This window comes from Salmo salar, chromosome 19, assembly GCF_965601325.2.
Source record: "Salmo salar chromosome 19, fSalSal1, whole genome shotgun sequence".
Taxonomy (NCBI): Eukaryota; Metazoa; Chordata; class Actinopteri; order Salmoniformes; family Salmonidae; genus Salmo; species Salmo salar.
This window is the reverse complement of record NC_138309.1, coordinates 11,298,549-11,369,881: the sequence shown is the minus strand read 5'-3', so window position 1 is coordinate 11,369,881 and position 71,333 is coordinate 11,298,549. Positions and strand designations below refer to the sequence as shown.

The following is a 71,333-nucleotide window of genomic DNA, read 5'->3' as shown; positions in this document are numbered from 1 at the left end:
TACAGTGTAGAGAGAGTGAGGTAGGCTACAGTGTAGAGAGAGTGAGGTAGGCTACAGTGTAGAGAGAGTGAGGTAGGCTACAGTGTAGAGAGAGTGAGGTAGGCTACAGTGTAGCGAGAGTGAGGTAGGCTACAGTGTAGCGAGGGAGTGAGGTAGGCTACAGTGTAGCGAGGGAGTGAGGTAGGCTACAGTGTAGCGAGGGAGTGAGGTAGGCTACAGTGTAGCGAGGGAGTGAGGTAGGCTACAGTGTAGCGAGAGAGTGAGGTAGGCTACAGTGTAGCGAGAGAGTGAGGTAGGCTACAGTGTAGCGAGAGAGTGAGGTAGGCTACAGTGTAGCGAGAGAGTGAGGTAGGCTACAGTGTAGCGAGAGAGTGAGGTAGGCTACAGTGTAGCGAGAGAGTGAGGTAGGCTACAGTGTAGCGAGAGAGTGAGAAAGAGGTAGGCTTCAGAGTAGAGAGAGAGAGAGAAAGAGGTAGGCTTCAGAGTAGAGAGAGAGAGAAAGAGGTAGGCTTCAGAGTAGAGAGAGAGAGAGAAAGAGGTAGGCTTCAGAGTAGAGAGAAAGAGGTAGGCTACAGAGTAGAGAGAGAGTGAGAGGTAGGCTACAGAGTAGAGAGAGAGTGAGAGGTAGGCTACAGAGTAGAGAGAGAGAGAGAGGTAGGCTACAGAGTAGAGAGAGAGTGAGGTAGGCTACAGAGTAGAGAGAGAGTGAGAGGTAGGCTACAGAGTAGAGAGAGAGTGAGAGGTAGGCTACAGAGTAGAGAGAGAGTGAGAGGTAGACTACAGAGTAGAGAGAGAGGTAGACTACAGAGTAGAGAGAGAGAAAGAGGTAGGCTACAGAGTAGAGAGGGAGTGAGAGGTAGGCTACAGAGTAGAGAGAGAGAGAGAGGTAGGCTACAGAGTAGAGAGAGAGTGAGAGGTAGGCTACAGAGTAGAGAGAGAGTGAGAGGTAGGCTACAGAGTAGAGAGAGAGTGAGAGGTAGGCTACAGAGTAGAGAGAGAGTGAGAGGTAGGCTACAGAGTAGAGAGAGAGAAAGAGGTAGGCTACAGAGTAGAGAGAGAGAGAGAAATGTAGGTTGCAGTTACTGTCACAGATACAGACAGCACTGTTATGGTATTAAACAGAGTAGAGAGAGGACACAGATACAGATGTACAGTACCAGTCAAAAGTTTGGACACACCTACTCATTCAAAGGTTTTTCTTTATTTTTTACTATTTTCTACATTGTAGAATAATAGTGAAGACATCAACACTATGAAATAACACATATGGAATCATGTAGTAACCAAAAAAGTGTTGAACAAATCAAAATATATTTTATATTTGAGATTCTTCAAAGTAGCCACACATTGCCATGATGACAGCTTTGCACACTCTTGGCATTCTTTCAACCAACTTCACCTGGAATGCTTTTCCAACAGTCTTGAAGGAGTTCCCACATATGCTGAGCACTTGTTGGCTGCTATTCCTTCACTCTGCAGTTCAACTCATTCCAAACCATCTCAATTGGGTTGAGGTCGGGTGATTGTGGAGGCCAGGTCATCTGATGCAGCACTTCATCACTCTCTTTATTGGTGAAATAGCCCTTACACAGCCTGGAGGTGTGTTGGGTCATTGTCGTCTTGAAAAACAAATGATAGTCCCACTAAGCGCAAAACAGATGGGATGGCATATCACTGCAGAATGCTCTAATGAACATATCCTCTACCTGCAGCAGAGGTAACTCTGGGTCTTCCTTTCCTGTGGAGGTCCTCATGAGAGCCAGTTTCATCATAGCGCTTGATGGTTTTTCGACTGCACTTGAAGAAACTTTAAAAGTTCTTGACATTTTTAGCATTTACTGACCTTCATGTCTTAAAGTAATGATGAACTGTCGTTTCTCTTTGCTTATTTGAGCTGTTCTTGCCATACTTGGTCTTTTACCAAACAGGGCTATCTTCTGTATACCACCCCTACCTTGTCACAACACTGATTGGCTGAAATGATTGGCTGAAATGCATTAAGAAGGAAATAAATTCCACAAGTTAACTTTTAACAAGGCACAACTGTTAATTGAAATGCATTCCAGGTGACTACCTCATGAAGCTGGTTGAGAGAATGCCAAGAGTGTGCAAAGCTGTCATCAAGGCAAAGGGTGGCTACTTTGAAGAATCTCAAATATAAAATATATTTTGATTTGTTCAACACTTTTTTGGTTACTACATGATTCCATATGTGTTATTTCATAGTTTTGATGTCTTCACTATTATTCTACAATGTAGAAAATAGTACAAATAAAGAAAAACCCTTGAATGAGTAGGTGTGTCCAAACTTTTGACTGGTACTGTATATCAGTCCCTCTGTTCTCTTCCTCTCTCAGCCCCCCTGGTCTGTGCCCTGTAGAGCACCCCCTAGCTGGCCAGAGGAGGGAGTGGTGGAGTTCAGGAGCTATGAGACAGAGCTTAACCCATCACCCGCTGAACTGTCTTTCTGCACCCGGACCAGAGAGAAGGTTTGTGTGTGGGCCTTGATTCTCTGTGTGTGTTTGTGTGTACTTTGCTGTAGGTGTGTGAATGTGTACATGTATATACTACTAGGTTTATGTTACTCTACAGGTTGGTGTGGTGAGCAGATCAGGAGCAGAGCTGGACGCCATAACCAGTTCTCTGTTCCGATTGGTGGAGGGCCGAAGGGGCGTGTTGATGATTGACGGGGTGGACATCTCTAGTGTGGGTCTCCACGACCTTCGCAGCCGGTTGGCGGTCATAACTCGGGTTCCAACCCTGTTCTCCTGTTCACTGCGCTCCAACCTGGACCCCTGGGGTTGCCATGGGGATGCCCAGGTGTGGCAGGCACTGGAGAGGTGCCACCTGAAGGAAAGGGTCAGCTTGCTGCCAGGACAGCTCCTCTACCCACTACACTATGGAGGGGCCGGGCTCAGGTGGGTATCAGACAGCTGTATACGGTACAGGTGTGAGAGAGAGAGGTACAGGTGTGTGAGAGAGAGAGGTACAGGTGTGTGAGAGAGAGAGAGGTACAGGTGTGTGAGAGAGAGAGAGGTACAGGTGTGTGAGAGAGAGAGAGGTACAGGTGTGTGAGAGAGAGAGAGGTACAGGTGTGTGAGAGAGAGAGAGGTAAAGGTGTGTGAGAGAGAGAGAGGTACAGGTGTGTGAGAGAGAGAGAGGTACAGGTGTGTGAGAGAGAGAGAGGTACAGGTGTGTGTGAGAGAGAGACAGGTACAGGTGTGTGTGAGAGAGAGACAGGTGCAGGTGTGTGAGAGAGAGACAGGTGCAGGTGTGTGAGAGAGAGACAGGTGCAGGTGTGTGAGAGACAGGTGCAGGTGTGTGAGAGACAGGTACAGGTGTGTGTGTGAGAGAGAGAGACAGGTACAGGTGTGTGTGTGAGAGAGAGAGACAGGTACAGGTGTGTGAGAGAGAGAGAGACAGGTACAGGTGTGAGAGAGAGAGAGAGAGAGAGAGAGACAGGTACAGGTGTGTGAGAGAGAGAGACAGGTACAGGTGTGTGTGAGAGAGAGAGACAGGCACAGGTGTGTGTGAGAGAGAGAGACGGGCACAGGTGTGTGTGAGAGAGAGAGACGGGTACAGGTGTGTGAGAGAGAGACGGGTACAGGTGTGTGAGAGAGAGACGGGTACAGGTGTGTGTGTGAGAGAGAGACGGGTACAGGTGTGTGTGTGAGAGAGAGACGGGTACAGGTGTGTGTGTGAGAGAGAGACGGGTACAGGTGTGTGTGTGAGAGAGAGACGGGTACAGGTGTGTGTGTGAGAGAGAGACGGGTACAGGTGTGTGTGTGAGAGAGAGACGGGTACAGGTGTGTGTGTGAGAGAGAGAGACGGGTACAGGTGTGTGTGTGAGAGAGAGACGGGTACAGTGTGTGTGTGTGAGAGAGAGAGACGGGTACAGGTGTGTGTGAGAGAGACAGGTACAGGTGTGTGAGAGAGAGACTGGTACAGGTGTGAGAGAGAGAGACGGGTACAGGTGTGTGAGAGAGAGACGGGTACAGGTGTGTGAGAGAGAGACGGGTACAGGTGTGTGAGAGAGAGACGGGTACAGGTGTGTGAGAGAGAGACGGGTACAGGTGTGTGAGAGAGACGGGTACAGGTGTGTGAGAGAGACGGGTACAGATGTGTGAGAGAGACGGGTACAGGTGTGTGAGAGAGAGACAGGTGTGCATGTGAAAGGTATGTGGCAGATTGACAAGTGTGTAGACTAAAATCAGAGGAGGCTGGTGGGATGAGTTATAGGAGGACAGGCTCATTGTAGTGGCTGGAATAGAATCAAACATGTGGTTTTCATATGTTTGATAAGTTCCATTTATTCCATTCCAGCCATTACAATGTACCTGTCATCCTATAGCTCCTCCCATCAGCCTCCTCTGACTAAAATCAACCTCAACGTAAACCTCAGTCTGCAACTCTCTCTCCCTCTCCAGCTCCAGTGAGAAGAGGCTGCTGTGTGTGTGTCGTGCCCTGTTGAAGGGCTGTGTTGTCCTGGTAGTGGAGGACCCTGTTCCCCCTGTAGACGTCCACACTGAGAGGCTGCTCCAGAGCATCATACACACACACTTCTCCCACTGCACCAGGCTGTATCTAACACAGAACCCTGGGAACCTCACGCACGCTGACAGGTGAGGGTTACTGAGATCTATGTGTTCTTCTGTGGGATTTGTGTTCTGTCATTTTATCTTATAAGAGATTAATATTGCTCACTTTTTTCCATATGCTTGACCAGTTGTATCTCTCTTTCCCCCTCCTTCTCTCCCTGCCTCTCCAGGGTGTTGGTGTTAGATGGGGGACGTGTAGCTGAGTTTGACTGCGCCTCTGCTCTCCTCCAGAGGGGGGCACTGTTCTCCCAGCTGCTCTCTGAGACACATCGACACACAGAAGAAGAGTGAAGAGTGAGGGTGGAAATTGGTGTTAGGAACAGAACTAGGATCATTTTACCCATGATCATAATGATGCTGGACTAGCTGTTTGAGTTTGTGCAGTTGTTTGAAGCATGGGGTTTCAACACCAGAGTAATAACACCAGAGTTGTGGGTTTCAACACCAGAGTAATAACACCAGAGTTGTGGGTTTCAACACCAGAGTAATAACACCAGAGTTGTGGGTTTCAACACCAGAGTAATAACACCAGAGTTGTGGGTTTCAACACCAGAGTAATAACACCAGAGTTGTGGGTTTCAACACCAGAGTAATAACACCAGAGTTGTGGGTTTCAACACCAGAGTAATAACACCAGAGTTGTGGTCACTTTGGATAAAAGCATCTGCTAAATGACCATATTATTATATTACCATGTGTTAAGTGCCTCTCGTAAGAGGATCCTAAAGGGCTATACATTGTGATGAGGTTACTTACCTCATCCTCTACCAGCAGCGTCCATCTTGGCTCAATGGGGCTATCTGGTTGCCGTGACTGTGATGCTTTTGCAATATGGTCAATGTGAAACTGAGTTATAGAGGAACCGCATGGACTGTGGCCAGGGCTTTAAGTGTACTCAGACTATGTGGTGATACAGGATCAATACTTAAAGTACAACAAATACAGCACAGTAAGCACAGCAGGCAATACATACAGCAAGTTTATCTCAATGACTGACTCTGTCTCTCTCCCAACCCCCTTCTCTTAATTTATTTCTCTCTCTCTCTCTCTCTCTCTCCCCCCCCCAACCCCCTTCTCTTAATTTATTTCTCTCTCTCTCTCTCTCTCTCTCCCAACCCCCTTCTCTTAATTTATTTCTCTCTCTCTCTCTCTCCCAACCCCCTTCTCTTAATTTATTTCTCTCTCTCTCCCAACCCCCTTCTCTTAATTTGTTTATCTCTCTCTCTCTCTCTCTCTCTCTCTCTCTCTCTGTGTGTGTGTCTCTCTCCCAACTGCCCTTCTCTTAATTTGTTTGATCTCTCTCGCTCTCGGTTAGGCATAAATCTGTTCTGATTGAAGAGGGCTTTTATTGACCAGGATTATCCATCCAGCTCTGTATCTACTGTTACGGGTACATTCAGGCTTGGCCAGTACTGTTTGTACAAAATCTGTACAATGTATACAACATGTATTGTGTCCTTTTGAACTCATTCTGATGATGCATGATCAATTGTAACTGATCATCACAATATGTTGGATACAGTGTGTGTGTGTGTGTGTGTGTTTCTAATGAACATCAAATGTTTAAGGTCCTATTTTCTTGATTCTACCCTGAGCTTTAAAATGCAGTGATTACTCATATCTATAATTACCAGAACCGTGTGTGTGTGTGTGTGTGTGTGTGTGTGTGTGTGTGTGTGTGTGTGTGTGTGTGTGTGTACTCTTGTTGAAGCACAGGACTGATAAGTTTAATTGGCAGGCTAATCACTTTAACAAAGTACGACTAATAACAGACTAGGGGTAACCCACACACACTCTTCAGTGTGTGCGTGTGTGTCGTGTCTCATCATCGAAAATGCACAATTAAACACTGACGTCAATGAATCACATAAAGCCTTTTATTGAGTGATCTCGTCACAAAACAAGTTATGGGTGAAAAAGGTTTCTTTAAGTTTCTACAAGGCTCTTAATAAACTCTGTTCTCATCTCTGGCTGTGGGTAGACAGGCTAGCAGGACAGTGACTGCATCACAACGCTGGGTACAAAACACGCAACTTAACAACACATTCACACACAGGCTCCAAAACGTACCATACCATCACCAGAACCTAGTCTCATATATGTACCACTGATCTACTGTATGTGGTTCTAGAAACTCTAGAACCTAATGTATGTACCACACTCCATCCAACACATACACACTGAAATATACACAAATCCCTTATTCAAACCTTGTTCAATGGTTGAGCGTGCTACACGTGTAGTTACCTTTGAAAGAAAACACATGTAGTACGCTCATATAGTCCATCATATAAAAGCAATAACATAGGACATCTGAGGATAAGTTGAGATGTATGGCATGTATCAATATTAGCCAGGTGGATAATCTCTCACATTAGACAATGCTTATACGGAATATAAAATATAACATTGTAGACCATGTAACATGCACAAAACTGCACTTACAGTATTCATATCAGGCGGTGATAAATATTGGATAAATACTGACTGTTTCATCCATGAGATATTTACTGGCATTATGCATTCAATTAGATTGGATCGTGGAAAGCACCTTCTGTAGTGTTCACTAGCTTTGGTCCTCATCTTGGTAGCGACCTCTCCCAAAACATAGCGTGTAGTTTTGGATAACAACAAGAATAAGAAATAGCGTTATACCTTCACAAAAGAAAGTCATGGTCAACGTTGATAATGTCCCTCTGCATGACAACAGACACAGATAATCAGTTCAGTATGTCAGTATGTTTTCAAGTTCCTCTTTCTATAATAACTAGGTAATCATTTTTTGTTCAGGACATTTAGGAAAGTCATTTAGCTGACTGATCTGTCTGAGACATAGATCCCCGGTGAGGGAACAGAGAGTTAAGCTAGTAGTAAACCCTGAACAACGGGAAGCAGATCAAACAACACACTTCAATTTCCATTTTAAAGTCCTATTTCCCTCTTTTCCCCCTCTCCCTCCTCTCCCCCCTCTCCCTCCTCTCCTACCCCTCGCTGTGTGCTGCTGTTCAGGAGTAAATCTGTGTGATGTGTTAAGTGGCTCTGACCCTATTCCTGGTCACAGGGGATGGTTCAATTCCTTGTTTTATCAGGGTCCCCCTCGCACCACCCTTAATTACTGATAGTTAATTACTTCCTCTGTTTGGAACCGATTAGTGTAACGCACACACACACATTAGTGTACACACACGGTAGCATGCTCACACTCACACATGCGTACAGACACCGGGATTCCAGCAAAATGTTCCTGGCTATTAGCAGCAAGGGGAAAAGGCAACACGATAGGTCTACCTTGATATCAGAGAGGTACGAGGATTGCCAAATTATCCATTAAGTCGTTTCATTTTTGTTTGCTGGAACACATTAACAGGAGGACAGGAGGGGTGGAGGGGAGGAGAGGAAATAAGGAAAAACTAAACAGAGCGGTGGAGACGAACAAATTGAACAAAGGAAATGCAGAAGAGGAGAGCAGGTCATTGGTTGAGGTGGATAGTTAGATGTATTTGGAACAAGGATAGTATCAGGGAAAGAGAGCTATCATTCAGTTAGTTCTGCCTAATCTGTTTATCTTGTTTGTGATGTAACCTGCCATTCATACTTCCATGCTGTCTGTCTTGGGTGTCTTGGAGATCCAGAGCGTTGATTGGTGGTTAACACTGGTTTTGGTCCGTGGTTTGCTTTATGAAATAAAAACATTGAAAACAGAATGAACAATAGTAGAACAAAACTAAATTAGAATAGTAGAACCACAGATGAATCGTAAAACAAAACTGTGTGTGCGTGTACATGTGTGGTTGCATGCGTGTGTGTGTGTTAAACACGACAGCTGTTGCTCACACAAACCCTTCTGTGCCAGCCATACCCAGCGATAAAACTCTGGATCCTTGCCTACTTATATCTCCTCATAGTGCCAGCCATATCCAGCGATAAAACTCTGGATCCTTGCCTACTTATATCTCCTCATAGTGCCAGCCATATCCAGCGATAAAACTCTGGATCCTTGCCTACTTATATCTCCTCATAGTGCCAGCCATACCCAGCGATAAAACTCTGGATCCTTGCCTACTTATATCTCCTCATAGTGCCAGCCATATCCAGCGATAAAACTCTGGATCCTTGCCTACTTATATCTCCTCATAGTGCCAGCCATACCCAGTGATAAAACTCTGGATCCTTGCCTACTTATATCTCCTCATAGTGCCAGCCATACCCAGTGATAAAACTCTGGATCCTTGCCTACTCGTAACTCCTCATAACTCATATTTCCTCAGATCACGTTTGTCCTGTTGTAAGTTCAAGTGTGTCGCCTGTTGTAAAGGAGAGACCTCGCACGCGCTAGGGTCATGGCTAGAAGGGCCATGACCCTAGCGTCAAATCAGATTAACATCAGATTTGACTTTCGTAGCAGGTTAGAAACATCCACCGATAGATCCACTATAATTGAGAATTTCAATAAGCATTTCTCCACCTGGCTACCCCTACCCCGGTCAACTGCCCGGCACCCTCCACAGCAACCCGCCAAAGCCCCCACCATTTCTCCTTCACCCAAATCCGGATAGCTGATGTTCTGAAAGAGCTGCAAAATCTGGACCCATACGAATCAGCCGGGCTAGACAATCTGGACCCTGTCTTTCTAAAATGATCTGCCGAAATTGTTGCAACCCCTATTACTAGCCTGTTCAACCTCTCTTTTCGTATCGTCTGAGATTCCCAAAGATTGGAAAGCTGCCGCGGTCATCCCCCTCTTCAAAGGGGGTGACACTCTAGACCCAAACTGCTACAGACCTAAATCTATCCTACCCTGTCTTTCTAAGGTCTTCGAAAGCCAAGTTAACAAACAGATCACCGACCATTTCGATTTTCCCACCGTACCTTCTCCGCTATGCAATCTGGTTTCAGAGCTGGTCATGGGTGCACCTCAGCCACGCTCAAGGTCCTAAACGACATCATAACCGCTATCGATAAGAGACATTACTGTGCAGCCGTATTCATCGACCTGGCCAAGGCTTTCGACTCTGTCAATCACCATATTCTTATTGGCAGACTCAACAGCCTTGGTTTCTCAAATGATTGCCTCGCCTGGTTTACCAACTACTTCTCTGATAGAGTTCAGTGTGTCAAATCGGAGGGCCTGTTGTCCGGACCTCTGGCAGTCTCTATGGGGGTGCCACAGTGTTCAATTCTCGGGCCGACTCTCTTCTCTGTATACATCAATGATGTTGCTCTTGCTGCTGGTGATTCACTGATCCACCTCTACGCAGACGACACCATTCTGTATACTTCTGGCCCCTCTTTGGACTCTGTGTTAACTAACCTCCAGACGAGCTTCAATGCCATACAACTCTCCTTCTGTGGCCTCCAACTGCTCTTAAACGCAAGTAAAACTAAATGCATGCTATTCAATCGATCACTGCCCGCACCTGCTCGCCCATCCAGCATCACTACTCTGGATGGCTCTGACTTAGAATACGTGGCCAACTACAAATACCTGGGTGTCTGGTTAGACTGTAAACTCTCCTTCCAGACTCACATTAAGCATCTCCAATCCAAAATTAAATCTAGAATCGGCTTCCTATATCGCAACAAAGCATCCTTCACTCATGCTGCCAAACATACCCTCGTAAAACTGACCATCCTACCGATCCTCGACTTCGGTGATGTCATCTATAAAATAGCCTCAAACACTCTACTCAACAAACTGGATGCAGTCTATCACAGTGCCATCCGTTTTGTCACCAAAGCCCCATACACTACCCACCATTGCGAGCTGTACGCTCTCGTTGGTTGGCCTTCGCTTCATACTCGTCGCCAAACCCACCCACAGGTTATCTACAAGTCTCTGCTAGGTAAAGCCCCGCCTTATCTCAGCTCACTGGTCACAATAGCAGCACCCACTCGTAGAAGGCGCTCCAGCAGGTAAATCTCACTGGTCACCCCCAAAGCCAATTCCTCCTTTGGTCATCTTTCCTTCCATTTCTCTGCTGCCAATGACTGGAACGAACTGCAGAAATCTCTGAAGCTGGAGACTCATATCTCCCTCACTAGTTTTAAGCACCAGCTGTCAGAGCAGCTCACAGATCACTGCACCTGTACATTGCACATCTGTAAACAGCACATCTATCTACCTACCTCATCCCCATACTGTATTTATTTATTTATCTTGCTCCTTTGCACCCCAGTATCTCTACTTGCACATTCATCTTCTGCACATCTACCATTCCAGTGTTTAGTTGCTATATTGTAATTACTTCGCCACCATGGCCTATTTATTGCCTTAACTTACCTCATTTGCACTCACTGTATATAGACTTTTTGTTTTCTTTTGTTCTACTGTATTATTGACTGTATGTTTTGTTTATTCCATGTGTAACTCTCTGTTGTTGTATGTGTCCAATTGCTACGCTTTATCTTGGCCAGGTCGCAGTTGCAAATGAGAACTTGTTCTCTACTTGCCTACCTGGTTAAATAAAGGTGAAATGAAAAAATTAAATTTACGAAGCACGTTAGAATAATTAACGAAGCAGGTTATAATAATTAACATAGCAGGTTAGGGTAATTAATGTAGCAGGTTAGGAGAATTAACGTAGCAGGTTAGGAGAATTAGGTTAAATGCAAAACATTTCAACTTTTGACGTTCATTTGACAAAAGCTTGAACCCTTCTAGCAGCGTTAGGGCTTTGGGTGCGTTTCAGGAAGAATTTTACTCCGGCAGGCGGGAGTCAGAGGCGTGATTAACTGGTCTCTGTCTGTAGATTCCCTCTCAGTTCCCCAGCTATCGGAAATATGTTAAAAACCAGTGGTGGAAAAAGTACCCAATTGTCATACTTGAGTAAAAGTAAAGATACCTTAAAAGAAAATGACTCAAGTAAAAGTAAAAGTCACCCAGTAAAATACTACTTGAGTAAAATTCTAAAAGTATTTGGTTTAAATATACTTAAGTATTGTGGTGACCCTCCCACTCTGTCTGCCGTATTCTCTCTCTTTGTTCTTGTTTTCTTATTAGGATGCCGGTGGGCGGAGTTGGAAGGGTCGTCAGCTAAATGGGAAGCACCTGGGCCCGGCTGTGTCCCAGGATAAATAGACCTCTTCCACAGTCATTGGAGAGACTCTCTCCATGCAGACACCTGGTTGTTTTTGGTTGTGCTAGTTGTGGCTTTTTGATTGTTTGCTTTGGCACCCTTCAACACTCTGCATTATTACATTCAGGTATGCGAAACACTCACTTACACTACTGATTACCACACACCATTCTTAATGACTTAGTTTACTTTATTTAATAAATATATATTTTGATACTCCTTGTCTCCACGTTGTCTCCCTTTTGTTGCGAACTCTGAGCCGGTTCGTAACAGTATCAAATGTAAATGTAATTGCTAAAATATACTTAAGTATCAAAAGTAAAAGTATAAATCAATTCAAATTCCTTATATTTGTCACGACTTCCGCCGAAGTCGGCTCCTCTCCTTGTTCGGGCGGCATTCGGCGGTCGACGTCACCGGCTTTCTAGCCATCGCCGCTCCATTTTTCATTTATCCATTTGTATTGTCTTGTTTTACACACCTGATTTACATTTCCCAATCACACTGCATGTATTAGTCCTCTGTTCCCCTTCATGTCTTTGTGTGATATTGTTTGTGTGTTACGTGTTTTGTAACGCGCCAGGCTGGCGTTCGTTATTTCCGTGTTATTTTCATGAAGCTTGTTTGAATTGTTATACATTGATGTTTTGTGACTGTTTTTGCGCGCTTTACACTTTGCCTTGTTGGCTGGAGGCTTTTGACGCAGCTGCGTCCGTCTGTAATCTTTCTCCTGCCGAAATAAAGTGTGTGCCTGTTCACAATTCTCTGCTCTCCTGCACCTGACTTCACGACAAGTACGCACACGCCTGACAATATTAAGCAAACCAGACAGCACAATTTTCTTGTTTTAATTTACGGATAGCCAGAGGCACACTCCAACACTCAGACATTAATTTACAAATGAAGAATTGTGTTTAATGAGTCCGCAAGATCAGTGGCAGTAGGGATGACCAAGGATGTTCTCTTGATAAGTGTGTGAATTAGACAATTGTCCTGTCCTTCTAAGCATTCAAAATGTAACAAGTACTTTTGGGTGTAAAAAAAAAATGGAACATTTGGATGTAGTGAAGTAAAAATAAATATAAATAGTAAAGTACAGATACGCCAGAAAATGACTGAACTCACTCAGACGGACAGTGATACTAAACTGGATAAATAAATAAAAAACACAGTTGCTGCCCAATCAAGGCAAAGGAGAGCTGGGAGTGTCTATATAGGAGATATAAAGTGACAGTAGCGGGGTAGGGAGGTTGGTTGGCATTATACAATGTGCTGGAGTTGCACTTTGGTTATTGTAGAAACGCCATCGACGGGCCCAGCTATCGACCCAGAAATCATAGACTTTGTTACACACACACACACACACACACACACACACACACACACACACACACACACACACACACACACACACACACACACACACAATCACAATAATAATTAATGACAGAGGGCTGAGCCAGTGGCCAGGGCTGTTATGCTAAATGACTCTTTGCTAACAAGACGTCCTTGTGTTATGCCAGTGATTATGACTGAGTAAGCACTGTTCTTACCAAACAATTACAGCCCAGACCCATCCATCACTTCACAGGGACGGAGGGACTGGACCCATCCATTAGTGGATGAACAGGGGGGGGTATGGTTCAGAGATTGAGCTGTTTCTCTGATTAATTTTGAGTATGCCAATTCAAGGAATTAAAAAAAAGAGAGTTGATGGGAGTGTAAGTGTGATTGAAAATTACAGAAAGAGGAGTATATAAGAGAATATTATACGATTGGTTTGTAGATTGGTTATTATTGGGCGGCAGCGTAGCCTAGTGCTTAGAGCGTTGGACTAATAACCGAAAGGTTGCAAGATCGAATCCCCGAGCTGACAAGGTACAAATCTGTTGTTCTGCCCCTGAACCAGGCAGTTAACCCACTGTTCCTTGGCCATCATTGAAAATAAGAATTTGTTCTTAACTGACTTGCCTAGTTAAATAAAGGTAAAATTTATATTTTAGTGAAGCTGTTATCAGTAAGGCAGTACTGGGGTCTCCGGGGACTTAGTCTGTTCAGTTGTGTTGTACCATAGGGAGTTGTAGTTTTTGTTGTTGCAGTGTCATGTCTCACCTCTTACTAAACATCTGGAAACAGCAAGTCCCAGAAGCCACCAGGATGAGCAGCAGCAGAGGGATGGTGGGGATGATTACATAAACCAGCAGCATACCTGCAGAAGGAGGATAGAGCAGAGATGGAGCTCCAGGGAGGCTATTTCAGTAATTACACTCTATTTAAACACTGTCTTACATTCCATATCATCGCTACACCACATGTTTCACTTTCTGGTGTCCTGCCATACCATCTAATTGTCTCACCTCCCTGTCTCACCTCCACCTGTCTCACCTCCACCTCTCACCTGAGGTTCCAGCTATGATTACGTGTGGGGCGTCGTCCTCACTTGGCCCGGATTGTTTGACCTCATCTGCCTGCACCACCGCCACATCTGGGACAGACAGACAAAGATACTAAATCAAAAAGGGATATACTAACTGATACCCTCATGCAGTCAACCATGCTGACCTCCAGGAGTGGGGCTGCTGTGGCCGGGCTATGCCCCAGGGTGTGCCTCCTCACCTGGGTCACGAGCTCCAGGCCTGTCCCCCTGCTCCTTCCCCAGACGGCTCTCTGGATCAACATCAGAATCAGAAAAAACTTGATTAAACAAAACTGATATGCATTTCTGTTAGTGTAGTTTTACCAGGCTAAAACACAATTGGATATCACGAAATTAGGAGAAAAAGGGGGGTAAAAAAAAGATATAATAAAAAATATATATAACAACCTTTTAAAAGGGAAACGTATAGAACACTCCACAAAACACACAGAACTCATCTTATCTGCCGTGACATTTGCGTACCTGTGTGATGCTGCGTACCTGGTTCGTACTTGCAGATGAAGTTGTGCTTCATGTTGCACCTGTCGTCGTTCCACTGGTACATGTAGGCCCCGCCCAGCCCGTGGAGCGCTGTAGGCTGGTGGTACATCACAACACACGCCTCCCCTCCGCACGACGGCTCGTCAAAATACCAGTTCCTAACGCACACAATCACACACAATAATACACATATTCAAATTAAAACACAGACATACACAAAAGCCTCACCAAAGTAACAGTTGCTGTGTGAAACATACACACCTGAATTGGGACACACTCCCGTCGGTCCAGAGGTAGAGGTCAGAACAGGAGGCGAAGCCGCCGTTTTCCTGTGTGTGTTCTCCTTCTGTCCTCATCAGCCCGATCCAGAAATCACCATCTGCTATTCCTCCATTACCGGTACCTGCTCCTACCCCCGTTTCTGTCCCTGCTCCTGTTGAGGAGGTCCGAAGCTCCTGTAGGGAATAATATATATATATTGTAAGTATATTATAAGTAAATAAGAAATATATTAACATGTTCATGATAGGAGCACTTTGAGGAGGTGTTTTTGGTGTTGTTGTTTGTACTGTCACACACACACGCGCGCAAACACACACACACTGACCTGTAGTAGGTGTTCTATGTGTCTCTGCTCCGCAGCGCTCTCTACGCTCAGCAACGATCCTCCGTCCATCTCACACGCCTGTCTGGCCTCGCTGAATGCAATCCGGCTGGTCATTTCCCGGAAGTAGGCGATCTTATAGCATGGATGCTCCTCCCCTCCCTGACACACCGTCTGACCTGGAGGCAAATGAGATCGTCAATCTATTGATTGCATGTAGGGCTCGCACAATTACCTTCTGACCATGTAACCGAAGGTTATGGATGAAGATCGGAACGCCCCCCCCCCTCCCTGCATCAGCAGCACACATAGAAATAGAATGAATAGAAGGGTCTTGGAACCTCTGGCTAATTGACAGGTAAAATCATGGATACACTCGAAATTGCTGCCTGATATTGTGATGCAAAAATGTTCATGGGAATGTTATAGGGCTGTGGTGGTCATGAAATTTTGTCAGCCGGTGATTGCCGGTCTCAAGGTAATTGACATAAACACATTTAGCATCTCCTTGCTTCCATGCATACAGTAGCCTACAAGTCACTGATGCAGACCTTTGGTACATCTACATTTTTTTTAAAGTATAATAAATCCATTTAAAATAGCCTACACCCTCACAATAAATCCATTATTTATTTTAGACAAGTCTAAAGAAATATGACATGAAGAAAATGTAGTCTATTTCAGATTAACAGAATAGCCTACTCTGAGTTGTCCTTATGTTAGGCCCTGGTCTGGCTATGCCATATGGCTGTGGGCTACACTAGTTTATTTAGTAAACAAGATTTGCTTAGAATTCCGTGGAATTAATTTATATTAGTTTAGAGTATGAAGGATACAATAGCTGAATAATATAGAACGGATATTTTCTCCAAACGATTTGAGGGAGTGCACACATGCGGCTATTCTTTGTGGAGCGGTTAACAAAGAAACGGGTCCTCCTATCTGCTTAATTTACATTTACGTTGGGTTATAGGTTTAGAATTGTAATACAATGTAAGGCTGCATGATGTGACTCTAATGATGATTTGAAAAAAGTTGCATGAAAGGTATGAGCTTTGCTTTGTTTTTTGTGCAGCCTGTACACACTTCATCAGCCTCTCATTCACATTTTGACAAACACTTGATAATGCCTCAAATTTCCCTGCAGCATCCCCTTTGCGTGGCCGTAATGCCCCCTAAAAAAATCCATGCCTTTTGCGGCCAGTGGCCGTTGTGCCCTTGGGCTGAATATATTAATTATAATTCCCTTCTCACGGCTGCATGCTCCGAAGCACCTCTCACTCACATGGCTCTCTGAGATATCGCAATTATTATTAGCCAATGCCCGTCACATGATCGGGTCCTTCTCACAGGCTACAAGTGAAGACAGACACATTGGGGACGCATCTGCGTGCGCCCTTGGTCAATTCCGAGTCGCATATTGAAGATATTGGAAGAACTGTCCACATTTCCTTTGTCAGCCAACAAGATGAGTAGCCCTAATGGACAGCAAAAGCACTAGCCTATTGTCACGCTCGTCGTACAAACTGGAAGCATACTCGGACCAACGTGCAGCGTGATCTGGGTTCCACATATTGTATTGATAAGTGGACCGCACAAAACAATAAAGAATAAACGATACGTGAAGCTACTGCAGTGCTCACAGGCACTTACACATAAACAAGATCCCACAACCACAGGTGGGAAAAATAACTACTTAAATATGATCCCCAATAAGAGACAACGATTACCAGCTGCCTCTAATTGGGAATTATACAAAACACGAACATAGAAAAAGAAACTAAAACACAACATAGACATAGATATACTAGATCACCCCCTAGTCACGCCCTGACCTACCACACCATAGAGAAACAATGGCTCTCTATGGTCAGGGCGTGACACCTATGTCAATCTACTATCCACCGTAGTACAAAAGTTGGCCTATTCTATTCTGTGCGAGAAATAAATATTCCAAACATAGTCTGGGACAGTTGTGGGATGCGATAGATCCCAAATGAATACAACCACTAGCATAAAAAAAAAAACATTTTAAAAGCAACGAGACTGATGCAACGGATCAGAACGTTTACCTTAAAATGTTCATAAACTATTAGGCTATTTATTCACATTATAAGTGCAGCAATGCGCATACGGCAGTAGGCTATAAACTCAAATGTTCCAAAATGCAAACAATTAGCGGGAAAACACAAATCTCAAAAGTGACCGCAAATGCGATTACGCATGTAAGGCTTTTTATTATAAAGGTGTATTTTTATGGTGAAAATAATCTTCCCCAAACTTGAAACTTAGGCTCTAAACCCCTTGTAAAGTGGATAAATGTGCTTAAATTTAAGAAGTTGTTTGGCCACTTCAGTTGTGATACAAACCTTATCAAAACATATAGGCCTATGTGCTGAGGTGTGCGACTATGATTGGAAAAAGTCGGGGTGGAAAAAAAGTGATGCGCTGTTTCTTGCCTTACTGCACACAAGCTGGGCATCATTCACAAGTGATAGGCTAATATTGTCACCCATCAGACTATTCTTGATTTAATCTTGTCTTTACATATACTAAGTAATATATGTGTGAAATTAGTTTTGATTTAGAATGGACCATTATCATGCACCTGTATCGAAATGGGCAGCGGGAAAAAAAATACATGTTATCTAGGCATTTAAATATCGAATGGAGGAAGCTTTTTCCGTGGTTTATTTTCATTTCAGCCAGGTATATGTAAGAGTGATTAGAAGGACAATAGAGTGCTGAGTACCAGGCAGTAAGCAAGCATCAGAGCTTGGAGAAGCCAAATTACCGTGACTAAACGGTCACATGGAATTTGACTGCTGTCATGACTCGTGCCCGCCGGTGTGGTGGTAATGCTGTCACCGCAACAGCCCTAAAATGTTTATTCAGATGATGTTAACTTATGTGGCACATGCCATGGAATGTATTTTTTGTAATGTTAGTTGAGTTGAATCAACAAATCACAGCACATATTGATGGGTACACTTCCTGCTTTTCTTCCTGCTTTTACTTACTACTCTGCTCAACGCAATGGCCACCAGTCCACTCACTATGCTATCGCTGACTCGAATGGGGACGCCCATTCTATTCATTCTATTTCTATGGCAGCACATGCAGTCAGGAGCGGAGGAGAGCAGAAAATGTGCATCCTCAAAAAATATGTTTATTCAAATTATTATTATTATTATTGGCTGGCCAATTACCGTCATACAAAATTTCATGACCGTCACAGCCCTAATTGTAAGTAGACAATTTACATAAGGATGGATTAATTAATCAATGGACAATTATGTCAAATCTATCTGTGTCAGTTGTATGCAATTGGAGCCAATTTAGGCATCTACTGTATGCCGGTAATCTGTCGTGGCCAGACTACGTAACATATATGGCAGTAATTTACGTGAGATTTTCAGTTCTTGTTTTCCGAGATCAGTATGCCAGTAATAGAGCCAATGCCATCAAGTAATGGTTCCACCACCGTTTCAAAATCAAGTTACTTCCTTGTTCTCTACTGATTCCTGTGGCTGTGTTTGTCTTTTCCTCCCTCCATCTATCTGACAAACCATCCATCATCTAATCAGTGATCAGTAAATCCACCAGACTACTGTATCTACACCCAATCAGCCCTCCGCCGGTCACTACATCCATCAACCAGTCCACAAATTAACCAACCCACCTGTCAATCAACCAGTCCACAAATCAACCAACCCACCTGTCAATCAACCAGTCCACAAATCAACCAACCCACCTGTCAATCAACCACCTCACCAAACAACTTTTTTATCAATCTATCAATCAGTTCATATTAGTGAATTTCATACATTAGGACAACTACTCTCTGTTGATCTTAAGAAGTGGTTTGAAGGTCTTAAGTGAATGCAAACATCTCCATTGAACTTATCAGTTGTACACAATCCCTCGACCCCCTCCCACACACACACCCTTAACGACTCTTGGCTTCCCGCCAAAAGGATGTGGTCATCGCATTCGCATCCTCTCAGTCCCTTAGAATTTACCGTCAAACTTTCCTAGTGTGGTCAACATCCTCTGTCAATCAGGAAGTGACTCTAGCTAACTGACTGTAGTAACAGGGCTGCTGATCACACTGTAGGCTGGAGGCCCACTTCTAAAACAGCCTTGTTACCGCTCACAAACAGACTTTTACTGGATGTGTTCACACACTGACATGGCATTTACAGTAAGCAGCAGTCATGCTGTACTGTACTTATACACAAACACAGAGGAGACACACCCACAAACACAGAGTAGACATGTGTACTTTCACAAGTATGCACGCACACAGGTACACACATACACACAAATATAATCACACACATGCAGAACACAATATCCAGCATTATAAAGCTGTACTCTATGATGGCAGTTAAGTGGGTGAAAAGTGGCGGATCTGGCCCAGATTCTGGACTGACTCATAACAACCAGAGAGGTCAGCCTCACAGTGTGTGTGTGTGTGCGCGTGTGTGTGTGTGTGTGTGTGTGTGTGTGTGTGTGTGTGTGTGTGTGTGTGTGTGTGTGTGTGTGTGTGTGTGTGTGTGTGTGTGTGTGTGTGTGTATGTGTGTGTGTGTGTGTGTGTGTGTGTGTGTGTGTGTGTGTGTGTGTGTGTGGAGCGTGTATGCATGCATGCGTGCATCAGTGAATAATACCAGTGATTAATACACAGGCAGTTAAAGAGGCCTAATAATAACATTAGCAGTGTGGCCAGGAGGTACTTTAAGTGATTGGCTGCCTGGTCTAGATCAGATCTGCACTATCATCACTTTGGAACCCAGTAATGGTACCGGGGTGCACAGACGACCAACAGACTCAGCATTTTCACCTCCTTTCTCTCTTTCTTCCTCTCTTCGTTCATTCCCTCCATCCTGCCTCATCTTCCTGTTCTGATACCTCAAAATTCTTCTTCTCAACCCAAAGCGTCATCATTTTCCTTTCTCCCTTTCTTATTTCCTTTCTTTTTTCCTCTCTCGCTCTCTCTCCTTTATTAATTTGTTCCCTCTATCCGGCCTCCTCTGCTCTGATTCCTCAGATCCACATTTTCATCAGTTCTTCCCTTTCTTTTCCTCTAACAGCCTCTTCCTTCACCCCCTCCTTCACCTCTTCTTTCACCTCCTCCTTCACCTCTTCCTTCACCTCCTCCTTCACCTCCTCCATCACCTCTTTCATCACCTCCTCCTTCACCTCCTCCTTCACCTCCTTCACTTCTTCCTTCACCTCCTTCTTCACCTCTTCCTTCACCCGTCTTCACCTCTTCCTTCACCCCTTCCATCACCTCCTCCATCACCTCCTCCATCACCTCTTCCATCACCTCCTCCTTCACCTCCTCCTTCACCTCCTCCTTCACCTCTTCCTTCACCTCCTCCTTCCCCTCCTCCTTCACCTCTTCCTTCACCCGTCTTCACCTCTTCCTTCACCTCTTCCTTCACCCATCTTCACCTCTTCCTTCACCCATTTTCACCTCTTCCTTCACCCATTTTCACCTCTTCCTTCACCTCTTCCTTCACCCGTTTTCACCTCTTCCTTCACCCGCCTTCACCTCTTTCTTCACCCGCCTTCACCTCTTCCTTCACCCATCTTCACCTCTTCCTTCACCTGCTTTCACCTCTTCCTCTGTTTCTCTCCTTCATCCCTCTTCCTCATCCCCCTTTTCATCCTCTGCACTTTCCCTATCTTGGAACATCAACCCCTCTCTCTCACTAATTCTCCCTCTGTCACTTTGTCTTCTCCCTCTGTGCCATTTGCAGTTTATTTAGACTAAATCACATAGTAGGGACATTTTAGGTTAAAGAGGGGCATATCTCACCACTAATGAAATAAAAGTTGTCCACTCTCCCCTCACTCACTCTCTCCATCTGTCATCTGTCTGACTATAAGACTCTCTCTCTCTCTCTCTTCGCTCTCTCTCTACAGTATGTAACAAATTTGAAAGCAAACATGTTAATTCAGCTGCCTGCCCTATGACACCGACAGCCCTGACACATGTAGAATAGCATTCTGATGTAAATCATAGATATTCCTACATTTAGTCACAGAGGGAAGGAGCTGTAAATAGACTCAATCTTTACAGTCAATAAAACCAATAAATCCAGTTTCCAGGGTAAACAAACTCTAACAGGTTCGCACACATTCATACACATGTATGAAAGCAAGCACATGCACACATGTACCTCATCATCTGTAACTGTAGCAATGCAATACAAGCAAAACTGTAGCAGTTTACATGCAATTACATTTTTGACATGAATAATTGAAGGAATAGAAAACATGAGAAAATTTAGAAAATGTTTTTTGTCTCAGATAACCTAATCTTATAGATGTCTTTTTAATTTATATTTTCCAATCCTAACAAAATTCACAAATGTCCATCTAATTCTAATGATGATGATGATGGTGGTGGTTATGATGATGATGATGATGATGAGCTATAGCTATAACTTTAACCTAGTCACAAAAGGTAACATTTTACTGGTAGTTTATGGTTTAGATTATTGTTTGATGAGAATGGTTAAGGAATTATTATTTGATTATTCTTATCTTGAAGATAACAGAAATACCACCAATATTCAAATGTTATTATTTTATAACGCTAATTTGTTTTATACGATCATTGAAAGTAGACCAATATGTGAAAAACTGACCATAAAAGTTATCACATCATCACCTTACCGCTGACAACTCTTGCGCCGTGACCGCTCGAGGCCATGACCATCACTCCGCATAGAACTCTCAGGATATTCTGCTCCGCGCTCTTCTTCGAGGATTTCATACTTGACAGAGAAAAAGCGAGATCTTTGAAATAAAAATGGTATTGTAAAAATAAAAAGGCTCCTTCGCTCACATCAGAGTTCACCAGTCTACTGCCAGTTTGTTGACTGCGACTCTGCTCTCAGTCTCCGGTCTCTGCTGTTGTCATGGTTTCCACCCAAATTTCCGGTTTTTACTTTTCAGTGAGCAAGATGCTCTAATGGGATTCGTACCGGCACCCTCACGCGCTCGAGGACCGGAAAATGTTCTAAGAACGGGGGCTCGCCTCGTGCAGACAGCCCACCAGAGACAGTGAAACAGTAAAGTGGCTCCCACAGGCGCGCTTATTGATCCCCCTCCCTTTCCTTCTCTCGTTGCTGAGTCCCTCCGCAGCTGATCGACCACACACAGCTGTCACCTCGCGCCCCACCGACTATTTAATTAGCCTTGTGACACGTGCCTCGCACCCCTCCCCAATCTATATGTGCGAAATCCATTGATAGCATGCTTGAGATTAGATGGAATATAATTGCATGAACACTTTAAGCAAACGCGTCAATCTATAAACTAATATTAGGATTAAGGTACAATACGGTTCACTAAAATATAAACTATGCTACATTTGAGAGTCCAGTTCTAGAGGGTTACTTCTGCATGCTGGTGTCTTAAAGGTTCAGGACTCTTGGCAGGTATGCTGACACAGAGGGAGGCTACATTGTATGTATATTAGCTGTCCTGGCTTGGGGTCACCGCGGTAGCCACCTGGGACTTAAACCGCCCCACCCCTTTGAACTGTCAAATCCCATAAAAATAGATGGAAACTATCTCTAAACACCAGAGCCTTGGGAGAGTAATAAGATAAAAACGCATACTAATATGCCAGGCCAGAGACCAGAGCATGCCAGGCCTGAGACCAGAGCATGCCAGGCCTGAGACCAGAGCATGCCAGGCCTGAGACCAGAGCATGCCAGGCCTGAGACCAGAGGTAAATGAGTTGTTCCATCAAATGAGTGCCTTTTGTGTCCCTTTAATTAGAAATTGTGCACCAATGTTGAATTTTAAAAGCCTGTATATTAAATGAATGACACTTTAATATAGACCACATGGATAATTAAATCAGATTTGTTTTTATATGAATAAATTCAGCATTTTGACATGTCCCTCAGTCATTCCTGTGTCACTTCTAGGAAGATTTCAACCCAAAGTCTCCAAGTTTACACCATCATTGTAAAGCCCTAGTTATTTTGTTGCTTTGACAAAGTCATTTCTGAAGATTACTATTCATTTCATGTGATTAGTGATTCATTTACATCTGTCCTTCATTTTAAGGTGAACTCTGTTAAGTGAATTGAACTCTCGTTTTAATATAGTGAAACTATTGCTTGTAAAATATATATTTTTAAAGAACATTGAACATCTAATAGTCAAATCATGGTGTAAAAGCAGGTGAGCTGGTTCTACTCTTCTTGAACACGTTCTAGTGTTTTGTGGTGGAAAACTGAGCGGTTGAGCATAACACATCAACCCTGTTACCCATAGATAGACTGATTAGAAATGTTTAAGCAATAAACATTTTTTGTTGAAGCTTGCGTTCAACTGCCACTCCCTGTTATACACAACAAGCTTCCATTCCCTCTGTCACAAGGTGAATTATGGCTGATTTACCATGAAATCATCATCCCTGTTACAGTCAACTCTGTTGCTTTATTTGGCTCTTAATGGGCACTTACTATATTATAATTTTTTATTGATAACCTTGAGATGGGAAACATGTTTTTATTACGTTAAATGTGCTCTTTATGACAATGTTAAAATTGGGTGAAATCTAAAAAATGTTGGGACCAAGACACACTTCTTAAAACTATCAAATTGGTAGAACGAGCCAAATATCGAAATGATTTTCATATTGTTCTCCCACAATTTCATATAGTTATGATGATAGCCAATGACATTGTCTGGCGGACAGGCCCTCTCTCTCTGTGTTGTATTGATCTGGTCGCTATAGCGATATGGAGCCAGGCTGTTATGGCCCTCTGCTGTTAAACACGCTGTAATATGCATTGACACAAAATATGCTATTACTTAATTCACTGTTAGATATTGATCGGTTATGCCCCCCTTCCTTACTCTCCTCCTCTCTCTATTCATCCCTCCTTCCTCTCCACCCTCCTCTTCGGTAAATGGGTAAATGCAATTGGGGTTTTCTGGTCGGATGGGAGGTGTTCAATAACGACACTAAGATATTCTCTGACACATTATCGATAAAGTGGCCAGAGCATTATTACAGCTGCTGCTGCCATCATCATCATCAAGAGGCCGGATTAAACATGAACTGTCAGGAAATGAGAATAGATAAGAAAGATAGAAAAGAAGAAAGAAAGTGAGAGAGGGTTTGGGAGAGAGGGAAACAGAGAGAGAGAGAGAGAGAGAGAAAGAGTGAGGGATAGAGAAGAAAGGAAATGTGGGGTAATCATAAAAAAAAAACAGAGGATGGAGCTGAGTTCGAGTGCCATCGGGCAGAGGAAAGGGCCAGCTTGCAGAAAAGTGAGTGGGGCAGTAACTGGGGCAGCTGAATCGGGTCCTGCTGAGGCGGCAGTCTGAATGGACACAGGCAGCTGCCAATCCCAGAACATCATCATCACTAATGTCATCACTGTCCAGCTGCTCTTCATCATCTTCCTCTTCATCATAGTAGTCATTCTGCTGTGAAAGCACGTGTGGACATACAGTACATGGGTCAGAAAAGGCGTTTGTCTTGGCTGCTTTCTTTCTCTCCATTTTCACCCGTCTTTCTGTCTCTCTCTCTCTTTCTCTCTCTCTCGTTCTCTCTCTCTCTTGCTTAGCCTTAAAAATATTGTGTTTCAAGGCCCCCTTCACCAGGCCATAAAGAGAAAGTATTTAAATGTACCATTTCAAGCCTTTTTAAGTAATTGTGTTTAAAAGTGTCAGTTTCTGTTAGGACAGTTTTATTGCCCCTAAACCCCACTCAGAGACTGTGACGCATCCACCAAATCACGTTAGGTAAGAGGGGTAACATCTGGGGGTAGGCTGCACCCCTTCTAAAGAGCCCCCTTTGGGGTACACAGAGGCCTCGACCACCTGAGGGCGGTCTGAACTAATAACCGTTGGTATTGACCTCTTGAAAACAGTATGTACACACACACACACACACACCGCGACCTGGAGGAGATCAACTTCAGGCAGATTTACTAAATGGGATATTACTGTATAGAAAGAAAACTAGCGCTTCTAAAAGGCACTTGGGATGAATAGGATACAATATCTTCGAAGATTATATATGGTATTGTTCAACTGGTATGGGGGTCCATTTAGCAATAGTTGATGTCTATACACTGTGTCTCGGTGACGAGCAATCAAAAAATTGCACAAGAATCAATGTATGAAATTGGAAATCAATACAAAAATGTACTCCAGCTCAGTTCTTTTTGACTGGAATTCTATTGAGTGAAATGCATTGATTTCCATGGCTGTCATGTTGAGGGTAGAAAAGAAAAAATATGCCATTCTTGCCTTACTATTGTATTTCAGGCAGTGGCCAAGACCCCATATAATGGTTGCATTTACAAAGCACTTTAGATTGTAAAAAAAGGGTGAGCCTTCACCCCTTATAGTTTGACTTATCACGAAACACATATTTGATTGAACAGGGCTCTACTGTAAATGTGTCTGTTCTACACTACTTTGTCTTTATTGACAAGTGGCTTCTCAAGATGAATAGGTGTTACTTCCTCTATTTACCCACTCCATCCATCCATCCCTCCATCTCTTTTTTCCCCCGAGAACGGAAGCAAAGGAAGCCTCTAAGCACTCACGAGGGAATCATCCAGAATGGCCTGCAATTCAGTCTGTGAAAAGTGACAGGGTGGGAGAAAGAAGAAAGCAGTGGTGCGTGGATAAAATCACTGGGGAACCCAAGCAAGAAAAAAAAGCCATATTTCAACCTACAGTGCTTTCGGAAAGTAGTCAGAACCCTTGACTTTTTCCACATTTTGTTACGTTACAGCCTTATTCTAAAATTGGTTACATAATTTTTCTCCCTTATCATTACCACATAATGACAAAGCAAAAAATGGTTTTACATTTTTTGCATATAACATCACATTCAGATAAGTATTCAGACCCTTTACTCAGTACTTTGTGGAAACACCTTTGGAAGCGATTACAGCCTCATGTCTTCTTGGGTATGACGCTACAAACTTGGCACACCTGTATTTGGGGAGTTTCTCCCATTCTTCACTGCAGATCCTCTCAAGCTCTGTCAGGTTGGATGAGGAGAGTCGCTGCACAGCTATTTTCAGGTCTCTCCAGAGATGTTCGATCGGGTTCAAGTCCGGGCTCTGGCTGGGCCACTCAAGGACATTCAGAGACATGTCCCAAAGCCACTCCTGCGTTGTTTAGGGTCTTTATCCTGTTGGAAGGTGAACCTTCGCCCCGGTTCGAGGTCCTGAGCTCTCTGGAGCAGGTTTCCATCAAGGATCTCTCTGTACTTTGCTCCGTTCATCTTTCCCTCGACCCTGACTAGTCTCCCAGTCTCTGCCGCTGAAAAACATCCCCACAGCATGATGCTGCCATCACCATGCTTCACTGCAGGGAGGGTGCCAGGTCTCCTCCAGAAGTGACACTTGGCATTCAGGCCAAATAGTTCAATCTTGGTTTCATCAGGCCAGAGAATCTTGTTTCTCATGATCTGAGAGTCTTTAGGCGCCTTTTGGCAAACTCCAAGCAGGCTGTCATGTGCCTTTTACTGAGGAGTGGCTTCCGTCTGGCCACTCTACCATAAAGGCCTGATTGGTGGAGTGCTGCATAGATAGTTGTCCTCCTGGAAGGTTCTCGCATCTCCACAGAGGAACTCTGGAGCTCTGTCAGAGTGACCTTCTCCCCCGTTTGCTCAGTTTGGCCGGGCGGCCAGCTCTAGGAAGAGTCTTGGTGGTACCAAACTTCTTTCATTTCAGAATGATGGAGGCCACTGTGTACTTGGGGACCTTCAATGCTGCAGACATTTTTTGGCTAACATTCCCTAGATCTGTGCCTTGACACAATCCTGTCTTGGCTCTCTACAGACAATTCCTTCGACGTCATGGCTTGGTTTTTGCTCTGACATGCATTGTCAAATGTGGGACCATATTTAGACTGATGTGTGCCTTTCCAAATTATGTTCAATCAATTGAATTTACTACAGATGGACTCCAATCAAGTTGTAGAAACATCTCCAGGATGATCAATGGAAACAGGATGCACCTGAGCTCAATTTCGAGTCTCATAGCAAAGGTTCTGAATACTTATGTAAATAAGCTATTTCTGTTTTAATACATTTGCAAACAAAACCGGTTTTTGCTTTGTCATTATGGGATATTGTGTGTAGATTGATGAGGACATTTTTTTATTTAATCAATTTTAGAATAAGGCTGTAACATAACAAAATGTGGAAAAAGTCAAGGGGTCTGAATACTTTCCGAATGCACTGTATAGGCCTAAGGCCGAGACAATAACAATACAAAGTGGCAGAATAAATTCAACCACACCTTTGTTTCTTCACAAAACCCGGAGTGCAACCTCTGTCTGGTGAAGTCCACAAAGCATTTTGCATGTAACAAACAGTTACATGACCTACAGCATCATCAAGCAAGTTAATGACAACTTAACATCTAATGATTTAGAACCATGTAGAGTTACCGCAAGTTGCAAAGAAAACAGGAGCTCCCGCCGTTATTCCAGCACCATTTAAACTTAAACATTTCAACATCATCAAATCACCTATGCTTTGTCTAATACAGCAACAACTAAAAGATAGCAAAAACAATTTAGTCCAATCAACGTAAGCTAAATTTGATTTTGCTGTCTATGGTTCTGATTTTGTGTATGGGTGTGTGTGTGTCTGTGTGTGCGCATGCATTCGTGCAAGTATAAAAAGTTATAGTCATTGGCCAGTACGGATAATTAAGTAAAACCACAAATCCAAATACTTATCTCCATCCATGGGTAATTTAGGAAATGGACACTTTTAGCTAACTTGCTACCCACCGGAGGACAACAACACAAAGAGATGAAACAATTCAAGTTGTTTCTGTCAATGATGTATTGCTCTCAATGAGATGTGATTGGAGTGAAGCCAAATCCAAACTGGCTTCCCTTGACGCTGTTTTTTGCTGCGCCAGGACCATTCACAATTGACCTAACTCAGCTCAACGCTGATTGGCTATTATTTTTTTTTTTAAATGTATCAAGGGAGGCCAAATGCTCGCTGGCTTCCTTTGCATTCAATGCTACTGGCAGCAAAAATGTCATACTATTTTGACCAGACAGCATCAGATCGATGGCCTATACATACAGAAACAGAGGGGCACTGCTTTCGCTCGCTCGGATGCTTTCGCCACTGAGAAACATTCAGCCTTTTGCAAATTGAAGGAAAATTATGAAACACAGAGAGACAAAAGATAAAATCTTTTATACGTTTTTGTATTTTTTCCTCAAACCTTAACTGAACCCTCCTCTACCTCCCTTGACCCCTACATCTCCTCCTCAAAACCTCCCCCATTATCCACAACCCTTAACTGAACCCTCCTCTCCCACCCTTGACCCCTACATCTCCTCCTCAAAACCTCCTCCTTCTCCACCCCCATGCTCCTCAAACCTTAAATGGACCCTCCTCTCACTCCCTTGACCCCTCCTCCTCCCCTTGTTCTCTTCTCTCCAACCTCTTCCACTGCATAACCCCCCACCTCACCCCCTCACTCCCTCTAAAGATAAATGTTGCCCACCTTGTGGTGGGTGAGTGAGCGCTGCCTCTCTGCTGATTTGATTAGAGACTGGTCGTCGTGGGGATACAAGATGGAAGGAGCATTAGGAGGAAGTAACAGACATCCCATTAGACAGACATCAGACTACAGCTCACCCCCTCTGATCTATGGGTTACATCAACACTCTCCTCTCTCTCTCTCTCTCTCTCTCTCTCTCTCTCTCTCTCTCTCTCTCTCTCCCCATTAACAGTACTCCTGTGATGGTTGTGACCCGTATTGTGTTCACATCATAACCTACTTACTGAGGTGTTGTTACTGCAAGTTCATATAGTGTTTCATAAGAGAATGTGATAACAGCTTTAAGTGTTCCATAATCAAAGTTTCACACATGGTAGTAAGGATGGATGGACTGTAGGAGTGAACAGGGCGGTAGCAGTGAGGGATGACTGGGTGTTTACAATACATACACCACACACACACACACACACACACACACACACACACACACACACACACACACACACACACACACACACACACAAGACACACACAAACAATTAGAGTAAACATGACACTGGGTTAAAAGGAGTTAATTAGGATAAATCGTACATTGCAAGATTTTGTATAAATAAGCGAAGGCGCCAGTCAGAAAGAGTCCAGTGAGCTAACTTGACAGAGAACATGAACAGTTAGAGTATAAATAACCACTAAATAGAAAAATAGAAGAGAGAGAGAAACAGAGAGAGAAACAGATAGAGACAGAGAGAGCGAGAGAGGGAGAAACAGAGAGAGCGAGAGAGACAGAGAGAGTGAGAGAGGGAGAGAGGGAGAAACAGAGAGAGCGAGAGAGACAGAGAGAGTGAGAGAGAAACAGAGAGAGAGAGAGTCTTTAGTTAATGACCTGCACTCTTTACAACCCTTAAGAGACCCAATGGACCAAGACCCCATCTAATCCTACTGATTCTCATCACGAAGAGGACAGACCACACACACAGGTCCTTCCACGAAAGGAGGCCCTTTTGCGTTCCTTCGATATTTGAAGAAGACATTGTGCACCAATATTGGATTTTGAAAGCCTGTTATATTAAATGAAGTGTCCTTTAATATAGACCATATGAAAACATTTAATAAATCTGCTTTTTATATGGATAAAGACTTGATAAAGAGCCAAAATTCTGCATTTTGACATATCCCTCTTTGCACTCTCTGTGACTTCTCTGAAGATTTTAACCCACTTAACCCCACATTTCTCCAAGTTTACACCATCATTGTAAAGCCCTAGTTATTTTTTTGCTTTGACAGTCATTTCTGAAGATTATCATTTTAGGGTCAATGCTGTAACGTGAAATGAACTCTTCCTTTTTAAATATTTTTTTTCTAAAGATACATTGAACATCTGTGCAAAAGCCGGTGAGCTGGTTCTACTCTTCTCTGCCACTTTCTGGTGTTTTGTGGTTGAAAACTGAACAGGTCGAGCATAACACGTCAACCCTGTTACCCGTAGATAGACAAGCTAGAAATGTTTTAAGAATTTACATTTTTTGTGAAGCTTGCCTTCAATTGACCCTCCCTGTTGCGCACAACAAGTTTCCATTCCCTCTGTCACAAGGGGATTTATGGCTGATTTACCATGAAATCATCAACCCTGTTACAGTCAACTCTGTTACTTTATTTGGCTCTTAATAGGCACTTACTATATTATAATTTTTTATTGAACATCTTGAGATGGAAAACATGTTTTGCTCGTCATGAATATTTGCTCGTCATGACAGAATGTAACAAATGTGGTGAAAAAAATAGTTATATTTTTTTAAGTTACACTTCCCTAATGGGACTCATTTTGTGGAACAACCCACACAAACACACACACACACACACACACACACACACACACACACACACACACACACACACACACACACACACACACTCCAGACATTCCTTCAAACACAAATATACTCACACACACACCTGTACCTGTCATCGTCGTCGTCCCCCTGTCCCCCACCCTCTCCAAGAGCGACTGGTTACTAGTATAATGTTCTATGGGGGTGACATCAGCATTTGAGGAGGTGTCACAGCAGAGCTAATGTAATCAGTGATTACACCATAGGTCACAGGGTCAGGTCACCAGACCAATAAACACACACACCATCCCACTCTTCTTTTCCTCTACGCTATTACCTGTACCAAGAGGACAATAAAAGGGAGAAAAGAGAGGAAAGGGAGGGAGAGGGAGGAGAACAGAAGAAGAGAGACAACTAAAGGGGGTTAGAGAATACATCTAGAGAGACTAGATCGAGGGACTAAAGTAGACAATTGGAAAATAAAGAAGGAAAGGCAAGTAATAACTGAAGGGACCAAACCAAAGTCAGAGAGAGAGATTGTTACTCCTACCATGCCTAAGTGTATACTGTCTGCGCCAGGGACAGGGGCGTATTTCTCCCCAAATTGCTCCATTTCCACAAATGGACTTGTATTGATTAGAAGGAATGCATCTCTTCAGAACTGCTAATCTGTTAGTGCCGTTCTCCCTCCGCCGGTCTCCACTTAAGGCTAATTACCCAGAAGCCAATACTGCGGCCGAGGACGGTTAACTTCTCCCTCTCCGATTGGACAGTATAGCCTAGAGAGACAGAGAGAGAGCGAGAGAGAGGGAGAACTGAGGAGAGAGGGATGGTAGAGGTGAAAGAAAAGAGGAGGAGATAGAGAGGACTAGAGAAGTATAACCAGTCAAACTCAGACTACAGCCAGGTCTGTTTATGTTTCTAATGGTAATGTGCAATGTCTCAGAGAAGATAGACAAATATTCACTGTAACTCTCCACAGTATCAGTCAACAGTCAGAGAGAGAGAAAGAAAAGAGAAAGGACAAAAACAAAACAGCAAAAGAGGCTGCTCTGCTCTGAGAATGTTTCTCTCTCTCTTTCTTTCAATTCAATTCAATTCAATTCAATTTGCTTTATTGGCATGACGTAACAATGTACATATTGCCAAAGCTTACTTTGGATATTTACAATATGAAAATAATAAAAAAGAATAAAATAATTCTCTCCCTCTCTTGTTTGTGCTGCGCTGGCTCTTTAAAGGCCCAATGCAGCCATTTTTTAAATCTCAATATCAAATCATTTCTGGGTAACAATTAAGTACTTTAGAGGAATAGATTTTTATTTAAAAAACTATTTCTCAAGCAAGAATTTTGCTAGGACTGTCAAGGAGTGTTATGAGCGAGGGACCTACTTGGAGGGGCCTAATGGGACGGATATGTAAGTTGAAAATTAGCTGATATTGTCAGGATATTTTTATTTTTATTTGGGGGGGCTATTTACAGTTGTGTAAAATACTTAAGTAAAAATACTTGAAAGTACTACTTAAGTAGTTGTTTTGGGTATCTGTACTTTACTTTACTATTTATATTTCTGACAACTTTAACTTCACTACATTCTTAAAGAAATAATGTACTTTCAACTCCATACATTTTCCCTGACAGACAAAAGTATTTGTTACATTTTGAATGCTTAGCAGGACAGGAAAATTGTCTACCTCACACTTATCAAGAGAACATTCCTGGTCATCCCTACTGCCTCTGATCTGACACACTAAACACATGCTTTGTTTGTAAGTTATGTCTGAGTGTTGGAGTGTGCCCCTGGCTATCTGTAAATAAAAATACATGTAAAAAAAATGGTGCCATCTGGTTTGCTTAATATAAGGAATTTTTTAATAAGTATGTATATTTTAGCAATTACATTTACTTTTGATACCTAAGTATATTTTAAACCAAATACTTTCAGACTTTTACTCAAGTAGTATTTTACTGGGTGACTTTCTATGAAGGTATCTTTACTTTTACTCAAGTATGACAATTGGGTACTTTTTCCACCACTGGCTATTTAGTTATACTGCCTTGTGATGTCACCAGGCAAGCCTAAACTTGCTGTTTAGAAGGTACTGTGTAGATAGATTTTCAACCAGCAACTATCAGGAAATTATACTGATCACATGTTTTCACACTTTTACAGTGTTAGTTTCATCAGTAGTACAATATGATGCAAAACACAGGAAAAACAGCATTTTGTCTTCACTGGGCCTTCGACCAAGTCTCTCTGGTTGTTGTGGTAGGATGCGGCCACTTTGGACGGTGCTCAAATGAAAAAGACATTTCCCTGTTGGCCCCTATTGCTCCAACAGCTCTCCCTGCAGCCTTAAGGGCTCCCTCAGGATCACATTAATACATTTTCATACAGTCATAAAAAAAACTCCTGACTGCTCTTAGTAGCACAACCGCAGGTACTAAGAGGATAATGTATGGTGATGTTTCAACTGGAGGAGAGGTAGAGATTGACAGAGGTAAGCCATAAACCTGACACCATACATGGAGACAGATGGACTGACACATCAATCAAGTGTAGGTGACTGTGGGTGGGTAGTCGGTTCAAAGCATTGATCAAACATTGTGGAACTGTCTGTGCTCTGAATATATATCCATATTGGTAATTTCATGTATTGTGGTAGTGCATTTCTATACTCTCTTTGTAAACTACACAGAGAAAGCACGAATCATCCAACATATCATACACATCTATGACTGAGTGTAGAAAACATTAGCAACACCTTCCTGATATTGAGTTGTACCCCATTTTGCCCTCAGAACAGCCTAGGGGCATGGATTCTACAAGGTGACGAAAGTGTTCCACAGGGATGCTGGCCCATGTTGACTCCAATGTTTCCCACAGTTGTGTCAAGATGGCTGGCTGTCCTTTGGATGGTGGACCATCCTTGATATACATAGGAAATTGTTGAGTGTGAAAAACCCAGCAGCGTTGCAGTTCTTGACACACTCAAACCGGTGCGTCTGGCACCTACTATCATACCCCGTTCGAAGGCAAGTAAATATTTTGTCTTGCCCATACACCCTCTGAATGGCACACATACACAATCCATGTCTCAACTGTCCTAAGGCTTAAAAACCTTTAACATGTCTCCTCCCCTTCATCTACACTGATTGAAGTGGATTAAACAGGTGACATCATTAAGAGATCATAGCTTTCATCTGGAATCACCTGGCCAGTCTATGTCATGGAAAGAGCAATGTTTTGTACACTGTGTGTTTCAGGGGTTTTCAGAACAAATCTCAAGCCCCGTTTACAAGCAATACTTACCACAAGACCTCTTATAATTTAACAGATACTCTTTTACAAGGCATCTTAGATGTATAGGCAACAGCTGTACAGCTAAATGTAAGGTATTATTGAAGTGTCCTGGCTTGTTATAAGTGTGCCCCCGCCCAACTGCAACCCTGCAGAGCACTAAGCAATCCTGACAATAAGCAAACAATAAACAAAGAAGAAATTGAGTGATTATCCAGGGCCTGAATCTGTCTCAGCCTGTTTACTAACAAATTCAGCCCCAGAGTGATTGTCCCCTCCCTGATTATCCTTTGTGATTACTTTTTTTGGGAGACCATATAAAACTCAATTATGTTAACTACAAGACGTGCCCTGAATGGCTCTCCCTCAATGTAGCCACTTTAAAAAAATCAATTCTTGGATATGAATTGGCCCCGTTTGAATCCCTCGTGGAGATAATGTATTTGTAAAGGCCTGACGGCAATTTATGGTTCAGGTGACAAGAGGCTTATGAAGTATGTAAAGCCTAGCTGTCTCAGTCTGACAACTACACCTCACTCACACACACACAACACCACCTCTTCATTCCAAATACGTTTGTGTCATCAGCCACAACAGAACTCTAATTTCTTTATTTCTGTCTAACTCTCTCCATCTCTTCCTTTTTGCCTCCATCATTGATTAACATTGATGTTTAGTATAGTGCCTTGGATTATATGCATTTGTAGTGTAGGAGCATGTGGTGACTGGGTGTCAACGAAAGTCTCAATGTGCATGTAATTGTGTCTACCTCTCTGTACCAGTGTGTGTGTGAATGTTTCTCATTGGGGGTTAATAAGGGGATAATTAATGGCTTCCAACGAATGACACACAAAAATTATTATCCTCCTCGCATCACCAACCTCCAGAGTCATCCTGAACAACAGCAGAGGCACCGCCACACACATCCTGATTAATATAGATTTTTTTAACTTAAATCGAACCGTGTGCAAGATGTAAAAATGCAAAAGCCTCATTGAATCAGCCCTGTGTGGCTGCGTCCTCTAGTGTCTATTCAGTCACATTACAGAGCGTGAGAGAGATCTATTTTCTATCAACTTACTTTGGCAGTGTAAACATGTTTCCCCTGCCAATAAAGCCATTTAAATTGAATTAAATTCAGAGCGTGCGGCGGCGTTATGTCTCCTGTTCTAAATGTGAAATTCATTCCAGATTACCTATTATTTACTCAGCGCCAGACTGTAACCTATTTAAAGACTAAATCATTCAAATCAGCAAGTGTAGAAGTTAGACCCGTCTACTTTAGGAACACGTTTAGAGCTCGATGTTTTGTATTGCCTATAAGGCCAAACGCAAAATCTTACTGAATGTCGGTTTGGTTAGAAGTATGTGTACATTCAGCAAGGAAATGACCCCCACCTTATCTAGGTAGTAACCTTATCTAATCGATTCCCTAACGGTCTGTTGTTTAGAGAAAGCGAAACTTCTTCGCCGCACCTGTCCTGTCTATTTCGCATGCACAAAGGTGACCTTGTGTCACACCCAAGGGAGGGAGAGGCGGGAGAGAGGAAACCCATTTCACGCGGAGAATGCCAGTAATGGCGGATCAGCCTCAGGAATGGCGATGTACGATGTACTTAAATTCCTTTCTGCCTTTTCACCGGCGGTGTTTTAAGCCTCCCTCCCGCCTCAATTGGTTAACGGAGGGTAACCAAACGGGAGCAGACAGGTAGACTGATAATGTCAACACATGACGAGGCGAAGGTAGATCTCAGATTTCAAGGTGGAGAGAAGGAGAGAGAGGAAGAGACAGAGGCGCCAAAGGTTCCTGTCCAGAGAGACGCAAAGTGGAAGAGGACGAAAAAGACAGAGTAAATGTCTTGATTCATTTAAAACTTAGTTGTAATTGCTTCTTTGCTAATGATAGGCTACGGGATTGTGAAGTCTATAAATTTGCAGCAATTTAAGGTCAGTAGGCTGATATCATTCGATATAATTTGGACATGTTTGGTTTTACATTTTTGGGGGTTTTATCTTCTATCCTTCTTGTTCAGCCTAGGCCCACTTGCGTTTGAACTTGTATTTTACGCAAGATACGAACTTTCGAGGTGTTTCATGTAACAGTCGGATAGTTAAACTCTGGTTCATCTGTAAGGGACTAGTTTGCACATGCATGCTCCCTGACATTTTAAAGTAACTGTCCAGTGTTTCCGATTTCTATGAAATATAATCTATAATTATTTAAAATATGAGTGACATAATTTTCCTCCAAGTCTTTGCCTGCCCTTGAACGGTCTATGTATATAGAACAGTTTTCTTGTTCGCTTGCCAATATGTTCTTTCAACTTGCCGAAGACCAGCTGTGCAGCCAACCCTACCAAATGGCCCAAAGTAGCCTATGGCAATATCTATACCTACTTGGTGGAATCTTCAAGTTTACACAGGCAATACACATAGCTAGTTAGAACTGGTCCTTGGGCAGTTGATGAAACTTATTTGGGTGGTCTTTTCTCCTACTATTGTTCAAACATAACAGTACGCAACCACATTTATTCACGTTAGATATAAAAGCAGGGTTAGCTAACATTAGCTAGCTGAAGAAAGTATATTGGAAACAGCTCTTTGGCTGATAATCGTGAATGACCATCGCATGATATGTAAATCTATTCATGCGAACATTTTTACGTGTAGAGTCAGTGTTTTTAGGTATGATGTAGTTGTTGATTTAAGACGGCATGGAAGTATGTTAAAAATGACCAACAAAGCATATCCAAAATGTTTGTAGAATGATAAAAATAAATACAGCCGGTGTCGGGTTATGAGTAAAGTAAGTAATTGAACATAGGAGTAACGGTACCCTACGGTTGTACCCTACTGGGGGCTTGGTCACGTTAAACCATGTCTCGCTGTGTGTGTGTGTATCTATGCGAGTAGACTGCTGATTTGCCAGCTCAGTCAATTTCACCTTTATTTAATGAGCCAACATTTTTGAAACAGTCTGTTTGAGGTGGGTTTTTTGTTTTGGCCACAAATACGAATATAGGACTATTCAACAACATTATCTGGGTATGAGTTAAGAGTAACTTTTAAAAGTGAGTTTTTCACTAGACAGTTACTTTAAAGGTCACCTAGGAAACATAGTTGTGCTGGCATTTGTATAGAACCATAGGCCTCCATGCATGTTCAGAATTGTTCCTTTGCCAATTAAGTCAACTTTCTTAATCCCATATCAATCCCTCTACAAAAGGTAAACAAATCTGTGCTATAAAGCATTGCCTGTACTGTGCAAGTATTCAGTTGGGGTGGGACTGGCAGATGGTTGTGACATTACCAATGTTTGCTGTGAGGTCATAGGCTAACCTAGGCGAAATTGACACGGGGATGGGGGGGACATGTCATCGTCCACGCCCCTCCCCCCAATATTCAGAACAGTTCAATTCGTCCCCCCAGTCATTTATTTGTGTTTCCATATCATCCTCTGAGGAAATAGCAATAGCAACTTCCACTTATCCTTCCACTTAGTCGTGTGTAGAATTGCAGGAAATCGGTTTTAAAATGTCTGACCCCCGTCTACTATTCGTCCCCACAAGTATCTACACCACAATTTCGCCCGTGACCTATTGAAAAGCCAAATCCCCTTGAAGGCTTAAATCCTCCTTTAACTTGTCTCTTCCCCTTCATCTACACTTAGCAAGTGACATCAATAAGTGATCATAGCTTTCATCTGGTCGATCTATGTCATGGAAAGACCAGGTGTTCCTAATGTTTGTACACTCAGTGTACATCTGTGAAGATCAAAATGGACAGCCATTTATATAGCTTCACAATAAGCTTACAGAAAGGTTGATTTATGCAAACCATTTTGAACATCTTATGACAGGATTATGACCTTTCATGTAGATATTATCTTGCATGTCGTGCTGGGCATGTTAGACATTTTGAAGAAAATAAGCCTTGAAGCACATGCATGCTGCTGTGGAGAGCAGAGTGGTTTGACCAACTTTTTTTATTTACTCAGAACGGATGTGAAGCTTTCCTTTAGGATAGATGTTTGCTTTGGCTTGAGGTGCTCGGTGCTGTAAGCATTCCAGTTTAGTTTGATCATAGTTTGGAAGATTTAGGCCAACGCCGGCAGCAACCAACAACAGTGTGGTGTTTCTGTGAATAGAGCATGTTCACCTGTTTTTCCTTGTTGACATCAATGCGCTCATGGTCTGTGGGAGAAAGAAAGAGTAAAAACAGTGACTGAATCTGCCCTGCAGTCTGTTGAATTTGGCATTCATCTGTAGTTAAAGGAATGATTACCACAGGAGAGCTCTACTTATAGCATGTCCTGCCACGTTGTCCTGTTATGATGCAGAGCTTAAAGCCTTACAGCCAACAAGTATTTTCTAAAGGAAAGGTGTAGCAGCTTGTGTAATGGCTTGTTTCACCCACAGTATAGGGCCATGCCTCTGTATTGGGAGGGAGAAAAGGGAGGGAGAAAGAAAATGAAAGAAACAGAAGACGGACAGATTGCGAGTTAGTCAGACAGACAGACAAAGAGGCACACTGAGACAGAGAATCCTCATGTGACTTCCATGCCAAAGACAGCCAGAGGCTTTAAACTGTAGTCGCAGTTGATTTGAACTTGGCCCGTGCTGGTAGCTGCCAGCCAGCCCAGAACAGGACAACACAGTGTAGTGGAGATGGTAATCACTGCATCTCCCTGAGGTATAGTACTCTCTGATTACTTTGGTATCTTTCCCAGTGACCAGAATATGTTTAGAATCAGGGTGAATAATCAGCTCTTTAGTGGGATTATACTGACTGGTTGTGATTGGTTACATTAGTCTGTGCAGAGACAGAGATCATCAGATAGATGTGTGTCAGATAGTTGCTCTGTAACATAATGGGCATATTTATGTTAGATTGTTATCAGGTCTCTGTCTGTATTGGTGTTTTAGCTGGTATATCAGTCAGCAGTGTGTGGCTGCCTGTGGGGTGTTGAGTGGCGGGAGCGGATCGTTCTAAAATAAACCAAATGATTTTATATGTCAAGGAAAGGCTGATGGACAGATAATGTGAGTGTTAGAATCACAGTCACTCACCTGCTGCTATTGCCTATGACCGATTGGACCTTGTCTTTATGGTCTAGTTCCATATTATTGGACTTAGGTTCTGGTCATGCCTGATCTGGTTTCCATGGATACTTAGGTGTGTTGTTCCCCCAGGAGACCCCAGCATGTGAGGTGGTCCCAGGAGAAGAATCATCATGGAAACGAAGTGGAAACTGACCAGTGCACTCAGACACCACTCAGTGCCAACAGTGGCGGGATAGAACAGACAGGTGAGACAACTCGCACACCTTAGAGACACAGGTGACTAGTGCTGAGCAATTATCGGTTCAATTACTTGAATTCCATTTCGTTTTTTTGTGAGCCCAGAGAAATCAAATCATTCACGAGAGATTTGAGAAATGAAGTCAAGAACTATGCAGGCTGAAGGGAGTTGTAGTTTTCATTAAGTAAACTCAACCTACGTCAGCACAGAAACATGGTCATTATATACAATGACAGATCAGAGAGGAAGAGGCGAAGCGAGAGGTTTCACTCTCGCCGAAATCGGTCCAAAAATAAGCCCAATGCGTTTCTATGGGCTTATTTGGAACCTAAGCTTGTCGACTGCCTTCCCGCCTTTGGAACAACGACTCCCGTTGTTAGGGAATAGACATGAGCATCTTGTCATTGTGTACAGATCTCTGGACCGATACACTTTTATGCCTGCTACATTAGGTTAGATACACACAGACCGCATAAGAGAACAATGTTCACAACGACAAGGGGTACAGAGACCTTTTGTCTGCTTTGAAGAACGAGTAAAAACGATTTTGTCAGACCACTCTGCAGTATACTTAGACAGGCTAGCTAAATAAGATGACTAAAGACAGTACGGTATGGGGAGCACATTTATTTTTATTGATTTATTTCACCTTTATTTAACCAGGTAGGCTAGTTGAGAACAAGTTCTCATTTGCAACTGCGACCTGGCCAAGATAAAGCATAGCAATTCGACACATACAACAACACAGAGTTACACATGGAATAAACAAAACATACAGTCAATAATACAGTAGAACAAAATAAAACAAAAAGTCTATATACAGTGAGTGCAAATGAGGTAAGTTAAGGCAATAAATAGGCCATGGTGGCGAAGTAATTACAATATAGCAACTAAACACTGGAATGGTAGATGTGCAGAAGATGAATGTGCAAGTAGAGATACTGGGGTGCAAAGGAGCAAGATAAATAAATAAATAAATACAGTATGGGGATGAGGTAGGTAGATAGATGGGCTGTTTACAGATGGGCTATGTACAGGTGCAGTGATCTGTGAGCTGCTCTGACAGCTGGTGCTTAAAGCTAGTGAGGGAGATATGAGTCTCCAGCTTCAGAGATTTTTGCAGCTCGTTCGCGTCATTGGTAGCAGAGAACTGGAAGGAAAGATGACCAAAGGAGGAATTGGCTTTGGGGGTGACCAGTGAGATTTACCTGCTGGAGCACATGCTACGAGTGGGTGCTGCTATGGTGACCAGCGAGCTGAGATAAGGCGGGGCTTTACCTAGCAGAGACTTGTAGATAACCTGTAGCCAGTGGGTTTGGCAACGAGTATGAAGCGAGGGCCAACCAACGAGAGCGTACAGGTCGCAATGGTGGGTAGTGTATGGGGCTTTGGTGACAAAACAGATGGCACTGTGATAGACTGCATCCAATTTGTTGAGTAGAGTGTTTGAGGCTATTTTATAGATGACATCACCGAAGTCGAGGATCGGTAGGATGGTCAGTTTTACGAGGGTATGTTTGGCAGCATGAGTGAAGGATGCTTTGTTGCGATATAGGAAGCCGATTCTAGATTTAACTTTGGATAACATAACGTTAGATGGCCTGGCTGGCTGACTGCTACTGATGAGATTACTTTAAGGAATGAAAAATAATAGTCATCAAATAAAAGCTAAGTAGTATACACAACTGAAATATTTATTATTTCATAGTAATTTCCTCTTTTTCTATGGATGTCTACCCAATGTGGACCAGACATAGACAATGGAATAAGTTAATGTTTTGGCAATTGAATGTTCACTATTTTTGGCTTTAAAAAGTCATTATTTCATGTTTAAAAAAATATATAAAAAAATCGAAAAGCGTTATTTGTTTTTTAATAATCAAAACGAAACGAACCAACCTCAAAAAGCACTAATCGCTCAGCCCTACAGGGGACACAACTGAGGGAATTTACAGCAGTGTGCAGTGATTTACCTGTCTGCTACAGATCCACATGGACTGTTATATCAGTACCTATTACAGGTCTAGTTATAAACTCTACTCTAATACCATATGGGATGTTTGTGACCAGAGCTAACTTTGAGGACCAGGGAGGAGAGTCACGGCCAACCTGCAGTTCTGAACAAGAACCCCAACCAGACCTGGTTTACATCCTCCCTTTCCTTCAGACTCTCCTCTCAACACAGCAAGAAACACGACCTGGAAAAACTAGAGTCCACAGCTCAGAGGGAACACTGTCTACACAGGTGAGACAGAGCATTTTTAAAGCTAGAGTGTATAGCCTTCGTTATGGGATTTTGCATTATACAGTGATGTATTTTATTTTATTGGCCTTCTCTTAGACACTCTCCTTCTGTTACCATCTATGTATGTGTACAGATAGATTTGCACCAACACGGCTCCATAAATCAATGATATGAAAGTAAACGGGTTTAACCAAGGTTAATTAGTTCCTTGGACTGCTGTACTGAGGAAATACTTCAGATTGATTTCTTGTGTGTGTGTGTGTGTGTGTGTGTGTGTGTGTGTGTGTGTGTGTGTGTGTGTGTGTGTGTGTGTGTGTGTGTGTGTGTGTGTGTGTGTGTGTGTGTGTGTGTGTGTGTGTGTGTGTGTGTGTGTGCGTGCGTGCGTGCGTGCGTGCGTGCGTGCGTGCGTGCGTGCGTGCGTGCGTGCGTGCGTGCGTAATATATGTCAGAGATGAATGCAACTCTTATCAGTACGAGTCATTTGTCAAACACTGGCCCTTAGTAACAGCCGACCTTTACCTGGCTGTATTGTCACCTATCCATGTCAGCCCTTTAGACTGAGGCCACACACCTCTCACCATCAACTTATATGGCCCTGTGGCCCTGTGTTTGTGTGTGATGTCTTTATTACAAGTGTGATTTTAAGGCATTCAGTTATTACTCTGTTCCGCTATTGCTAACGTAGCCAGGCAACACCGCTGGAAGTAGTTTGGGGGGGTGCTGTGACGTTTTCGACGCAGAAAGAAAAACATTGCCTCTGCTGAAGATATCTATATGTGGTTTGCTAAAACAGGACTAGTAAAGGCCCAGTTTCCTAACTAAATGTATGTTGTAGTTGAGTGTTTACCAGCATTTGTAACTTGAGTCTGATAATTATCTGCACCAAACAGTTCATCTGAAAGTACTGTTGGAATATAAAAATAGTTGCTTGATATGTCTCCCAGTTCCGTGAAATACTTTGCAAATGCAACTTATTTCTATGTGAACTGAAATGGTCTATTCATTCCTTTTCAGTAGACACTCTTACCCAGAGCAACTTACAGTAGGGAGTGCATACATTTTCATAGTTTTTCATACTGGTCCCCCGTGGGAATCAAACCCACAACCCTAGCATTGCAAGGGCCATGCTCTACCAACTCAGCCAGATCATCACATCACATCATCACAAACCACTTGATGTCTCAATGTACTCAATTACTCTACTGTACATTGTTTTTCTTCATGGTGATGGTCTAGTTACAAACCTAGATGACCAGCTTGTGTACAATACAGTAATGTACATTTAAGTGGTTTGTAACGATGGTAAATTAATACTGCACAAAAAGGGGTTGTTTTCCATGTTATTTGATCAGTAAAAACAATTAATTTCATATGGATGTTTTGTGTCTTTGCCCATAACTTTGCACCTTTTTGATGTAAACATTTGAGGACAGGATTTAGTTATTTCTGAATTCCATTAGAATGACAATTGCAGAGAAAGGGACAGGGCAACAATTCTTACAATCCCAAGTATTGAATCTTGCAAAAGACTCTTCTTAATTATACAACTTTTTTTTGCTGGTAAAAAATGTTTTGCCCGTGCTACAGGCGTCTATCAGTCTGCTAATACAAGTAAAGGCCCAGTGCGCTACTTTTTATGAAAATGTTTTAAATATTCAATATTTTTGAAATTAAAATATATTTATTTATAATTCAGATTTGAGGGGGTTATGGGTATATTGTTGGATCTGCTCCCATTGCTCAACACTCAACACGCCCAGGCAGCCACACCCTGCTGACTGATATACCAGCTAAAACACCAATACAGACAGAGACCTGATAACAATCTAACATAAATATGCCCATAACCCCCACAATACTGTTACGCCCCTACTTCCCGCGGCTATGAGCCCAGGTAAACATAAATCATGAAAAAGGGAGAGCTGGAGGATAGACAAGAAGGGGAGAATGAGCAATGGAGGTCAAGAGAGAAGATGGAATGTAGTTGATCCTGTGGATCAGGGTGAATGAAAAACGTGTGACACCTGTAATCTTTACAAAACATTAACACCCAGGAGGTGTGTCTGCATGCTTGTGTGTCTTACATATTATGGTATAAAGTGCATTCGGAAAGTATTCAGACCCCTTGACTTTTTCCACATTTTGTTACGTTACAGCATTATTCTAAACTGGATTCAATAGTTTTTTGCCCCTCATCAATCTACCCACAATACCCCATAATTACAAAGCAGAAATTTGTAATTTTTTGTTTTATTTTGCAAATGTATTAAAATTAAAAACACAACATTTACATAAGTATACAGACCCTTTTACTCAGTACTTTGTTGAAGCACCTTTGGCAGCAATTATAGCCTTGAGTCTTCTTGGGTATGACACTACAAGCTTGGCATGCCTGTATTTAGGGAGTTTCTCCCATTCTTCTCTGCAGATCCTCTCAAGCTCTGTCAGGTTGGATGGAGAGCGTCGCTGCTCAGATATTTTCAGGTCTCTCAGGAGATCAAATCAAATTTTGTCACATGCTCCGAATACAACAGGTGTAGACCTTACAGTGAAATGCTTACTTACACGCCCTTAACCAACAATGCAGTTCAAGAAATAGAGCTAAGAAAATATGGTTAATTGAGGTAGTTTGTACATGTAGTTAGGGGTAAAGTGATAATGCATAGATAATAAACAATGAGTAGCAGCAGTGTAAAATCAAAGGGGGGGGGTCAATGTAAATAGTCCGGGTGGCCATTTGATTAACTGTTCGGCAGTCTGTTGGCTTGGGGGTAGAAGCTGTTCAGGAGCCTTTTGGACCTAGACATGGTGCTCCGGTACTGCTTGCTGTGCGGTAGCAGAGTGAACGTCTATGACTTGGGTGACTGGAGCCTTTAACCATTTTTGGGGCCTTCCTCTGATACCACCTAGTATATAGGTCCTGGATGGCAGGAAACTTGGCCCCAGTGATGTACTGGGCCGTACGCACTAGTCCACATTCATTTCCTGTGTCTTGCTCACGTTGAGGGAGAGGTAGTTGCCCTGGCACCACACTGTCGTGCATGGCCATGCAGTCGTGGTTGAACAGGGAGTACAGGAGGGGATTAAGCACGCACCCCTGAGGGGCTCCCGTGTTGAGAATCAGCGTGGCAGAGGTGTTGTTGCCTACCCTTACCACCTGGGGCCGGCCTGTCAGGAAGTCTAGGATCCAGTTGCAGAGGAAGGTGTTTAGTCCCAGGGTCCTTAGCTAAGTGATGAGCTTTGTGGGCACTATGGTGTTGAACACTGAGCTGTAGTCAATAAACAGCATTCTCACATAGGTGTTCCTTTTGTTCAGGTGGGAAAGGGCAGTGTGGAGTGGGACTGAGATTGCGTCATCTGTCGATCTGTTGGAGCGGTATGCGAATTGGAGTGGGTCAAAGGTATCCTGGAGGATGCTGTTGATGTGAGCCATGACCAGCCTTTCAAAGCACTTCATGGCTACCGACATGAGTGCTAAGGGACGGTAGTCATTTAGGCAGGTTACCTTCGCTTTCTTGGGCACAGGGACTATGGTGGTCTGCTTTAAACGTAGGTATTAGAGAGGTCAGGGAGAGGTTGAAAAATGTCAGTGAAGACACTTGCCAGTTGGTCCGCACATGCTCTGAGTACACGTCCTTGTAATCCGTCTGGCCCCGCGGCCTTGTGAATGTTGACCTGTTTAAAGGTCTTGCTCACATTGGCTACGGAGAGCGGCATCACACAGTCGTCCGGAACAGCTGGTGCTCTCATGCATGCTTCAGTGTTGCTTGCCTCAACGCAAGCATAAAAGGCATTTATCTTGTCTGGTAGGCTTGCATCACTGGGCAGCTTGCGGCTGGGTTTCCCATTGTAGTCCGTAATAGTTTGCAAGCCCTGCCACATCCGATGAGCATCAGAGCCAGTGTAGTGAGATTCATTTCAATCTTAGTCCTGTATTGATGCATTGCCTGTTTGATGGTTTGTCTGAGGGCATAGCAGGATTTCTTATAAGCGTCCGGCTTAGTGTCCCGCTCCTTGAAAGCGGCAGCTCTAGCCTTAAGCTCGGTGTGGATGTTGTCTGTAATTCATGGCCTCTGGTTGGGATATGTGCGCATGGTCACTGTGAGGACGGCATCGTCAATGCACTTATTGATGAAGCCGGTGACTGAGGTGGTATACTACTTACTCAATGCCATTGGATGAATCCCGGAACATATTCCAGTCTGTGCTAACAAAACACTCCTGTAGCGTAGCATCCGCATCATCTGACCACTTCCATATTGAGTGAGGCACTGGTACTTCCTGCTTTAGTTTTTGCTTCTAAGCAAGAATCAGGAGGATATAATTATGGTCACATTTGTCAAATGGAGGGCGAGGGAGAGCTTTGTATGCGTCTCTGTGTGTGAAGTAAATGTAAAAAAAAAAAAAAAAAGTGAATGCTAATTTCTACCAGGTAAAAATGATTTCAATGATTTCAAGTCCCCGGCCACTAGGAGTGCCGCTTCTGGATGAGCATTTTCTTGTTTGCTTATGGCCTTATACAGCTTGTTGAGTGCGGTCTTAGTACCAGCATCGGTTTGTGGTGGTAAAAGACGGCTACGAAAAATATAGATGAAAACTCTCTTGGTAGATAGTGTGGTCTACAGCTTATCATGAGGCACTCTACCTCAGGCATTCAAACGGGTTCAAGTCCGAGCTCTGGCTGCACCACTTAAGGACTTTGGCTGGGCCACTCCTGCGTTGTCTTGTCTGTGTGCTTAGGGTCGTTGTCTGTGGGAAGGTGAACGTTCTCCCCAGTCTGAGAACCTGCTCCAGAGTGCTCAGGACTTCATCAAGGATTTCTCTGTACTTTGTGCCGTTCATCTTCCCCTCAATCCTGACTAGTCTCCCAGTCCCTTCCGCTGAAAGACATCCCCACAGCATGATGCTGTCACCACCATGCTTCACCGTAGGGAGGATGCCAGGTTTCCTCCAGACGTGACGCTTGGCATTCAAGCCAAAGAATTCAACCTTGGTTTCATCAGACCAGAAAACTTGGTTTCTCATGGTCTGAGTCCTTTAGGTGCCTTTTGGCAAACTCCAAGCGGGCTGTCATGTGCCTTTTACTGAGGAGTGGCATCCGTCTGGCTACACTACCATAAAGGCCTGATTGGTGGAGTGCTGCAGAGATGGTTGCCCTTCCGGAAGGTTCTCCCATCTCCACAGAGGAACTCTGAAGCTCTGTCCAAGGCCCTTTTCCCCCGATTGCTCAGTTTGGCCGGGTGGCCAGTTGTAGGATGAGTCTTGGTGGTTCCAAACTTCTTCCATTTAAGAATGATGGAGGCCACTGTTGTTTGGGACTTTCAATGATGCAGACATTTTTTGGTACCCTTCCCCAGATCTGTGCCTCGACACAATCCTGTCTCTGAGCTCTACGGACAATTCCTTCGACCTCATGGCTTGGTTTTTTCTCTGACATGCACTGTCAACTGTGGAGCCTTTCCAAATCATGTCCAATCAATTGAATTTACCACAGATGGACTCCAATCAAGTGTAGAAACATCTCAAGGATGATCAATGGAAACAGGATGCACCTGAGCTCAATTTTGAGTCTCATAGCAACGGGTCTGAATACATATGTAAATAAGGTATCTTTATTTTATTTTTAATAAATTTGCTTACATTTCAAAACTGTTTTCACTTTGTCATTATGGGGTATTGTGTGTAAATTGTTTCCTCAATCTAATTGAATCAATTTGAGAATAAGGCTGTAACGTAACAACATGTGGAAAAAATCAAGGGGTCTGATTAGTTTCTGAATGCACTGTATAACCATTAACATTCATTGTAATGATGTGTTATAATGTTTTTCTCTGCAGTTCTCAGGGACCTGTAAGGAACACACCTATAGCTCAAGCACAGGTAAACATAAAGCATTGCCATTTAGTGGCAACATTATTAATGACACTTTACTTAATAACACAATAGACATGTTATTAACAGTCATTACAGTTAATGTCACCAGTTTGTGTCATTATAGTGTTTCCATTAGCCAACATCAACTGTCATGACTGCTAATGGCATCTGCTATATTAACAGCGCCATGGAGGCCATATTATGAATGCTTCAATTAAATCGTTGGCACATAATCAATGTCAGTTTGAACATTGTGTAATCTGAAAACAACCAACATGAATGCCAGTTTGGGGAGGAGAAAAATGGTGTTTCTGTAGAAATCTCATGTACTTGGAAATAACCTGTTTGTCCAGACTAATTACTTTAATAACATTTTCATGGGAACATGACTCCTGCAATGCTCCAGTTTCAATAAGTACACTATTTGGATTTCCATGTCAGATTAAATGTGTTGTCACACACAAATACTCTACCACTCAGCCTACATAGCTTTGGGAGGTGTGGAGTGACAAGTCACAGTGTTGACATATGAAAACCATTACATGCTGCAGTTTGATCTAAGGCAATAGATTTCACATTTCTGACGTTGCATAACTTTTGGACTAAAAGCAAAATAGTTCAATCATAGATTCTCTTTTTCATGGAAAACCTTTGGCTTTGAGGTTAAAGCTTAACAGATATGTCTCTAATTGTTGATATCAATATAATCTGATTTGAACTTTGAACTTTCTCCTCAGGTGAAAAGAGAAGTCTCACCATCATATTATTTTATACCAGCCAATCGCCCTTCAGAGGAAGAGGAAGTGACATCACTTCCTTTTAAAGAGGAAGAGGATTCCAAGACAGCCATGTTGTCCTCCACGCTGGTGTCGGTTCTCGCCCCGCAGTGGAGTGGGAGAATACGCAGGAACAAGCGGGGCATGGCCGGTACGGACATTGGTGTGGTTGGCACGGCAACCAGTGAGTCTGGACAGGAAACCCAAGGTAGCGGACAGGAAGTGAGCAAGGGGGGTGTGCTTTTGAAGCCACAAGTCCCTCTCGAGACAGACTCTGTAGGACAACGACGACAACAACAGTTTCTGGAGACCCAGAACCAACGTGTTGGGGAGAGGGGGTTGACCCTTGGATCACAAGTCCATGAGAGGGCTTCAACACTGGGTAGCAGCAGAAGCACAGTGGGGGGCTGGTATGAGGGAAGCACCCCCAGCCTCAAACTGGACAACCCAACAAAGGCCCCAGTTTCTAAGCCTGTCTCTCTGGATGTGAGTTGGGGGAGGCTGGTCAACAGAGGGGGAGAGGGGGGAGCTGTTTCCCCTGTTACTCCCGACCTGCATGTACACAAGGGAATGCTACAGGCTAGTTGTCAAGGAGACCAGACATCATTGCTGAGTTCCAAACCAACAACCAGTAGCCTTCTTTTCTCTCTGAGAAGGCTCAACACTGTTGCGAGCTCTATCCACTCAGAAACCAATATCTCCTCTCCAACCAATGACAGAGATGGAGAGACTTCAAGTCCACACCTCTCTCCAACCACAACCAATTACAAAGCATCAGAGACAATTAGGGCACACTTTTCCTTAACCTCATCCAATGATGGAGCCAGAGAGAGGTCCAAGTTCCTCCCAAATTCAGCTTCTCCAACTTACAGGACAATAGAGAGATCAAGGCACCTCCCCTTACCAACTTCCAATCACAGAGAAGCAAATACACACAGGACACAACTATTTTCAACCTCGCCCAATTACAAAGACACAGAGGGCATACCCTTTACCAAACTTCCCCAGACTTCCAGGGCGTATCCCAACCCAACCTTCCCCAGTAAGCAGACTCTTCTGTTAAGTGGTCTAGAGAGACTTTCCCCCTCAGAGAGACCAGATGGAACCACAGTTCCCATCAGTGATACTCATCTTCCTTCCTCTCCACCGTTCCAATATGACCACCTGGATTTTCTAAGGAGCCAGTCTCTTCCCAGAGGAACCACCCTGAGATCTACTAGCTGGAGAAAGCACATTACTCTGGAGGACAGTGTGTCTAATCCCAGTTCCCCCCTCAGTCCCACTACCACTATCAACAACAACAACAACACATCCAGCCTCTCAAGCACTTCCAGAAATAATAACACAGGCCCCTCTAGCACCAATGATAACACTGGTGTCAATCCCCAAATCAGCATCAATAACAACAATAATTTAGTCACCCCCAACAATACCAACCTAAACCGCAATACTGTCACTGGCAAACACACAACTCAGAGCACCCTTAAAAGGACTTATGCTCAAGATATCCCAGACCAGGATTCCTATAGAATACTCAAAACTCAGGATTCCCTTAACTCGAATGACCGACAATCACAAAAGCCCTATTGTTTGTCCAATATCTCCTTCAGCTCTAACAACAGTAGCCCAGCTAGCTCGAGCACTTTGAGTTTCCCAATAAAGTCCAGCAAGCCTGATCGCTACAGTAGGCCATCTAGTTATGACACCATCTACACCCCTCTGACCGTATTTAGCCCCAAGACTTCAACCAGCTCTGAAACCAGTGACACTCAATCCTCCCTCAGTAGTCATAGAATCCTTTATAAGTCCCATTCCCCGAACCCCTCTTCCAGACAGCTCTCCTTACAAACCAGTATCGCCTCCACATCCCTCAGTAGCCACAGACCCCTCTATAGTTCCCGCTCACTCAATACCACCAGCTCTATGAGCCAAGACCCCCAAAACAGCCCAAAATCTCCACCCCCAGTCGTCAGAAGCCAGATTCCCATAGTGAGTAACACTCACACCCCCACATCCCAACTGCAGGCCCCTAAAACTGCTTACACGCCTACCACAACTCCCCAACCACTCCTACTTAAAACCGGCTACGTCCCCAGTATCCCAACCCCGACCCGCTACACCCGACCGTTGTCCCCAGCCAGCTATAGCCCCATATCCCTGAGTATCCCCACCACCCAGGCCCCCTCCACCCTTCCCCTCTCCCCACCCAGCTCGTCCCCTCTGGTGAAAAGGACGTTCATAGGCAGCCTAGACCTCTCCCCTAAGAAACACCAGCCCCAAGTGGAAGGGAGGGTAACAGCACATAGAGCGTGGCAGGAGTCACATTCACCTCAGAGACCTCTGTCCCCAACCAGACCCCTCCGTAGTGTAGGGGGTCCCGCCATCTTCTCCTCCCTGAGATCGAGCAGCCCAACCTGGGCTACGTCACCTTTGTCTCCCCCAACCCCCAGGACCACCAAACTACAAGTTTGGAGGGGAACCTCGATGCATAACTTATCCATAATATCTGATACATTGGTGAAGGAGGGAGGGCAAGCTCTCTCAGAGCGTGTTAGCGACCACACTTCAAACTTCACATTCAACCACACAGGAACCGACTCCACCGCAATAGGACCACAGAGGGAGACCGCTGCCCCTCTCTCCCTTCCAGATTTTGGGAGCTTTTCCAAGCCACGATTTAGCTCCCCGCCCTACTCCACACTCAAGTCTTCACGCCCAACACTGGGTGAGGTCACACACACACACACAAACTCACCCCAACCCCTTCTCTCACCCCCTACCTCACCCCAACACTACCCCTTCTACGGCCATCACAGGGCTAGGTCACAGGACAGTTCAAAGGTTGTTGCCTTGGAAATTGATTGGGTCAACAACAACTCCAAACAGACCAGTCAAGAAAATGTTGAGACACTTGTGTACAGGATTTCTAAAGTTGATTCCTCTGCCATATTGGACAGTATTAGGCCTGCACAGCCCTGTTTTCCTCGACACACTCCAGACAAACGAGTCGTCACAGAGATAAAGTCCAATGAACTCTGCCGTCTACCATTACAACACAGCCAGGTGATTGGAAGTCCCAGCTGTCAATCATACCAAAGCTCCAATGACAGTGGAGCATTAGACACTGAGAAGGATGTGTGTAAAAGCGAGAGTTTGCCTAAGAGTGGAGTGGCTCCATTACAAACCCAGAGCCCAAAGAAAGGCTTATTCTCACTGAGGGGTAAGAGAGACAATGTTGTTGCTACACCTGCTGCCAATCTCCCTAGAAACCCAGCGATGCCTCAGTCTGAGAAACCAAAGAACGAGTCAGAGAAGGAGCAAAAGGAAAGTAACAAAATAGACCTGGTGCTGAGTCGACTCCGGCAGACCTTCAGAGTCAAACGTCTCGATGACGAGAGGACGAAGAGAACACCCCAGCCACCTTCTGTCAGAGGAGCCAGTGACATTAGTGATGTCACTGAGAGCAGTGGTTCTAGCGATCGAGAAGAGAAGGAAAAATGGAGGGAGAATGATGGCGTTCACAAACCTTCAAACTCTTTCTGGGCTGGCAGTGAGCACACGTCAGATATGACGAAGGAAAATGTTAGACGTGAACACTCACAGTTTGAGGGTTTTAAAGACCATACAGAGGCTAGAAACAGAGACCAGCCTTGTGTTATGGACCTTCCTCAATTTGAGTCTTACAAGGACAAAAGCATCACGAAACCCAAAGACCAACCTTCTAGTAGCGAGATCAGCCCAACAAGGCGGCAGTTTGAAGCTTACAAAGAGGAGAGGATCAGTAGAGCCAGAAAGCAACCTCCTCAGAGAGACTTCAGCTCCGTTATGCGTCAACCCTGGGACCCCAGCCGCTCTGCAACCCTCCCTGCCTACAGAACCTCCTCAGGCAGCCCCAGAAACACTTTCTCTGTCTTACACTTCAGCCAGAAGGACTCTGAGAACGATAACGTGTTCCACGTTCCCAGGATTCCTCAGAGGAAGAAGACCACCTCTCTCTGTGAGCCAGGGGACAGGGAGTTTGGTTCCGGAGATCAGCGTGGCAGTGAGGGACGTCTGGCCTCCTTCTCCTCCTGTGCTGATCTCAAATATGGTCTTGAGGCTGGGCGTTCCTTCTGTGTGACTTCTGTGCTCTCTAGCCGACCTTCGGGTCCTGGACGCATCTCCTCAGGCCCTAGCGTCAGCAGTGTCAGTGACCTCACTTACCCCGCTCTGACCTTTGGAGAAGAGGTCATGACTTGGGATGACTGTAGGGTCAAAGGTGATTGGACAATACCAATGTGGGACACACACACAACCACTGGCCACAAAACCACAGGTGACAGCCAAGCTGTAAATGACTGGTCTGTCGTTAGTGACAGGACATCCAGAAATGAGCGCAAAACAATCAAAGCTAATTTTATAAATCCACACAAGGCTAGATCCAAATCTCTACCCAGAAATGTATCCTGGAGTTCAGAGTTCACCGCCCCATCTCCAACCTCCACCACCACTGGCCGCATGTGGAACCATGGCAGCCTGGAGACCTCTCACTCCCTGTGGGATACAGAGGGTCCTCCAACCCCCCCTCCGTCCCCAGCCTCCAGACGCATATCTCGCCCTCCCAGCTCCTCCTCTGCCTCCCCCACAGACAGCAGGGCATCACCGGACAGCCTGTCCCCTAGGGGGCGCCTACCCTCCAGGGGCTACGTCTCCAACCTGGCAGTCTTCGAGGAGTCCGACTCAGGCTCTGACATGGACTCTGACACAACCACAGATGATGAATACTACCTGGCAGGTGATGGCGGTGAGAAGGAGACTGAACTGTGAGAAGAAATACTGTATGGGATGCATCTCAATAGTCTAAAGTGGGTCTGTCTGTCTCCTTTTTGTCTCCTTCTATAGAAAGGATACTTACTTACACACCTATTTATGCTCACTAAAAACAGACTTGTTAAGTGGGCATAGCTCTGGGCCTCCCGAGTGGCGCAGTGGGCTAAGGCACTGCATCGCGGTGCTAGTTGTGCCACTAGAGAACCTGGTTCGAGTCCAGGCTCTGTCGCGCCTGTCCGTGACCGGGAGACCCATGAAGCGGCGCAAAATTGGCCCAGCGTGGTACGGGTTAGGGGAGGGTTTGACATGCAGGGATGTTCTTCTCCCATCGTGCACTAGTGACTCCTGTGGCGCGCCGGGTGCAGTGCACGCTGTCACAGTGTCCAGGTGTACGGTGCATCCTCCAACACATTGGTGCAGCTGGCTTCTGGGTTAAGCGGGCATTGTGTCAAGAAGCAGTGTGGCTTGGCTGGGTTGTGTTTCAGGGGACGCTTGAGTTGCAGCGATGGGACAAGACTGTAACTACCAATTGGATAAAATAAAAAGTGCATGGCTGACAGTAAAGAAGTCAACACTGTCATATCACAGGTTAAAGTCATGCTCTTATCCTGGGATCCAAAGAGCAGCTCATCATATGAACTCTACACCATATCCAAGAGCATGGCACTTTGTTTTTTTGTCATGTTGCTTGGATATATGGGCCTCTCACTTGACTTTCTCATGTCTGATATTTGTTTAGTTATCAGTGGGAAGTGTACTGTATATGCTAGGTTAAAGGTATTTCCTCATCTGCTACAGATTAAATGAACAAAGGGCTCTAGCTATGAAGCTATCCTATCCTGTTTTAATACTTCTGCAGCTGTTCTAACCATGTCCTTTATTCACAAAGCGTATCAGAGTAGGAGTGCTGGTCTAGGATCAGGTCCCCCCTGTACATATGATCATATTCATTGTGATCTGAAGCCAAAACGGATCTTAGGTGAGCACTCCTAAACTAAGACTCCTTGAGAATACGGGCCCTGTTGTGGTAGAGTCCTACACCCGGTGAGAGGTATACCTACCATACTCAGTTTGGCTGGGGTCATATTTCATTGTCAAGTGCTGCCTATCAATATGCTTTAAGCTAGCATGCTATATGATATGCAAGGTAAATATCTTTGAATGTTTTAATTCTCATGGAAATCAGTATTTTCTATTTTGGTTGTCTTGGAAGGTTTTCCTGAAATGCGTATGTGTGCATTATAAACAGATGATTGTTATTCAAATTTTGTGAATTACTTTTTGTGTAATTCAACAATTGTTTTTGGATCAAGTATATGGTAGATATATTGTGAATTAACAATAAACCAGTTCTAATTCTGTATCTGCCCCTTTGTATTATAAGTATATATATATATATCTCAAACTGTTATGCCCAACTATCATATCTAACCAAAGACTGTGTGCTGTGACATTAGTGTTTTGACTTTCCCCTTGCATACCTGAATAGTTATGCCTGCCACCAACACCACAAGAGCAGGCCTACCAAACCACATTCCAACTATACTAATGGACCTAGACTAACAATACTGAACGCAAAGCCTTATTACATACTTGCTGCTTTAAATAGTGCATGTAACGAGTGTGTGGATGGGGCTATTTAGTGGTCTTGTACTAAGACGGTGTTTCCTCTATTCCAATTACAATGCTGTAAGAATACCTCGATACAGTCGTTTGTCTGTGTGGTTAGTGGGATAGAGTGCAGCTGGTCACAGTTAACTTTGGCCATTTTCTATGATGTCACTTGGGAAGGGCCACACAGGCCTACACACCCAGAACAATGTGTACAAGCTATAATGTTTTTGTCATGCTTTAGACCTCATCGACCATCTTGGACTTCATTTGTGTTCAGTGTTTGTGTTCAAACTCTCTATTTGTGTCCGTTTCTATAGTGTTTTGCACAATAATTATTAATAGGTAATGCAATGTTATGTATACAACACAGGAGGTTGGTGGCAGCTTAGTGGGTGAGAACGGTCTCATGATAATGTCTGGAGCGGATTTATGGAATGGTATTAAATACGTAAAACACATGGTTTCCAGGTGTTTGTCATTCCATTGGCTCCGTTCCAGCCATTATTATGAGCCGTTCTCCCCTCACCAGCCTCCTGTGTTATACAATGTTATGTACAGTGCATTCGGAAAGTATTCAGACCCCTTGACTTTTTCCACATTTTGTTACATTACAGCCTTATTCTAAATTTCATAAAATAGTTTTTTCCCCTCATCAATCTAAACACAATACCCCGTATTGACAAAGCAAAAACAGGTTTTTAGAAATTTTTGCAAATGTATAAAAAAAGATATATGTAAGTATTAAGACCTATGTCTATGAGACTCAACATTTTTAAAGAGTTTTTGCTTTGGCGACAAACATGAGCATACAGTTCCTTCGGAAAGTATTCAGACGCCTTGAATTTTTCCACATTTTGTTATGTTACAGCCTTATTCTAAAATGGATTAAAAAATGTAACTCAGCAATCTACACGCAATACCCCATAATGACAAAGTGAAAACAGGTTTTTAGAAATGTTTGCTAATTTATAAAAAGAAAAAGGGATACCTTATTGACATAAGTATTCAGATACTTTGCTATGAGACTCAACTGAGCTCAGGTGCATCCTGTTTCCATTGATCATCCTTGAGATGTTTCTACAACTTGATTTTAGTCCACCTGTGGTAAATTTAATTGATTGGACATGATTTGGAAAGGCACACACCTGTCTATATAAGGTCCCACAGTTGACAGAGCAAAAACCAAGCCGTGAGGTCAAAATAATTGTCCGTAGAGCGCAGAGAAAAGATTGTCTTGAGGCACAGATTTAGGGAAGGGTACTAAAACATTTCTGCAGCATTGAAGGTCCCCAAGAACACAGTGACCTCCATCATTCTTAAATGGAATAAGTTTGAAACCACTAAGACTCATCCTAGAGCTGACCGCAATCAGGGGCTAAGGGCCTTGGTCAGGGAGGTGACCAAGAACCCGGTGGCCACTCTTGACAGAGCTCCAGAGTTCCTCTGTGGAGATGGGAGAACCTTCCAGAAGGACAACCATCTCTGCAGCACTCCACCAATCAGGCCTTTATGGTAGAGTGGCCAGACGGAAGCCACTCAGTAAAAGGCACATGATAGCCTGCTTGGAGTTTGCCAAAAAGCACCTAAAGGACTCTCAGACTATGAGAAACAAGATTCTCTGGTCTGATTAAACCAAGATTGAACTCTTTGGCCTGGATGCCAAGTGTCACGTCTGGAGGAAACCTGGCATCATCCCTACGGTGAAGCATGGTTGTGGCAGCATAATGCTGTGGGGTTGTTTTACAGCGGCAGGGACTGGGAGACTAGTCAGGATCGAGGGAAAGATGAACGGAGCAAAGTAGAGAGAGATCCTTGATGAAAGCTACTCCAGAGTGGCTTCAGGACAGGTCTCTGAATGTCCTTGAGTGGCCCAGCCAGAGCCCGGACTTGAACCTGATCAAACCTGAGTAAAGGGTCTGAATACTTATGTAAATGTCATATTTCATTTTTTTTTTCTTATATACATTTTCAAACATTTCTAAAAAACAGTTTTTGCTTTGTCATTTTGGGGTATTATGTGTAGATTGATGTAGGGGGGGAACAATTTAATACATTTTAGAATAAGGCTGTAACGTAACAAAATGTGGAAAAAGTCAAGGGGTCTGAATACTTTCCGAATGCACTGTATGTATGGCTGTCAGGCGTTGTTGAATATGTATTCAGCAGGCGTAGGTGCTATCAGCAGTGCTCATGGCATTACATGCATGCACCTGCTTGTCTCTGCCTCTACACTTCAAAGGACTTCTCCCCACTACAGTTCAACCTGTCAGCACAACAACAACATTCGAAAGGGCGTCTCCTAATAGTTATTACATAATGATGGGTTATTAAAATAAAATGGTCATTTGGAAAATATTACCTTTCTCTTCTCCCCTCCCATCCTCCCTTTTTCTTTCCATCTACCTCACACCCTGGCAAGGTTTCTGTCTCTCTCTGTCTCTCTCTCTCCCTCCTCTCTCTCATATACTCTGGCAAGGGTTCTAGAGTCATCGTTTCCCATGGCTGTTGGGTGGAATGCAGTCTCAGAACATTGGGTGCAGTTCTGTGGTGTTCACTGTTTGGCAGGCAGGAGACAGCTACACCCCAAATTAAGTGTGAGAATCTCTTTCTCTATTTCATGTAATGTACAGTACCGATCAAAAGTATGGACACACCTACTCATTCAAGGGTTTTTCTTTATTTTTACTAGTTTCTACATTGTAGAATAATAGTGAAGACATCAAAACTATGAAATAACACATATGGAATCATGTAGTAACCAAAAAAGTGTTAAACAAATCAAAATATATTTTACATTTGAGATTCTTCAAAGTAGCCACCCTTTGCCTTGATGACAGCTTTGCACACTCTTGGTATTCTCTCAACCAGCTTCATGAGGTATTCACCTGGAATGCATTTCAATTAACAGGGGTGCCTTATTAAAAGTTAATTTGTGGAATTTCTTTCCTTCTTAATGCGTTTGAGCCTATCAACTGTGTTGTGACAAGGTAGGGGTGGTATAAAGAAGATAGCCCTATTTGGTGAAAGACCAAGTCCATATTATGGCAAGAACAGCTCAAATAAGCAAAGAAAAACAGCAGTCCATCATTACTTTAAAACATGAAGGTCAGTCAATCCGGAATATTTCAAGAACTGAAAGTTTCTCCAAGTGCAGTCGCAAAAACCATCAAGCGCTATGATGAAACTGGCTCTCATGAGGACCGCCACAGGTAAGGAATACCCAGAGTTACAGTGAGGGAAAAAAGTATTTGATCCCCTGCTGATTTTGTACGTTTGCCCACTGACAAAGAAATTATCAGTCTATAATTTTAATGGTAGGTTTATTTGAACAGTGAGAGACAGAATAACAACAAAAAAATCCAGAAAAACGCATGTTAAAAATGTTATAAAATGATTTGCATTTTAATGAGGGAAATAAGTATTTGACCCCTCTGCAAAACATGACTTAGTACTTGGTGGCAAAACCCTTGTTGGCAATCACAGAGGTCAGACGTTTCTTGTAGTTGGCCACCAGGTTGGCACACATCTCAGGAGGGATTTTGTCCCACTCCTCTTTGCAGATCTTCTCCAAGTCATTAAGGTTTCGAGGCTGACATTTGGCAACTCGAACCTTCAGCTCCCTCCACAGATTTTCTATGGGATTAAGGTCTGGAGACTGGCTAGGCCACTCCAGGACCTTAATCTGCTTCTTATTGAGCCACTCCTTTGTTGCCTTGGCCGTGTGTTTTGGGTCATTGTCATGCTGGAATACCCACCCATGACCCATTTTCAATGCCCTGGCTGAGGGAAGGAGGTTCTCACCCAAGATTTGACGGCACATGGCCCAGTCCATCGTCCCTTTGATGCGGTGAAGTTGTCCTGTCCCCTTAGCAGAAAAACACCCCCAAAGCATAATGTTTCCACCTCCATGTTTGACGGTGGGGATGGTATTCTTGGGGTCATAGGCAGCATTCCTCCTCCTCCAAACACGGTGAGTTGAGTTGATGCCAAAGAGCTCCATTTTGGTCTCATCTGACCACAACACTTTCACCCAGTTGTCCTCTGAATCATTCAGATGTTCATTGGCAAACTTCAGACGGGCATGTATATGTGCTTTCTTGAGCAGGGGTACCTTGCGGGCGCTGCAGGATTTCAGTCCTTCACGCGTAGTGTGTTACCAATTGTTTTCATGGTGACTATGGTCCCAGCTGCCTTGAGATCATTGACAAGATCCTCCCGTGTAGTTCTGGGCTGATTCCTCACCGTTCTCATGATCATTGCAACTCCACGAGGTGAGATCTTGCATGGAGCCCCAGGCCGAGAGAGATTGACAGTTATTTTGTGTTTCTTCCATTTGCGAATAATTGCACCAACTGTTGTCACCTTCTCACCAAGCTGCTTGGCGATGTTCTTGTAGCCCATTCCAGCCTTGTGTAGGTCTACAATCTTGTCCCTAACATCCTTGGAGAGCTCTTTGGTCTTGGCCATGGTGGAGAGTTTGGAATCTGATTGATTGATTGCTTCTGTGGACAGGTGTCTTTTATACAGGTAACAAACTGAGATTAGGAGCACTCCCTTTAAGAGTGTGCTCCTAATCTCAGCTCGTTACCTGTATAAAAGACACCTGGGAGCCAGACATCTTTCTGATTAAGAGGGGGTCAAATACTTATTTCCCTCATTAAAATGCAAATCAATTTATAACATTTCTGACATGAGTTTTTCTGGATTTTGTTGTTGTTATTCTGTCTCTCACTGTTCAAATAAACCTACCATTAAAATTATAGACTGATCCTTTCTTTGTCAGTGGGCAAACATTCAAAATCAGCAGGGGATCAAATACTTTTTTCCCTCACTGTACCTCTGCTGCAGAGGATAAATTCACTAGAGTTATCAGCCTCAGATATTGCAGCCCAAATAAATGCTTCACAGAGTTCAAGTAACACACACATCTCAACATCATCTGTTCAGAGGAGACTGCGTGAATCAGGCCTTCATGGTCGAATTTCTGCAAAGAAACTACTACTTAAGGACATCAATAAGAAGAAGAGACGTGTTTGGGCCAAGAAACACGAGCAAAGGACATTAGACCGGTGAAAATCTGTCCTTTGGTCTGATGAGTCCAAATTTGAGATTTTTGGTTCCATCTGCTGTGTCTTTGTGAGACGCAGAGTAGGTGAACGGATGATCTCAGCATGTGTGGTTCCCACCGTGAAGCATGGAGGAGGAGGTGTGGGGTTGCTTTGCTGGTGACACTGTCAGTGATTTATTTAGAATTCAAGGCACACTTAACCAGCATGGCTACCACAGCATTCTGCAGCGATACGCCATCCCATCTGGTTTGTGCTTAGTAGGGCTATCATTGGTTTTTCAACAGGACAATGACCCAACACACCTCCAGACTGTGTAAGGGCTATTTGACCAAGAAGGAGAGTGATGGAGTGCTGCATCAGATGACCTGGCCTCCACAATCACCCAACCTTAACCCAATTGAGATAGTTGGGATGAGTTGGACCGCAGAGTGAAGGAAAAGCAGCCAACAAGTGCTCAGCATATGTGGGCACTCCTTCACGACTGTTGGAAAAGCATTCCAGGTGAAGCTGGTTGAGAGAATGCCAAGCGTGTGCAAAGCTGTCATTAAGGAAAAGGGTGGCTACTTTGAAGAATCTCAAATATAAAATCTATTTTGATTTGTTTAACACTTTTTGGGTTACTACATGATTCCATATGTGTTATTTCATCGTTTTGATGTCTTCACGATTATTCTACAATGTAGAAACTAGTAAAAATAAAGAAAAACCCTTGAATGAGTAGGTGTGTCCATACTTTTGATTGGTACTGTATGTCTGTTGTGTCTGTCAGCGTGTTTTGACATGGAGACAACAACAAAAATTTCACAGGCTCAGATCCTTTCTCCCTTTTTCTCTCATCTCAAGTTTCATTATTTTCTGTTCTTTTTGTTTCTTTTTTTACAATGACACACTCTGCCATGTCCATTTACTTGGTATCTAGATCATTTTATGCAAACAGGTAAATGTTAAGGGGGTAAAATATCCATGGCTTTTAGAAATGAACTGATACAACACATTCTCAGAAGCACAGTGCACTTTGTTTCATGTCTGCAGGTCTTTGCTTAGATATTACATTTTGTATACTGAACAAAAATATAAACGCAACATGCTACAATTTCAAAGATTTTGCTGAGTTACAAGTCATATAAAGAAATCAGACAATTGAAGTAAATTCATTAGGCCCTAATCTATGGTTTTCACGACTGGGAATACAGATATGCATCTGTTGATCACAGATACCTTAAAAAAAGGTAGGGGCGTGGATCAGAAAACCAGTCAGTATCTGGTGGGACCATAATTTGCCTCATGCAGCGCGACACATCTCCTTCTCATAGAGTTGATCAGGCTGTTGATTGTGGCCTGTGGAATGTTGTCCCACTTCTCTTCAATGGCTGTGCGAAGTTTCTGGATATTGGCAGGAACTGGAACACGCTGTCATTCACGTTGGTCCAAAGCATCCCAAACATGGTCAATGGATGACATGTCTTGTGAGTGCAGGCCATGGAAGAACTGGGACATTTTCAGCTTCCAGGAATTGTGTATAGATCCTTGCGACATGGTGCCGTGCATTAAAATGCTGAAATGTGAGGTGACGGCGGCAGATGAATGGCACGACAATGGGTCTTATGATCTCGTCACGGTATCTCTGTGATTTCAAATTGCCATTCATAAAATACAACTGTGTTTGTTGTCGATAGCTTATGCCTGCCCATACTATAACCTCACCACCACCATGGCGCACTCTGTTCACAACGTTGACATCAGCAAACCGCTCACCCACACGTCGCCATACACATGGTCTGCGGTTGTGAGGTCAGTTGGACGTACTGCCAAATTCTCTAAAACAATGTTGGAGGCGACTTATGGTAGAGAAATTAACATAACGTTTTCTGGCAACAACTCTGGTGGACATTCCTGTAGTAAGCATGCCAATTGCACGCTCCCTCAACTTGAGATATTGTGTTGTTAGACAAAACTGAACATTTTAAAGTAGCCTTTTATTGTCCCCAGCACAAGGTGCACCTGTGTAATGATCATGCTGTTCAATCAGCTTCTTGATATGCCACACCTGTCAGGTGGATGGATTATCTTGGCAAAGAAGAAATGGTTTGTTTCCTCATCAATCTACACACAATACCCCATAATGACAGAGCAAAAACTGGTATTAAAATACATTTAAAAAATATCACATTTACATAAGTATTCAGACCCTTTACTCAGTACTTTCTTGAAGCACCTTTGGCAGCAATTACAGCCTCGAGTCTTCTTGGGTATGGCGCTACAAGTTTGGCACACCTGTATTTGGGGAGTTTCCTCCATTCTTCTCTGCAGATCCTTTCAAGCTCTGTCAGGTTGGATGGGGAGCGTTGCTGTACAGCTATTTTCAGGTCTCTCCAGAGATGTTCGATCAGGTTCAAATCTGGGCTCTGGCTGGGCCACTCAAGGATAATTAGAGACTTGTCCCGAAGCCACTCCTGTGTTGTCTTGGCTGTGTGATTAGTGTCCTTGTCCTGTTGGAAGGTGAACCTTTGCCCCAGTCTGAGGTCCTGAGCGCTCTGGAGCAGGTTTTCATCAAGGATCTCGCTGTACTTTGCTGTACTCATCTTTCCCTCAATCCTGACTAGTCTCCCAGTCCCTGCCACTGAAAAACATCCCCACAGCAGGATGATGCCACCACCATGCTCCACTGTAGGGATGCTGCCAGGTTTCCTCCAGATGTGACACTTGGTATTCAGTCAAAAGTTTGGACACACCTACTCATTCACAGTTGTTCTTTATTTTTACTATTTTCTACATTGTAGAATAATAGTGAAGACATGAAAACTATGAAATAACACATATGGAATCACGTAGTAACCAAAAAAGTGTATTTTATATTTGTTATTCTTCAAAGTAGCCACCCTTCGCACAAATTTCAAAGAAACTGTTTTTGCTTTGTCATTATGGGGTATTGTGTGTTGATTGAGGGGGGGGATCATCCATTTTAGAATAAGGCTATAATGTAACAAAATGTGGAAAAAGTCAATGGGTCTGAATACTTTCCAAATGCACTGTATATACTTCCATTAATTTTTCAACTGGTACTGGGACATTCAGATGAGTCTTGTGAGCCCTGTGGGCATCCTACAGCAGCAAAACAATATTTGTGTGTAGCCCAAACGGTTCGGACGCTACTGACAGAAGTTGGCAGATTGACTGTACCGACTTCAGACGAGTCTCCTAACACTTGTGGAGGTCGTCGAGCACCATCATGTTTGTGAGACATAGAGGGGTCATAATAGTTTGTAGGCCAAACCGTTCAGACGCTACAGATGATTTCATTAGAAGACTGATTTTCGGGATCCCTCATGGTCTGATAAACATTGTTCTAGCTCTGTCACCTTTCACGGCAGATGCGGAAGTGTTACATAGGCGGATGCGGTGGATTAACACGCATCCAATGCAACAAAAAAACAGATACACTACATGGCCAAAAGTGGTGTGGACACCCCTTTAAATTAGTGGATTCGGCTAGTTCAGCGATACCCGTTGCTGACAGGTGTATGAAATTGAATACACCGCCATGCAATCTCCATAGACAAACATTGGCAGTATAATGGCCCCTGAAGAGCTCAGTGACTTTCAACATGGTACCGTCATAGGATGCCATATTTCTAACAAGTCGGCTCCATGCGCAATGCCAAATGTTGGCTGGAGAGGTGTATAGCTCGCCGCAATTGGACTCTGGAGCAGTGGATACGTGTTCTCTGGAGTGATGAACCACGGAGTCCGATGGAAGAATCTAGGTTTGACGGATGCCAGGAGAACACTGCCTGCTTTAATGTATAGTGCCAACTGTAAAGTTTGGTGGAGGAGGAATAATGGTCTGGGGCTGTTTTTCATTTTTCAGTCCCCTTAGTTCCAATTAAGGGAAATCTTGACGTTGCAGCATACAATGACGTTCTAGACGATTCTGTGAACTTTGTGGCAACAGTTGCTGAAACAAGGCCCTTTCTTGTTTCAGCATGACAATGCCCCAGTGCACAAAGCGAGGTTCATACAGAAATAGTGTTTTGAGATCGGTGTGTAAAAACTTGACTGGCCTTCACAAAGCCCTAACCTCAACCCCATCAAACACCTTTTGGATGAATTGGAACGGTGACTGCGAGCCAGGCCTAATCACCCAACATCAGTGCCCGATCTCACTAATGCTCTTGTGGCTGAATGGAAGCAAGTCCCCACAGCAATGTTCCAACATATAGTGGAAAGCCCAGAAGAGTGGATTATTTTATAGCAGAAAAGGGGGACCAACTCCATATTAATGCCAATGATTTTGAAATTAGATGTTTGACGAGCAGGTGTATCTCTATCTTAAACTGACGGATTATTATGGAGGTTATTATGCTAATTCGATTTCCGTGTGGACATTGACCTTAAAGGGGTAAGTGAGCACCAGCGTCAAACAGTAGACTTCTCGCTCAGTGTCCAGATTTTGTCATGTGACCTAACACCCTAACATAGGCCTACGTTTCGACCATGTATCGCAAATATATGTGACAGAAACAAATTATAACTGTTATCTATGAACATTTAGGGTAAATGATGTATGTAATTGGAAGGAATGTGTGGGTCATCAAAGTGCAAGTGTGGGCAGTTTGGGGTAGCAGATGCGAAAGTTTTCCAATGCAGTTGCTGAGTGAGTCACTTGCCCGTGTCTGTCATTTTCCAATGCATTTTCTGCGGGTATCTGGATTCGTCCTGTTTTGCTGCTTATATTGTCCATTGTGACCTGTGCATAACAACAGTCCTTTGATGTTCTTTGTATTTACCCAGTTCAACTTCAGTCACAGTCATAGCTCCAGTTCATAAGCATGGATAAGAAGGTAGGTAATGGAAAGGTTAGCAGAAGTTCTTCTCAAACTTAACATTTAATACAGTGTAGGCCTCCACCACCTAACCACTCAAGTTACCATGCAATATATCAGCTATTCTAGAGTAGGTATAAGAGAGGTGCCACCAATCAAATATTAAAAGTGTAGGATCTTAGTACCAGTCAGCCCCCCCCCCAACCCCCCACTTTAACCATTGATCTCAGCCCACCATTTATGGACCCCCTCTCTAACCCAGTGGTTCCCAACCTTTATCGGTTACTGTACCACCAACTGAATTCTGCTCTGCCAAGAGTACCCTTCAAGTACCTCCACATGTGTATTTTACTAGTAGTACTATGGTCTCATGAGTCTTCTCAAGTACCCCTGTGGATAGGCCAAATCCCCCCTACTGGGTCCTGATACCCCTGACTGGGAACCACTGCTCTAACCTATGCTCCACCCTGATCCCCCAGTGCCCCAACTTCCTCCCCAGTGGAGGACCCTCCTGCAGGGGAGGATACGATGGAGCTGGACCGCCAGCCTCAGAGGGTCTACCACAGGGTTGCCAGGATGACACAAAGGACTTGGAGAAGACACGTGAACACACACACATTCACACACAGACTGTGTAACCTCTCCATCTCCTATATGTAGGATACACGTGTTTTCTAGTACTTTAAGAACCTTGTGAGGTTCTGTAACCAGGGAGACCCTCGACTCCTGCTCAAAAAAGTAAATCCCAGTGAGGTAGCACCCTATGCACACACACACACACACACACACACACACACACACACACACACACACACACACACACACACACACACACACACACACACACATTGACCATTATGAATGGTACTATGGTTGTTATTGCAGAGAGATATTCTGGATGCTGCGGCAGGAGTCCACATCAGATTCAGACTGGGAGGGGTGTTCATTTTGACAGTGCTAAAAATGCTGAAAAAATACCTATCACTGGAATTTATTTAAAAACCTATGATTTATGCAATACAAATAGATGTGTGCATGCTAATGTGAGATTTGTTTGTCTTTCCCCACATAGACCACATTTCCCCCGAGCATCTACTATAAGATCTACTATTTAGATCTACACCCACGACCCATCGTGGACATGTGTGCCAATAGCCCCAAAGACTACACACCCTCCCCCAGGCAGGAGGCCCATCCCCAGGCAAAAATACAACCAGAGGCCCCTGGTACAGGACGAACAGGCTGGCTGGTACTGCCACATAGAGAACAACGGCTGGAGACTGCTCTCTGTGAAGGTGGGGCAGAAGTTCAGACCACATGATATCACACTATATCTTATATGGGTTCGGTATGATATAGTTGGTACCTCGAAGAGAGATACTATGTTGTCATCATTGCTTTAGTGCAGTACTCAGCCCCTCTGTGAAAGAAGATTATAATTTGAGAAGTCTATTGGTTCAGGTTGCTCTGTTAGGTGACATCATCACATTGGAGACCAATGGCAGGAAGGTTGAGTTCCACCACTCCAAACTGCAGTCAGCAGCACGTGAAGAGGAGGAAGAAGAGGAGGAAGCTCAAGTGGCTGAAGCAGATGTGAGTTAGTGAGCATCCTTACCTGGAATAGCACCACTCACTATGATATTCGCTGATCTGTAAGCCTCAAACAGCGTCATTATTGCTAATCTACACTGAGTATACAAAACATTATGAACATCTTCCTCAATTCGTTCAGACAGCTGCAATGCAGTGTACCCAAAGCAACAATGTTTTTTCACATTTCTGCAGGTATATTCATGACTGGAGGGATGTGTGCGCCAGTAATTCCTCTGAGTCTTGCAAAGGTACAATTATTTATTCCTTGAGTTATGGCACATTATAATCAAACCAACAACTTCACCGGGATTATAGCATCCCCCTGTGGTCAAAGGGAGTAACAACTCTCTCTCTCTCCGTCCCTCTATCAATTTCGATTTTAAGGGCTTTATTGGCATAGGAAATATATGTTAACATTGCCAAAGCAAGTGAAGTGGATAATACACATAAGTGAAATAAACAATACAAATTAACAGCAACATTACACTCACAGAATTTCCAAAAGAATAAAGACATTTCGAATGTCATATTATGTCTATATACAGTGTTGTAACGATGTGCAAATAGTTAAAGTACAAAAGGGAAAATAAATAAACATAAATATTGTTTGTATTTACAATGGTGTTTGTTCTTCATTGGTTGCCATTTTCTTGTGGCAACAGGTCACATGTCTTGCTGCTGTGATGGCACACTGGTGTTTCACCCAGTAGATATGGGAGTTTATCAAAATTGGGTTTGTTTTCGAATTCTTTGTGGATATGTGTAATCTGGGGGAAAATGTGTCTCTAATATGGTCATACATTTGGCAGGAGGTTAGGAAGTGCAGCTCAGTTCAGTCACCTCAGTATCCTCCAGGCCAATCTCTCTGACTGACTGAATGGCTGACTGGCTGGCTGATTGGATCACTGACCAGACCAGAAAATTGCAATACAGACTAGCAGAGACAACTAAACCATGATCGTATGCAATGAGATTCAATTAAATGTGAAGAGAAATAAAGTGGTGAATGTCGCTTTATGTTTCACATTTTTAGTCATTTAGCAGACGCTCTTATCCAGAGCGACTTACAGTAGTGAACGCATACATTTCATACATTTTTTTTCTCCACACTAGTCCGCACTGGTCCCCCGTGGGAATCGAATCCACAACCCTGGCGTTGCAAACACCATGCTCTACCAACTGAGCCATGTTGCGACTACATTTTATATATTTGTAGTCATAAGTGTGGGAGTGTATTCTATATTTTTTCTACACCATCGTTTAACAACTGTAATAGGTCTAAGGACATCAGATGTAGGTAAACCAGAGACAATGTGCTTCGAAATATTATACCTATTCATGCTCAAATTATCACTCAAAGAAGGAAACAAAAAAAATGAGGGGGCACCCGGATTTGAACCGGGGACCTCTTGATCTGCAGTCAAATGCTCTACCACTGAGCTATACCCCCAAGCTGTAATGGGTGAAAATAAATTCATATATAAAGATACATCTACCGAACTGTGTATAAAGAATTATAAACTATATACGAGCACATGTAAACAACACAACAATAGTTTAAACAACAGCAAACGTTATTTCCTTTTTTATTTCCTTCTACTAGCCTGGTTGTATTTCTTTCATCTGATTCGGATGTGTCGTAAAACTAACGAAACCCCAACCGGAAGTTTTGTACTGAAAGTGAAAACAGCCGCATCAGAGCGACAATGGTAGCTATCATATTAGCAACAATTGTTGTTTAATTAATACAGTAAATGTGTAAAGTTGATATTTGTGCGAGATAACTATATTGTTTATACGAAATACCAATGAATCGTGGGGTTCTGGACCTTTATTGCTAGCTGTATTTGTAGAGACGTTTTGATTTCGAGTAGTCACTCGTGCCAGTGAGCGAGGAGCTAGCTAACGCTAACTAGCAGCGATGAGGGAGCCAACGTTAGCTAGCTATCTCGGTTTGGTTAATGTATCTAACTTACGCGAAAAACAAATCAGAAGCCGAAAACCTCAACAGAAGCTGGTGAAGCAAGCAGGGCGAGACGGGTGGAGAGGACGGGACAGGCAGAACAGTGGCTGTATGCTAACAGGCTAGGCCATGTTTCCAATATTCTTCGCTGATAGCGATGTTGTTTCCATAATTGGGTGAATTTGTCTAATTTAGCATGTATGGTAACGCCTCAACCCATCACTACCTCTTCCAATTTAAATGATTTCGGAAAAGTGAATGATGACAATGTGTATTGTTTTGTGACTACTACAGCGCCAGCGAAAACACAGACGTTCTAATTGAGTGAGGCGTCAAAGCGGACAACCGCCTGCCATGCTTCGTTTGGGTCATTTTAATGAAAAACAATACATTCTAAAATAAATCACGAACGCCTTTGGTGAGTTTAGACCATTAACTAGCTAACGTTAGCTACATAGCAACGCGCCAATTATCATCCGGCCTGTCTTTTTTTCGTGACAACTAACAATGTAGCAATTCGCTGAAGTTAACTCGGTTGTTTGGGTTGCAGTAAAGCGTTACTATGCCTCTGTTATAATTCTAATCGAGTTGTGTTCTGTTGTTCGTCTCCAGAATACCCGTGGACTGCGATCACAGCTGAGGGACAGTGTACCGGTGACGGGCATGGGTCCACAGGTTGGGGCTTATGGCGTTCAGGACACACTCAGGAGCGGGTGAGAGTACTGTCTCTGTGTTGGACACTCATTTATCTCAAACTATGTAACTAGCTAAACTATCAGTTTTTGATATAACTGCAGTTTTCACCTCTCCCTCTGTTTCTCTCTCAGATTTAGCAGTGTGAAAAATGAGCTGCTTCCCAGCCATGCGTTGGAGCTTTCAGAAAAGAATGTGAGTGACCAACACATTAGACACACAAGGTCCTATTTTACTGAGCTACAGTTTATGCATCTTTTCTGGGAGTTAATACAAGTCTTCAGGCATTTATCTCCTAACCACCTCTGCTACTTTAGCTCCAGCATTGAGTGTTTTCTCCTCTCCCTGCAGTTTCAGCTGAACCAGGACAAGATGAACTTCTCCACCCTCAGAAACATCCAGGGCCTCCACGCTCCCCTCAAACTACAGATGGAGTACAGGGCAGCCAGACAGGTATACACAACCTATCTCACACACAATTGCATATCTCTGATCTTCATTGAAAACAAGGAACAGTGTCTGCAATTGCAATAAATAACTTTCCAACGTATACCTTCCCTCTTTCCTCCCCATCTCAGATCCAGCGCCTGCCGTTCCTACAGAGCTCACACCTGGCTCTGGACACTCTTAAAGGGAATGATGAGAGCATCAGCTTTGAGGACATCCTCAACGGTAAAACACACTAACAATAGGTTTTCTACAAAGGAGGAGAGCAGAAAAATGATCAGGAACTGAAGCCAACAGGGAACACAGTTGAAGTGAAGCTGATGAGAACTCACGGCCATGTTGTTTTTCTGATGTGAAAATGGTGCGAGTTCACCGCCATTTTGTGTCCATCTCCTTGCAGATCCAGCCCAGAGTGAGATGATGGGTGAGCCCCACATCATGGTGGAGTATAAGCTGGGCATGATGTAAGAGCCGTCCGACCCCAGGACGTTTGTGTTTACCCGCTGTTAACGAGTTACCATGTGACATTGCTTCTGCTTTAAAGATGGTCACTTACTTTCTCGTGACTTTTGTATCATTGGATTCTTTTGTTTCTAATAAATCCTATAACTCAACCATGATGTTGTTGATTTATTACTGATGTGTGGTAATGTTTTTGTTGTACTTAATTTCTAGAAATACACACCGAAGCACGCGATACATCAAAAAAAGAATATGTTCATACAAAGGCAAGATTTGTTGCACTGAGCAATGGTTAGTGGTCCTTATTTGGTACATTGATTGTGTGTAGGTTTAACTCTTAACGATTCATCTTATCCATTAGGACCACACATCTGTTCGTCAGATGCCCCTGACAGTAGGTACTCCCCCTTGTGATCAAAAACAACACTGCACAGCGCCCTTGTGCTTCAGCACACACGCCACCTGTGAGGACACCAGATCCACCACCCTCACCTTACCGTCATGCCCTGCAACCGCCAGCATCCGGCAAGACGGGCTGAAATCCACCTGGTTGCTAGACTGAGGCTCTGTCTCTATGGTGAGCACAGCCTGATGTCACATAGCATGAAAGCACAACAAGAATCGCAAGTCGCCGGCAAGGCTGAAGGAAGCATGGTTAATGGAGCTGCGGCAGCCGTAGAGGGTCTTGAGCCCACAGGTGTCCCACAGGGACTTATCAGCAGAGGAGGGGAGGAACTCTACACTAGTGTGGCTGCGCAGTGTGTAGCTGCACCTTTCAGTCTGCAGGTCCCACACCTTCATAATAAGGAAATGTCTACAAACATGATGGCACACTACCTTAATACAGTCAGAATAGGTCTTCCACGTTTGGTAGGCGAATGGGAAAGATTGATTTCCTAACTAACCCTTACTGTGTCATCCAGGGAGCAGGAGGCCACAAAGTCTTAGCAGGAGTAGAAGGAGCAGCCCCAGGTGGCTCTCCAGGATCAGCAGAAATAACTTATTTCCATAAGTATTCAGACCATTTGCTATGAGACTAGAAATTCAGCTCAAGTGCATCCTGTTTCCATTGATCATCCTTGAGATGTTTCTACAACTCTATTGGAGTCCATCTGTGGTGAATTCAATTGATTGGACATGATTTTGAAAGGCACACACCTGTCTATATAAAATCCCACAGTTGACAGTGCACATCAGAGCAAAAACCAAGACATGAGGTCGAAGGAATTGTCTGTAGAGCTACGAGACAGGATTGTGTCGAGGCACAGATATGGAGAAGTGTACCAAAACATGTCAGCAGCATTGAAGGTTCCCAAGAACACAGTGGCCTCCATCATTCTTAAATGAAAGAAGTTTGGATCCACCAAGTCAATTCCTAGAGCTGGCCAAACTGAGCAATCAGGGGGAGAAGGGCCTTGGTCAGGGAGGTGACCAAGAACCCGATGATCACTCTGACAGAGCTCCAGAGTTCCTCTGTGGAGATGGGAAAACCTTCCAAAAGGACAACCATCTCTGCAGCATTCCACCAATCAGGCCTTTATGGTAGAGTGGCCAGACAGAAGCCACTCCTCAGTAAAAGGCACATGACAGCCCACTTGGAGTTTGCCAAAAGGCACCTAAAGGACTCAGACCATGAGAAACAAGATTCTCTGGTGTGATGAAACCAAAATTGAACTCTTTGGCCTGAATGCTAAGCGTCATGTCTGGAGGAAACCAGGCACCACTCATCGCCTGGCCAATACCATCCCTACGGTGAAGCATGGTGGTGGCAACATTATGCTGTGAGGATTTTTTCA

At 43.6% G+C, this 71,333-nt stretch overlaps 4 protein-coding genes and 1 non-coding gene across 12 annotated transcripts in view; 3 read left to right on the top strand and 2 right to left on the bottom strand.

The window, feature by feature from the left end:
* abcc13 (ATP binding cassette subfamily C member 13) overlaps nt 1-5,649 on the top strand; it is a 12,523-nt gene extending 6,874 nt beyond the window's left edge. Inside the window, 4 exon segments of the mRNA XM_082966037.1 lie at nt 2,358-2,587; nt 2,589-2,918; nt 4,428-4,622; nt 4,769-5,649. Of these exon segments, the coding sequence (XP_082822163.1) occupies nt 2,358-2,587; nt 2,589-2,918; nt 4,428-4,622; nt 4,769-4,889 (876 nt within the window). The 3' untranslated portion in view covers nt 4,890-5,649.
* An 812-nt stretch (nt 5,650-6,461) lies between these two features.
* LOC106578443 (chondrolectin) lies at nt 6,462-22,369 on the bottom strand. Of its 2 annotated transcripts, none has more exons than XM_014157240.3 (8): nt 21,884-22,369; nt 15,199-15,374; nt 14,853-15,046; nt 14,574-14,749; nt 14,291-14,341; nt 14,073-14,159; nt 13,787-13,883; nt 6,462-8,272 (listed from the first exon to the last, which is right to left on the bottom strand). In XM_014157240.3, exons 1-8 carry the CDS (start codon nt 21,981-21,983, stop codon nt 8,188-8,190), a joined length of 966 nt encoding a protein of 321 aa, XP_014012715.1. In that variant the 5' UTR covers nt 21,984-22,369; the 3' UTR covers nt 6,462-8,187. The 2 variants fall into 2 exon arrangements, with proteins under 2 accessions (XP_014012715.1, XP_014012717.1); XM_014157242.3 differs by having other exon boundaries at nt 14,592-14,749.
* A 13,039-nt stretch (nt 22,370-35,408) lies between these two features.
* Nucleotides 35,409-54,234, top strand: LOC106578445 (uncharacterized). 7 transcript variants are annotated; one of them, XM_082965603.1, is made up of 5 exons: nt 35,409-35,718; nt 39,061-39,176; nt 41,240-41,414; nt 47,252-47,294; nt 48,026-54,234. In XM_082965603.1, the coding sequence occupies exons 1-5, from the start codon at nt 35,588-35,590 to the stop codon at nt 52,868-52,870; spliced, it is 5,310 nt and encodes a 1,769-aa protein (XP_082821729.1). In that variant the 5' UTR covers nt 35,409-35,587; the 3' UTR covers nt 52,871-54,234. The 7 variants fall into 7 exon arrangements, with proteins under 7 accessions (XP_082821729.1, XP_082821730.1, XP_082821731.1 ...); XM_082965605.1 differs by having other exon boundaries at nt 35,413-35,815; XM_082965606.1 differs by lacking the exon at nt 41,240-41,414 and having other exon boundaries at nt 35,413-35,815.
* Nucleotides 54,235-67,350: 13,116 nt separating this feature from the next.
* trnac-gca (transfer RNA cysteine (anticodon GCA)) lies at nt 67,351-67,422 on the bottom strand. Its single transcript has one exon. It is a non-coding gene; the product is annotated as a tRNA-Cys (tRNA).
* A 175-nt stretch (nt 67,423-67,597) lies between these two features.
* Nucleotides 67,598-69,689, top strand: LOC106578446 (proteasome maturation protein). The gene is made up of 6 exons (XM_014157247.2): nt 67,598-67,681; nt 68,548-68,648; nt 68,763-68,823; nt 68,980-69,081; nt 69,207-69,300; nt 69,476-69,689. The coding sequence occupies exons 1-6, from the start codon at nt 67,679-67,681 to the stop codon at nt 69,541-69,543; spliced, it is 429 nt and encodes a 142-aa protein (XP_014012722.1). The 5' UTR covers nt 67,598-67,678; the 3' UTR covers nt 69,544-69,689.
* Nucleotides 69,690-71,333: the final 1,644 nt, after the last annotated feature.

What these genes read in the sequence shown, in the direction of transcription:
- LOC106578443 (XM_014157240.3), bottom strand. Translation starts at nt 21,983, where the DNA reads ATGAAATCCTCGAAGAAGAGCGCGGAGCAGAATATCCTGAGAGTTCTA. An exon ending in ACATAGAACACCTACTACAG is followed by an intron (nt 15,047 to 15,198) that starts GTCAGTGTGTGT and finishes TATTCCCTACAG; the next exon opens with GAGCTTCGGACCTCCTCAAC. An exon ending in GCCTGGAGCTCGTGACCCAG is followed by an intron (nt 14,160 to 14,290) that starts GTGAGGAGGCAC and finishes TGTCTGTCCCAG; the next exon opens with ATGTGGCGGTGGTGCAGGCA.
- LOC106578445 (XM_082965603.1), top strand. Translation starts at nt 35,588, where the DNA reads ATGTCAACACATGACGAGGCGAAGGTAGATCTCAGATTTCAAGGTGGA. An exon ending in AAGAGGACGAAAAAGACAGA is followed by an intron (nt 35,719 to 39,060) that starts GTAAATGTCTTG and finishes TTGTTCCCCCAG; the next exon opens with GAGACCCCAGCATGTGAGGT. An exon ending in AGGGAACACTGTCTACACAG is followed by an intron (nt 41,415 to 47,251) that starts GTGAGACAGAGC and finishes TTTTCTCTGCAG; the next exon opens with TTCTCAGGGACCTGTAAGGA.
- LOC106578446 (XM_014157247.2), top strand. An exon ending in TGGAGCTTTCAGAAAAGAAT is followed by an intron (nt 68,824 to 68,979) that starts GTGAGTGACCAA and finishes CTCTCCCTGCAG; the next exon opens with TTTCAGCTGAACCAGGACAA. An exon ending in CTTTGAGGACATCCTCAACG is followed by an intron (nt 69,301 to 69,475) that starts GTAAAACACACT and finishes ATCTCCTTGCAG; the next exon opens with ATCCAGCCCAGAGTGAGATG.